General features: G+C 46.0%; 3 protein-coding genes across 3 annotated transcripts; all 3 read left to right on the top strand.

Annotated features, from left to right (window-relative positions):
- The first annotated feature begins 2,425 nt into the window (after positions 1–2,425).
- Mpzl2 (myelin protein zero like 2) lies at positions 2,426–14,281 on the top strand. Its single transcript, XM_005347219.2, has 6 exons — positions 2,426–2,614; positions 3,506–3,672; positions 4,191–4,401; positions 7,192–7,339; positions 9,991–10,066; positions 12,046–14,281. The coding sequence occupies exons 1-5, from the start codon at positions 2,557–2,559 to the stop codon at positions 10,055–10,057; spliced, it is 651 nt and encodes a 216-aa protein (XP_005347276.1). The 5' UTR covers positions 2,426–2,556; the 3' UTR covers positions 10,058–10,066; positions 12,046–14,281.
- Positions 14,282–15,382: 1,101 nt separating this feature from the next.
- On the top strand, positions 15,383–37,903 carry Mpzl3 (myelin protein zero like 3). Its single transcript, XM_005347221.3, has 6 exons — positions 15,383–15,517; positions 22,352–22,518; positions 27,477–27,687; positions 29,202–29,367; positions 31,379–31,442; positions 35,208–37,903. Exons 1-6 carry the CDS (start codon positions 15,442–15,444, stop codon positions 35,232–35,234), a joined length of 711 nt encoding a protein of 236 aa, XP_005347278.1. The 5' UTR covers positions 15,383–15,441; the 3' UTR covers positions 35,235–37,903.
- Positions 37,904–43,237: 5,334 nt separating this feature from the next.
- Positions 43,238–68,434, top strand: Jaml (junction adhesion molecule like). Its single transcript, XM_026779338.1, has 10 exons — positions 43,238–43,308; positions 44,646–44,708; positions 47,524–47,687; positions 48,945–49,170; positions 54,599–54,711; positions 58,602–58,848; positions 61,643–61,793; positions 64,462–64,522; positions 65,598–65,681; positions 67,965–68,434. The coding sequence occupies exons 2-10, from the start codon at positions 44,666–44,668 to the stop codon at positions 68,028–68,030; spliced, it is 1,155 nt and encodes a 384-aa protein (XP_026635139.1). The 5' UTR covers positions 43,238–43,308; positions 44,646–44,665; the 3' UTR covers positions 68,031–68,434.
- The last annotated feature ends 1,604 nt before the right edge of the window (positions 68,435–70,038 follow it).

The following is a 70,038-nucleotide window of genomic DNA, read 5'->3' on the forward strand; positions in this document are numbered from 1 at the left end:
AACATTTCCTTGTAATCCTCAAAATTTCCTTTGTTCTTTTTGTTTTCTTGTTTCATTTACCAAGGCACGTATTCCTTATGCCTCCAGTTCTGATGGAAGCCCTGCACACTGTCATTTTTGTGTCGTTTTCTCCTAACAGGTACAGCTCTCAGCCTCCTTCCTCACCCAGGGTGGGGAGCAGTGAGTGACTGGAAGCCTCCCTCTCCTGTTGACTGGAAGGAACTGGCATTGGCAAGCACAACGCCAAGAACTTGACCTGAACTGAGGAATGGGATCCGGGCAGCTGTGCCCCTCAGAGCAGGGCTGACTGCCAGCTCTAGGGGCATCTGGTGACTGGGGAGGGATTCCTCTGCGCGGACAACAGGCTCTCTATTCTGCTCAGAGGCTCCTGCCCTGGTTCCTCACCTGCTGAGTTTAGTGTCCTTTACTCCTTCAGCGAACTCCACCCTCTCACTGAATTTTGCAATCTGCTGTCAGCTTAACCTCCTCCTGCCCCTCTCTCTCCTTCTGGAACTGCATTACCTAGCCAAGCTGAAGCTGACCAAGATGAAGTTTCCTTTAACTTTTTTCGCAGCCGTGTTCTCAGAGCCGACTTTTTCCGGACCTACCTGCGGGGAAAGGCTGCATTTTACCACCGTGTAAATGCCTCTTCAGCAGCCCAGAGTTTTCTGTTTGTGCTGCTCAGAAAGACCTAGAGGCTTGTGAAAGAGCCAGACACTCTTCCGGAAACACTCACCTCAGTAACAGGCTTGCAGCTGACCTCCCTCAGGGCAGCCCCTGGGCTCCCCGGTTTAATGAGTAGCTTTGTCCACCCATTCTTGCCCCACCCCCATGCTCTTCTCTTTCCCTCAGTTCTATAATTTACCTCTCTTCGGGTGGAATTTTGTCTCTTTTGTTTTATCACCCACTCGATAGGTCTTGTGCATGAGCTTTGTGCGTGAGCTTTGTCCTCGAGCTGCCTGTACCCCTAGCCTGATGTTTCTTTATTTTTCTACCCAACTTGGCCCTTGCTTCCCTTCCTAGCACCCTTTGTTCCAGGGCTCAGCCAGAAGACCATGAGTCACTAAAAAGTTTCTAGATAGCTAATCCAAGGATAAGAGCAACTTGAGTGTGTTCAGGGTACTATGTCCCGTTTGGCCTACTTTTTTTTTTTTTTTAAATTAATTACATTTTAACTAGTCTCTGTGTGTGTGTGTGTGTGTGTGCGTGTGCACATTCGTGCCACAGCATACATGTGGAGGAGGTCGGAGGACAGCTTTCAGGTATTGATTTTCTCCTTCCACCACGTGGGTTCCAGAGACAGGACTCAGGAGGCCAGGCTTGTTGGCTCGGTGGCACCAAGACTTAGAGAGTGGTCTCCGCCCACTTTGCAGCTGCCGTCTTTGGTCTCCTGTTTTTGTCTGCTTGCTACTGTGTTGTTAATCTGCAACTCTTACCCAATGAAGCCTTTATCTCAACATTTGAGACTTCTCACATAGGTGGCTGTCCTAAAAATGGCAGTCAAAACCCAGGGCACAGGGAAAGTTCTCCTTCCGAATGACTAATTCCTTGAGAGTTCACTGACTAAATTACCCGTGTCCGCCTTTGTTTTGTGGTCAGAGAACACATACAAGTCAGAAAGACTCCCATAGGCTGTGGGTGTAGCTCAATGCCAGAACACTTGCCTAGTAAGCGCAAGGTCGTGGGTTTAATCCCAAGTCTTGCCAAAGCTGGGTGATGATATCACAAGTTCAAGGCCCAGCCTGGGCTACAACTTGAGACTGCTTCAAACTGTAAAATAAAACTCAAAAAGATTCCGGGCAATTGCTTACCTCCCGGGCTGTTACTCTCTTCACTCTTAAAGCAGTAGCCCTTCCTCGAGGGTTGTGGAGATGGAAGGATAGCCAGGAAAGTACTTTGCAAACTGTACTGAGGTGGGGGAAAAGAGCTGGGGAGCTGTCCCGACTTGGGAAAGGATCTGGCCCTGAGATTGGTTTGGTTTCTCTCCGCTGAGTCTCAGGAAGAATGGCCTGCTGCATCGGGGTGGGACTGGGTTCCCAGAAGGGCCTAAGGAACTCCCATTCTTTCTGGGGGTTATAGGGCACTCCAAGGACTGGAATCACAGCAAGCTGCTTTCAGCGTTCACTTCCAAGGCAAGACTATATAACCTATTTTAAAAGGGTGCGTGTGGCTAAACCCAGAGTAGCCAGGGACATTTCAAACTGGCACCACCTCTTCTGGCTGCTTCTGAGGCCATCCGGAGGCCAGGCCGGAAAAGTAAAGAGAGGACCTCAGAGTCTGAGACCTTTGCGGAGAGGGCTGGAGTGTTGAGGAGGGCGGGAAGAGAGAAGAGGGAGGAGGGAGCTGGGTGCGGAGGCCCCACCTTTCATTCCTGCGCTGCTGCACCGGCTGGGGCGGGGTGAGTCACTGGCTGGCTCTGCTGTTTCCCCCTCCCATAGTGAGGACTCGGACCTCTCTGGAGAAAAACTGCGGTGCCTGCTCGTTCTGTCCTTGGCAGGGTGCTGGAGTCCTGGGTCTGCCGGGTCTGGCCTCTGGTGCCACGACTGGCTTTCCCTGATGTATGGTAAGAGCCCTGCGCGTGTGCTTCCACTTCTCCTGGGCTTACAGCTCACAGGTAAGAACTGGCGGGCTTCTAAAAGTTTGTACCTTCACCACCCACTCTATGTAAAGACAGAATTCGTGGCTCGAAGAAGTCTTAAGGGCTCTGTTGGGAGCTCGAGACCCGGCCGCAGTTCGTTCTAGTCCAGACTTCACGGAAACTTCAGTTCGGTGGGTTGCTTTGGGGCAGTGCTTTGGGCAAACAGGTTTAGGTGTGTTTGGCCGCTCGTGATTCAGGCACAGACAGGGCTTTCTGATCTCAGGTTACACACCATCTTTGTGTGGTTGCTCTCAGCCTCGGGCTGCTGCCTCGAGTTGGCCCTTTCTGTGGGAGGATTTTGTCTGCTGATTCCCTGCAGCACCACGGAGCAAACCTAGGAAGCGAGAACCCCGCTGTGGTTTTGAAGCTGCCCCAATGCACACACTGAACTTGTAAATACGCCACGTGATGTAAGGTTCCAGGGGTGCAGGCCAGCGCAGGTGCTGGGGTGGATTAACCTGCAGGCTAGTAGCAATCCCAAGTCTACATGCCGGAAAACGTACCTGCTTAGAGACTTTATTATTATTTTTTTTTACTTATATTTTATTGCTTGATCTTAGTACTCCATGTCTGACCAAAGTTTGGAATTTTGTTTCTGATTTCCATCTTATTGGCTGAAGTTTGTAGTTTCTGGCTATAGTTCCAAAGTTGGTACAGTGGCTGTGAAGAAGTGAGAACACCAGGTAGTTTGTTGGGCAGAACTTTTAATTGGCCCTCGGGATGGGAGGGTCAAGGTGGTGTGTAGGTAGGAGTGTTGCAGACTTCAGGCGAAGTGAATTTGGAGGCTGGCTTATTTGGAAAGTGTCAGTGCTCACCGAGTATGCGCGCTCTGATTGCTGTTAACCCCTTTCCTTCCCTTCCTTGCAGCTCTTTGTCCTACAATAGCGGTGGAAATTTACACCTCCGGGGCCCTGGAAGCAGTCAATGGAACAGACATTCGGTTAAAATGCACTTTCTCCAGCTTTGCCCCTGTGGGTGATGCCCTGACAGTGACGTGGAACTTCCGGCCTCGAGATGGGGGGCGTGAGCAGTTTGTAAGTGGATTCTTGTCACCTTCCAGCAGACCCTTGACTAGGATGTATTCAGGCAGCAATTCTCAACTTCGGGGTCAAAATACCCTTTCATAGGGATTGTCTGAGACCATCGGAAAAATACATTATGATTCCTAACAGTACCAAAATAATAGTTACAATGTAGCAATGAAATAATTTTATGGTGGGGGGGGTCACCACAATATGAGAAACTGTATTAAAGGGTCACAGCATTAGGAAGGTTGAGAACCACCATATTAAGGTCTTTTTTCTTGCCTTTCTGTGTGGACCAGATGCACAGGGTTAAGCTGGGAACCAGTTCTTGGGATACAGAGTGCTAGATCTGAGAAAAGGGAAGCAAGAGAGTGTTCTGAGGAGCTAGCTAGACCTTTAGTCAGATTTGCTGAGGCTTCTCTTCCACCCCCACCGTCCCAGCCTCCTGCCCCATACAGAGTGGGAGAGATCATCCTTTCTCCTCTATAGGTGTTCTACTACTCTATAGGTGTTCTACTACTCTATAGGTGTTCTACTACCACGTGGATCCCTTCAGACCCATGAGTGGACGGTTCAAGGACAGGGTGGTCTGGGATGGGAACCCTGAGCGCTACGATGTCTCCATCATCCTCTGGAAGCTGCAATTCGATGACAATGGGACGTATACCTGCCAGGTGAAGAACCCACCTGACGTTGATGGTCTGGTAGGGTCCATCCGGCTCAGCGTGGTGCATACTGGTAGGTTTTGGGAAGTGAGAGCTGACAAAAAAAGGGGGGGGCATCTTTTGTAATGTTGTTGGAAGGGAGGGAGGGCCTAGGGCTTCAGGGCTGGGAACTTCAGAGACTGAGGAGTCCTGGGTGAAAAAAAAAAATAAAGGCTTTGTTTGCTGCTGGAAAGAAACAAAGTAAGGCAAAGAGATCTGAGGGATCTGTGACAAGAATGGCCTTGAGTTCGTGAAAGGGACAGGAAGCCACTCTGATAAAAAGACTCACAATGGGTCAGTTCATTCTCTCGCTTATTCCAGATGCGCACTGAGTACCTGGTGTGCCGGGCACAATCTAAAGTGCTTGGCCCACACTATCTCATTTAATCCAGGTACACTATCAATCACGGTACCAGTGTTTACTCAGTGCCCCGGCTGTCAGGAGTTTACACGATACATTTATCCTTTTAAAATTATTATTTTATGCGCGTGCTTGCATATATGTCTGTGCACCGCCTCAGTGCCTGCTGCCCATGGAGGCCAGGAGAGGGTGTCAGGCCCCCTGGAACTGGAGTTACAGAGAGTTGTGAGCCACCGTGTGAGTGCTGGGAATCGAACCCAGGTCCTTTGAAAAAAGAAGCCAGTGCTCTTAACTGCTGAGCCCTCTCTCCAGATTTACCTTATTTGTTCTTTACACATTTCATGAGTCTGTTCTATATTTAGTGTCTCCCATTTTACTAACAAGGAAACCGGGGCTCACCAAGTGTAAGTCACTTCCCCAAATTCATATAGTTAGTAAATGCAGTCACTTGAGACTCAAGCCCAGCCATCTCAGACTCTCAGACTGCTCTCTAACTAGTAGATTGGGTTACCTGCACTACGGGGACAACCTGGAAGATGATGCCAGGTGACAAAGAACACAGTACTCCTGAGCTGAGGAACTGGGGTGGAGTCCTGGCTACTTGTATATGAGTTATACACAAATTTTACTTTTGTTGTGTGTACAGTGAGAATAAGAAGAGATTTTGGTGAGGACAAAATGATGCAGTAAGGGGCTGGAGAGATAGCTCAGAGGTTAAGAACACTGACTGCTCTTCCGGAGGTTCTGAATTCAATTCCCAGCAACCACATGGTGGCTCACAACCATCTGTAATGAGATCTGGTGCCCTCTCCTGGCATACATGGAGATCTTCAGGCATACATGGAGTCTGAACACTGTGTACAAAATAATAAATAAATAAATAAAAAGATTCCAATTTTTTAAAAAAAATGATGTAGTAAATTGGTGAGAGTCTTCCAAACTCTGAACTGTCCTGAAAATTTTAATAGCCACATGTACCCAGCACTTATTATGGGCAGACACAAATTATAGGAACTGTTTTATTTTTAGAAGAACTCAAGAAATGGAAATTGTCATGTCTTAACATAAGAGGAAACTGAGATTCAATAAAAATAAATAAATAACCCAGGTCACACAGTTAATAAGATAGAGCTAGCTCTCGTGTGTGTGTGTGTGTGTGTGTGTGTGTGTATGTGTGTGTGTGTGTGTGTGTGTGTGTGTGTGTTTGAAATAAAGTTTTGCTATTTGGGAAAAGATCTCTCTATGTAGTACAGGCTGGCCTCAAACTTGAGATCCCCATGCCTTAGCTTCTTAAGAGTTAAAGTAGTGTGTGCTCTTAACTAACACACAGCATTGTTTAAAACATCTTAGTGTGTCAGATGGTGTGAATAGCTCCCATCACTATTACCTTGATCAGTTTAAAGCCAGCTTTCTAGGCTCTACCAAGAGACAGCTATGTGGTCCATACTCATCATCCGAGTACTAAAGTCATGTGATATATTCAGACCTCAGTTGTTTGTGTTTTTTCTTTTCTGATAGGTGAAGCAAAAAACCCACAACCACAAAAACCAACCAACCAAACAAACAAACAAAACCAGCAGAAAGTAACAGAGAAAACAACACAAAAGCCAGCAGTGGTTTAACATAGCAGGATCACTGTTTTATTGAGAGCCTATAGAAGGTCGTGGCTCTGTTCCCCTATTTTAAGAAATGGAGGAACACTTAAAGAGACTCCCCATTCTCTATGTGTATTGGTGTTTTGCACATTTATCTGTGCACCACTTGTGTGCCTGGTGCCTGCAGAGGCCAGAAGAAGGCACTGGATCCCCTGAAACTTCTTTATCTTTCCTGATGGATTCTAGGTTGGGAGTTCCTGGCATAGACATTCTCTCCTGGCTCTTAGGGCTTGTTGCTTTACTTGCCTGTCGTCCTGGACACACACACACACACACACACACACACACACACACACACACACACGGTACAGCACCGGGAATAATGCTTGTGACCTTTCTTTTCCATCATAATGACAGGGACACAGTAGGCGCTTTGAAGCCTGACTGGACAAAGTGGGGATTAGACTATGCAGGACTGAGCTGGACATCGTTCTCCCTAGATTAGCAGTAACTTGGAATTGCTGGCCAGTTTAACTGACTCAGTGGTTCTCAGCATTTGGGTGTCATCACCATGGCCTGGAAGACATGTCCAAACGCAGATGGCTGGATTTAGCCCCTAGTGCTTCTAGTCCAGCATGTTTGGAGTGGGGCCTGAGAATTTCACTTCAAAGCTCTCCAGCGATGATGTCACTGCTTCTCAGAGAGTCACACTGGAGGAGCTCTGATATAGTCTGAGTAGGTTTCCCACCGCTGCCAAAGGCTACAGTGGGAGGAAGGAAGGAAGAGTCTGGTTAATGTTGAGATGCATTGTCGTTGCCTTTAGATTTCCCCTACCTAACAGCCCTGCCTTCTCTTTTTCTCCTCACAGTGCCCTTCTCTGAGATCTTCTTCCTGGCTGTGGCCATTGGCTCTGCCTGTGCCGTGATGATCATAATAGTGATCGTGGTGGTCCTCTTCCAGCACTTCCGGAAAAAGCGATGGGCAAAAAGGGCCGATAAAGATGAGGGGATAAAATCGTAAGGCTGAGTGAGCACTGGCGGGAATTCCTGCTCATCCTCTTGGGGTGGCTCTTGGGCTTTTTCAGGGGGGCCAAATAACTGTTGAACAGTTGTTTTTATTTCTGACCAGCTGTGTGAGAGGCTCCATTTCACAGGACCGATAAATTAGGACATGGCTAGTAACTTTACAAAAGACTTCTTAACGGGACTTCAGAGGTGGCTCAGAGATTAGATGCTCTTGCAGAGGGCCTGAGTTCAGTTCCCAGCACCCATATCTGGTGGCTTGCAGCAGCTTGGGACCCCAGCTCCAGGGGAATGCAATGCCTCTGACCTCTGTGACTTATGTGCACAAACCTGCATCCAGATAGACACATATGCATACGTAACAACAAAATAAATCCAAACAGCAACAATAACAAAATCCAAAGGGTTTCTTATTTTACAAGAGATCTCACCAAAGCATTTTGCTCTTGTGTGGGATTTTAGAGGCATGAGGGGTGCACAGGTGAGGCCTTAAGGAAGTCCTCTGTGGAGGGAGGCACACTTGTCAGCGCGGCAGTCACTGAACCAATCAGTGCTGGATGTTTGCTCTGCTCAGTGTGACAGTAAGTGCTCAGTAAACATTTGGAAATTGAGATAAAATTTATAAGCTATAAAATTCGCCCTTGGGACAGTGAGCGGTCTCAGCAGTTAAGAAAGCTGCCTGCTCTCGCAGAGGACCTGGGTTTCGTTCCCAGCATCCATCCAATGGCTCACAGCTGCCTGTACCCCCAGATCCAGGAGATCTGATACTCTCTTTTGGCTTCTATGGGCTCTGCACTTACATCTTCACGGACAAAACATTCGAATAAAATAAAAATAAACAAACCTTTGAAAGAAAATGCACCCTTTTAAATATACACATAACTGTGCGCTAATCACCAGTTCTAGAACCTTTTAAGCATTTGCCCGGAAGGAACCCTGTATCCTCTAGCCATCATTCCCTCCCACCAGCGCAACAGCTACTCACCTGCTTTCTGTCTGTGGGGTGTGTGGGTCTCGAGCGTGTAATGTAAGTAGAGCCATAAAATACCGGACCTTTGGTATCTAGGCTCTTTCATGCAGGATGTGTTCAAAAGCTGCCAATGGTGTAAAATATTTACTACTTCATACTTTCTTTGTGTGTGCTGTGTGCATGTGGGTGCCCATGTGGAGGTCAGAGGTACACACTGGGGGGTCTTCCTCTGTTGCTGTCACTGATCTTTGAGACTTGGTCTCTCACTGAGGTTGGTGCTCGCTGATTGGCTAGACTGGCTGACTAGCAAACCTCTGGGATCCTCTTGTCTCCACCTAAGGCTAGGTGGGTTCACTACCACACCTGAGGCTTTTACAGGGCACCGGGAGATCTGAACTTAGATTCTTGCAGCAGCAGTCAGTTTACCCAGTCATCTGGCTCCCGATCCTACTTCATTCTTTTTAACAGCTGTATGATATTCCACTATAATGGACACACCACATATTGTTTGTCTATTCAGCTGATGGACATACAGTTGTTATTTTTTTCTCCTTTTTTGGCTATCATAACTAATATCAGTCACTATGAACCTACACAAATTTTGTGTACAGTTACTTTCAATTCTCCCAATAATGAAGGGATATTGCCAAGTGGTTGGTAGCAGTTGAATTTTTGGAGGAATTGACAAACTGTTTTCCCGTAACAGTCAATACATTCCAATCAGCAATATAAGGGCATTAGAATTTCTCCACGTTCTCTCCAGCATTCACTCTTAATTACTGCCCTCTAGTGGACATGGGGTTGTCGCAGTGAGATTTTGATTGGCATCTTAGTACGAAAGATCCTCCTCTTCCACGTGTTTAGTGGTCTTTTATAGAGCATCTCTGGAAATGTATCTGTTCAGATAGTCTGCCCACCCTCGAACAGAGGTGTATGTCTTCTTATCCTTAAGCTGTAAGGACAGCTGTCCCCTTTCAGTTACATTACCTGCAATTAAGACACAAAAGTTTTGAGTTTTGATGAAGTTCATTTCTTCTAAGAACATATTCTCAGTTACATTCTTTTTTTAAAAAAAAGATTTATTTATTTATTATACATACAATGTTCTGCCTGCATGCATATATGCCTACAGGTCAGAAGTGGGCACCAGATCTCACTACAGATGGTTGTGAGCCACCATGTGGCTGCTGGGAATTGAACTCAGGACCTTTGGAAGAGCAGGCAGCGCTATTAATTGTTGAGCCATCTCGCCAGCTTCCCTCAGTTACATCTTTACATTTATATATTTGGTGTATGTTGAGTAAAGTTTTGTATATAATTAAGAGTCTCAATTCATTTTTTTGCACATGGATTTATAAGTACCCCAGAACCATTTGTTTATTTTTAATTAGTAAAAAATTTATTGAAATTTGTGTAATTGACCATGAAGCCCCTTTGGAACCTCTCGGATTCTGAAGTGTCTGAGTTCGGACTCGTAGGTCACGTGGGGCGTAGGTATAACCACTCACATGACACTGGCAGTCCAGCTATAGCTAGAATGGACTTCCAGGTGTACGTACCTTTTCCTAAAGCATGGGGGCAGGGCTGGGTACCTTACCTGCTGCCGCTCTGGGACCTGCTGCCTTTGCTTCTTGCCTTGCTCCTCTGACATTTAGCTTCTGTTCCTTTGTTACAGAAAAGAAGAGGAAAAACTCAAACAAGACACTCACAAGGTCGCCATTTATTTGGAAGATACAGACTAACACTGTGAGGTAAGGTCCCGTGTGGGTGATTTCTGCCTTCAGCTTGTCTGGCTGTTTAGCGCAATGACATTCCTTTTCAAAAGCAGAGGCCAGGCAGATTAGTTTCCTATTAGCTTCATAGATGACTTCATAGAGACTTGTGCATATGATTAAGAAACCAGACTATTTCCTTTAAAGCTGAGAGAATTCTACTTTTTGAGGTTTGGGGGTTATATTAACCACCACCAGTAATGAACTTCCATCATGTGAATAAATCATTCGTGTGTGTGTGTGTGTGTGTGTGTGTGTGTGTGCGTGTGCGTGTGTGTGTGTGTGCGTGTGTGTGTGTGTGTGTGTGTGCGTGCATGTGTGCTTGTGGGTGTACATACATGTGGAGACCAACTTCAGGTGCCATATACCTTGTGTTTTGTTTTGTTTTATTTTGTTTTGTGACAGTCTCTCACTGGCCTGGGACTTGCTGTTTGAGCTAGGTTGTGTTTGTGGCAGTCTCTCACTGGCCTGGGACTTGCTGTTTGAGCTAGGCTGTGTTTGTGGCAGTCTCTCACTGGCCTGGGACTTGCTGTTTGAGCTAGGCTGTGTGGCCACCAAAGCTTCTCTCTTTCTCACCAGTGCTTGGCTTCTAAGGATGCACTACCAGGCCCAGCCATTTACATGGGTTCTGGCGATTGAACTCAAATGTGTATTCCTGTACGGCAAGTGCTTTATGAACTGAGCTCTCTCTCCAGCCTAATAAATCATTTTTAATGAAAAGATTAATATCTGATGATTTGGTTTTTATTATAAAACATTTCTGGCAACAAAACATTTTGGTAAGTGACCCAAGGATCAGATAGATGGCTCAGTGGTTAAGAATGCTTCCTTCTCTTGCAGAGGTCTTGAGTTCAACTCTTAGCACCCACATGGTGCCCACAACCATCCACAATCGGTTCCAAGGGATCCAACACCCTCTTCTGGGCTCTTTGAATACAGCACACATGTGGTGCACATATAAGTATGTAGGCAAAACGTTCACAGAATAAAATAAATAAATTTGAATAAAGATTAAAGAAAATTTAACAAACTAATATCATCAATTATAGCCTGTGGTTTCTGATAGAAGATAAATCTTTAAACAAATTACAGAAAACTAGGAGGTTGGGCTTGGAATGGAGGTAGTACTCAATTTTAATTTCAGCACTCAGGAGGAAGAGGCAGGAGGATATCTGTGAGTTCAAGGCCAGTCTGGTCTACAGAGTGAGTTCCAGGACAGCCAGGGCTACATAGTGAGACCCTGTCTGAAAAAACTAAAAATGGAGGTTGTAATTAAGATTTCAAATATGAATATGAGTGGGGATATTAGGGAGTTATTAGGTTTTATTAGGTGTGTAGTGGTATTATGGTTACAAAAGAAAACAGGTTTTAAAAAACTAATGTTATAATATGTACAGGTAAGTCTATAATTAAAAAGTTCAGTCGTAAAACAAAACAAATAATGTCAAAAAGAAAAGAAACACTTTCAAAGTATGCAATGCACAAATCCTACTGACTTCTCTACTTTCCTTTATGTTGATTTAATCGATGGGCAGGGGGCTTGGGACATAAACATATGAGTGATCTATCAATCACCCAAGTGTTCTCGCGAGGCTCTTAGAAAAGACACTGCCAGTGTGGTGGTACATGCCTGTAATCCTAGCACTTGGGAGGCTGAGGCAGGAGGAATGTTGTGAGTTCTAGGCTAATCCTGGCTACACCCTTGAGTGCCAGGCCAGACAGAGCTGCACAGTAAGGTCCTATCTCAAGAAAAAGCACAGCGCACAAAAAAGACACTGGATCTGAAAACTATATAATAAAGAGAAGGAAGGAAAGCCTGTTGAAATTATAGTGGGAGAGAAAGCTTAAGAGTATTTCCATTAGGAGTGGGTTATGGATGTCATGGGCACGTGATGGACACAGGTATTCCTCTTATACTCTTCTCAAGGATCTTATCCTTTTAAACTTCTGTATTCCAGGAAGCTGAGGATTTTCAAGGACAACATTAGTACCCCTTGAAGTCAATGGAATCTTCGCCACTGATGACCTGTCACCCTACAAGTTCTGCAGCACAAACCTGCCTAGTTGAGCAACGCCCCTGCCGAGCAACTTGGGAGTCATCCTGAGCAAACGCCACTAGACTCATGTATACCTTCTTCGTTACTAGGGTCTTACCTAGTTCCAGAGTGCAAATGTGTATCTGCTTCTGTGAACTGGAAGTTACATTTTTGTCTTTCCATGTGCCTTATGGGGTATGATTCCTGAACTCCTGTGTGTATTGGCATCAAAGGACAGAAACATCAGCTGGCCTGTCTGCCAGGATATTTCCCCTCACATTTTAGTTTCTTTAGAACAACACAGAGGTATGCTAAGGGGTCTAGAGAGATGGCTGAACCTTTAGGAGCACTTGTGGCTCTTACAGGGGACTCCAGTTCCGTTCTTAGTATTCACATGGTGGCTCACAACCATCAGTAATTCCAGTTCTAGGGGTTGTGACACCCTCTTCTAGTGCCTACAGGTACTGCATGCACGTGGTACATGTACATACATGCAGGCAAAACCCCCATACGTAAAATGAAAATAAATAAAATCATAAAACGATAAGCTAAACCTCCTAGCCATTTTTGATTAACAGCAAAACCCAAATTCACACTGGAAGTCTGATTTTCATGGCTGTCCTTAAGTAATAGACACATCTTGTTTAACTGAATTGTTTCACTATGCTAGGTTTATTGAACAATTAATCCCAGGTTTAGAGGTGACAGTGCAAGTCTAAGCACAGTAACTACAAAAGGTCACAAGGACCCCAGTATACCAGCAAATGTTACCAGGAAGAATCACTTATCACCATTTTTATATTTATCTGTTTTTAGGCAAGTTCTTACTATGTGTCACTGGCTGGTCTAGAACTAGTTATGTAGAGCTGGCCTCAGGGTCAGAGAGCCCTCCCTCAGCTCTCAAGTGCTGGGATTGAAGGTGGACCTCCATATCCAGCCACACAGCAGGTTTGTACTGGGTACAGACAGCTCTGCTTACTTCCTCTGTCTGCCTCTCTCAGCAGAACCCATGCTTTCATGCTCTTTGCAGACTGGAGTCCTAAGCAGTTAATCAGAAGACTTTGTGATATCATCGTATTAAAACTTAAAAAAAAAATAGACTTGTGAAGAAGGCCAACCCAAAGCAAATGACCATTCTGTACAGTCTAACATAAGTGTGAGAACTGGAAGCAATCATTTAAAGTTCTTTTGGTTTTAATTCACCTTATTTTAAAGAGAATTTGGCAGGGACCAAAGAAATACCAAAACTACTTAAATGTAATGAACCAGTTTTATTTTTCCCCTTATTTTAGTATAAAGCAAACTTTTACAATGGGCTGTGGGAAGAAGGGGGATGGATTTCTCCTTTGCATCTAGTTACTTGGTGTGTGCACACAAGTCACAACAGCATTGTTTGGAGAACACAGACCATTTAAAAGTTTAGGCCTGGGTGAATCTTTACAATGTAATGTTTTAGTCCTCATTAGGCTGGCCGCACAGATTATTTCTTTTAATGAACTGGGATAGATTAATTAATTAATTAATCTATTAATCCAATAGATTGTATTCCTAGATCCAGGACCTTGGCATTTTATCTAGTCTTGAAAGCAAGTTGGCACAATTTACATTTGAATCTTGGTCCTTGAAATTCATTCCATTTCTCTCATTCTGCTTTTTAAAAGCTTTTCTTCTCTCTCTCTCTCTCTCTCTCTCTCTCTCTCTCTCTCTCTCTCTCTCTGTCTCTCTGTTAATTAAGACAGGATCTGTTCTGTTTGTAACCTTGGCTGTTCTGGAACTTACTCTGTAGACCAAGCTGACCTTGAACTCATAGAGATCCCACTGCCTCTGCCTCTCTAGTGCTGGGGTTTAAGGTGTGAGCTACCACATCCTGGCCTAAAAACTTTCTGAAGCCACAAGTTAGACCTGTATTTTCTCCTGCTCTTCATAATTCGCCATTGTGAATATAACAACTGGATATTTCTTTAAATGATGCCTCATGTATGTTTTATATGTGTAATGAAGTGGTTAAAAACATCTCCAGCAAACTTGCAAAGTGTGTCTTATCTAAATACTCATGGGGCATCACAGCCTTGTTCAGTGTCTCCTTCCTAAGAGCACTTTTGTACTGTAACTTATTTTTATTATGCCTGAAGCATTGTGTAAATAAAGCCTTAGTAATAAAGAATTATGGATTTTGTTATTTGCTTACATACAAATCTGCAAAATTCATATAGCAGTTAATAGCAAACAAGGGGATATATTTTATCCAGTTTTCTTAGAGACAGTAGACTCAGTAATGGATGGAATTAATTTCAATTTTTTTCTAGTTTTTTTTCTAGTTTTCTCACATTGCTTTGTAGAGCTGGGAAATGGGCAAAATGATACTACATATTTGGAAGACTCATTTCTGGAGTCTTAGTAAGAAATACAGGCTGATTGTGGTCCTCCGGCCTCAGTGTTGCAGATCCTGGGTCTACAGGCTTTTGCGACCCTACCTGGCTTAGTTTGGGGACTTTATAGTTATTCTCTTTATAGAGAAAACCACCAACTTTCAAGTCTAGTAAAGTGTGCCAGTTGAAAACATCACAGTGAGGAAATATTTCCAAAAGCTGAGGTTTTCTGTTTCCCTTGTCCTTCCCTTGACCATAGCGAGTCCAGGAGAACGGGTGACGACATGAGCAAAGCAGGGTCCTGTACCATCTTTTTCCAGAGGATGTCAGACCATCTCATTTCATGTCTAAGAATATCATGGACTATGATAATAATACTATTGTATTGATACATATCCTAGGCCCCCTTTGCCTCAAATACACACTGTAGTGATTACAACATCACTATCACTACTGTAATTTAATAAGCATCCAATTCTGGATGATGTAATGGCTACATTAAAAGGAACAGGAATGTCGAGGCTTGTGTGTATTTATCACAGGGCCCAATAAAGGTTTATTTATTTGACCCTGTACACTTGCCTAGGTCTCTCTGAACTTCAAATGTATGAGAATCTACTGTGAAGCTCAACTTAGACACTCTGGAGATAAAACTTCTAGACTACAGTCAGAGGATCAAGCCTGGTCCTGCAGAATTCCATAAAAGTAAAATTGTTTCCCCAAAGTCTGTGGCTAATTTGAAGCAGAAGAGAGCAATCAGATCCTTCTTGAGAGCCAAAGAATTGCTGATGAGGGAAACCAGGTAGGAGTCCGCTAACAAGCCCTGTCCCTGAGGTAAATCCGAATGGCCATTTCAAGGTGTCTCCCGCGATGACGTCACTTCCGGTACCACCCGCGTGGTCCCCGGGAGCTGTAAACAAGGTGTGCAAGTGTCGGAAGAGCTGTCGGGATGCAGCTGCCAAGAGGAGCAGCAGGAGGCTGTGGCTGCGCTCTCTTTCCACTGCTGAGCATTCTATTTGTCCAGGGTGAGTGTGCCAGCTGGCTGGGCTCCACTTCCGGCTTGGGGGGGGGTCAGGAAAGATGGTCGCTCTTCCGGTTCCGGGTTGGGGGTCTCAGGAAACCCCCAGCTCGGTTTCTGGGAAGGGAGGGCATGTGGGAGGACATTTTTTCCCGGCTGTCGCCACCCACTGCGGAGAGTTGGTCCCGGTCGCTGGAGCTCTCCCTGGTGTGACTTGACCTTGCCTTGGTGATGCCGCGACCTGACGAAACCACAGCGAGCACGGGCTTTGCGGACGCTCACTGTTCTCGTCTGAGGTTATCAGCCACTGTCTGCCAGGGTTCTGTATTGCTGTTACACCCTGGCCAGGAATGGACTATTCTGTCCGCCCCAGTTATTTTCAGAGACACAATAATGATTGTAAGCACTGGAAAAGAAAAAAGAGAAAGAAAGGGATAAAGGGGTGGGTGGCGGGAGGGAAGGAAAATCTTGATTTGGTAATTTTATTTCAGGGGCTATGAAATAAAACACTTTCGGGAAGGATTATAGTGTGTTTGTTTTTTTTTTTTTAGAGCAGGCATACTTTATAAACATTCTAAAGTGTGAGAAAAGTCACAAGCGTCCTTTTGAAACTTGATCTTTTAGCTGTCGTCAGAAATACAGTGTTAGCCGGGCGGTGGTGGCGCACACCTTTAATCCCAGCACCCAGGAAGCAGAGAGGCAGGCGGATCTCTGTGAGTTCGAGGCCAGTGGGGTCTACAAGAGCTAGTTCCAGGACAGGTTCCAAATCTACAGAGAAACCCTGTCTCGGGGAAAAAAAAATAAAGAAGTACAGTGTTGACATAATGACAATATTGTAAGATTTGGATAATTTTGCTTTTTTGTTATTCCAAGTTTCTAAATTTCATTTCAAACTAATTAACTTCATTTTGAGATCCAAATTATTTCCGGATTATTTTTTCTGAGTGTGTTTTCCCAAGAAATACAATACGAGTATAGCTAGAATTAGAACGAATTGTAATGTTTCCCTGTAAATAATGGATGTTTCTGAAAGGGGTCTTTAATATTGTATAAATATGAACACATTTATGTGGCCGAGTCTCACCCGGTAAGGGAGGAGGTTTTCATTTATCTGGTGACTAATCTTCATGCTGCCTGCACACTCCCTCATCCCTCACAGTTACCTGTGTCATCAGAAGTGTCCAGTTTTTCATCTGAGTTCTTTTTGCAATGGAGTTAGGCCCACTGTCACTTTATATAAACATATCTTTTTTCTTTTTATATATACACAGCATGGGTGTTGGGGGAGAAATGTTCAAATCCTGTCCCATTGAAAAAAAATTCTAGAAATGGTGGTCTTTTTGTAAACCCAGAGTCATTTCGCATTGAAGAGCAGGTGTCAAATCTAGGAGAACAAATGGTTCAAACGTAAGTTAATTTGGGGGACTGGTGCGATGGGTCAGTGGGCCAAGGTGCTTGCCATGTAAGCCCGAGGACGTGGTTCCAACTCCAGATCATACATTACCAGGGGAAGGAGAGAACCCACTCAATGGACCTCTACATGTGTGCACACATTCTAGTAATAGTTCTGAAGTTACTGATCTCTGGGTACTCCTAATAATAGTTTTGAAGTTGTTGATCTCTGGGTACTTCCTGAATAATTTGTATTCCTTAGCTACTCCTCCAAGTCTTCTTTAATAGATTTATATTTTGCCTTAAAAATCAATCAACCAACCAACCGTCCAACCAAGGGGGCTAGAGAGATGGTTCAGCAGTTAAGGGCACTTGGTGCTCTTCCATATCGTACCAGTCCCCCAAATTAACTTACATTTGAACCATTTGTTCTGCTAGATTTGATTCCCAGCATCTGTGTTTTGATTCCCAGCATCCAGATGGGGGCTCACAATGGTTTGTAACTCTAATACCAGGGAATCAGATGCCCTTTTTGACTTGCAAGGACAAGAGAAGAGGAAGCAATAATGACAGAGAACCAGCCTGGATTACACTTTTCTCTTTTTCATATAAGTGCTCAAGTACTATGTACATTCAAGCTGGGGAGATTTACGTTTTGGAAAATGGGATGTATAAAATTAGGGACTTTGTTTTGTCATGTTTAATTTCTACCAGCTCTAAAATGATTTGTGTTAGAATGAGGTTTTATTTTCTAACATCCATTAATTGGTTTTTAAAAATTTTTATGATCAGATGTTTTTATTTGGCCAGGATAAATCTCAAACCAGAGCATGGTGATCCTATCACTTGAGATGCTGAGGCAGGAGGATTGGCCAGCCTAGCCTTGTCTACATAACATGATCCTGTCTCAAGAAACAAAACAAATAAATTAAAAATTAAGTATCTGAAAAGATATTCTAAAATGTGGAAAATTTGAATGAATGTAGCATAAGATAAGAAAGGTTTTTAAGAAGGGAGTTGATAGAAATATGGAGAGGGAATATGGACTGAAGAGAAAGGGGTAGAGAGAGAGATGGAGGAAGAGGGAAAAGAGAGATGGAGGGAGGGAGAGAGGAAGAGAGAGAGGCAGAGATGGAGGGAGAAAGAGGGAAAAGAGATAGAGAGAAGGGAAGAGAGAGGACGAGGGGGGGGAAGAGAGAGAGAGAGAGAGAGAGAGAGAGAGAGAGAGAGAGAGTCTTTGACTCTGGAGAACTGGAGCAACTACAGAGGTTCTGATTTCTAACTCTAACCTAGATTTTGTCTTAGCTCTAAAGCAGGTATCGGCAATTTTCAATAGTGAACATTTTAGACTTTGTGAGCACCTGTTCTCTGCTGCATCTTCTCAGTCTCTGCCAAGTGTGCAAAAGTAGCCACAAACAAACCAGTGTGGTTGCATTTTATTAAAACTTCATTTGCATAAAGATGTTGAAATGTTTTAGCTGTTTGCTGGAAAACTACTGGAGAGATTGATGGGTTTGGATAATCTGGGTTCCCTGCAGGGCCGAGAGCAGGGTCACTGCTAATTACTATGAGTTCTCTTTCTTGTGAGAGCCATTTGCTTCCACTTGAGTCATTGCGGACCCCTGATGTGTGGTTCTTTCTTGACATCCCTTAGGTATCAAAGACATCCAAACTTACTCAGAACCAGACTCATGCCCTCCCCCACAAGCCTGGTTTTCCTTCTTGAGTGAAACTGAGAGTCATTCTTGACACCTTTCATTCTTCCTTCTAGCGTTAATTTCTTATGGGAACTGTCCGTACATTTGGGTGTTTATTTTTCCTCCTTTAGTACACCAGCCCAGACTAGAAGTGATTATCAAGAACTGATATTTTCCCAAATGGGCACAGACAGAGCACTGAGAGAGATGCTGAAAATTCCATAAGGAAGGTTGATAGAGAGAGAAGGAATGAGCAGTGAGCACATGCTGTTCTTATACTAGTAATCGTGGTGATCCTCCCAGTTTCCCTCTGCTTGCCTTCTCTCTGAATTTTTGCCCAGACGGTACTTGTATTTTGTGAAGGAAAGGACCTTTGTAAGTCAGGTGTAGTCATGGCAATGTGCTTGGGTAGTATTGTGTAGGGAACTTCAGAGGAAGAGCAAAGAACTTCAGGGAATTTGGGTATCACAAAGCAGGGGTTTTGAGCTGATGGGGAGCAACTCTGGCAGGACGGTAGGAGCGGAGAGGACCCTTCTAGATAAAGATGTATTCAGAGGAAAGCATAGAGACATGAAAAGACACAGTATCTTTGGGAAATGACTGGACAATCCAGGCATAGGGAAGGGGGTAGAATGGGTAGTTGACAGTGTCTGAGACAGACTATTCATGTTTAGGTGTTAATTCACAGCCCAGCAGGGAATTAGTTCAGAATCTTTAGTATGTGTGGTGTCCACTTTAATAATAATAGTTGCTATTTGTTAAAAGTTTTTATCTTGAGGATCTACTAAGTCTTCTATGACTGTTTCTTTGTTTGTTTGTTTGCTTATTTATTGTGGTACGAGGGAGAGAGCACAGAGCCTCACACATTCCAGGCCTGTATTTGTTTAAAGTGTATTGATGCTCCCAGTGACCACAGGAGGGCTACTCTTTCCATTCACCTAGCTCTCACAGCCGGAAGTCAGATGGGCTAGAGCTTGGCGCAGTTCTAAGTTCAAATCTTCTACTTCAAGCTCTATATTGTATGTATGTTTTAGGCTGAAAATATAGGATAAGGAGCCTGTGTAATTTGTGGGTTCATTCTACCTTTCAGGTTTTAGACCTGAATCTCCAGTGCTGAATTGGGGTTTTCTCCATGTTGATGGGTCAGGAGTGGTTGAGGGCATGAGAACAAAGCCTTTTTCTGGCAGAGGAATGGACATTTACAAAGGCAAACAAGAAATGGCAAATAGCTGGGTGGTGGTGGTATGTGCCTTTTAATCCCAGTACTCGGGAGGCAGAGGCAGGCAGATCTTGGTGATTTCCAGGTCAGCCTGGTCTACAAAGCAAGTTCTGGGACATCCAGGGCAGTTACACAGAGAAGAAATGGCAAATTTAGCGTGGCAGTCAGAAAGGATACTCTGCAGGGAATCCAAGGGCCATCATCTTTGAGATGGGTCAGATTCTTATTAAAGGACTTAATAGCGAGCTCTGTCTTGATCTCCTCCTTTCGGGAGGAATGTGACCAGACTAGATCGTCCAGAGAGGAGTGAGAAAATGAGTCAAAGCTGGCAGAGGTGAAGGTACTGGGACAATGACTCAGATATGCCAGCGGTAGGCAAAGCTGAGAGTCTGTAGGAGAAAGAGCAGGTGGTATCAGCAGGCGTGGGGCGTTTGCTCCAGGTAGGTAGGCTTTCTGGGTGTTGTGTATGTTTTAACTCATTTAATCCCCACAGTGGCCTAGAGGTAAGCCCCATTTCTGCCAGGATGAGCAAACTGAAGGAGGAAGGTAACTTGCTGAGCTGCTCAGAGCCAGCGATAGGGCTAGGGCTTGAACTCAGATCTTCTGGCTTAGGCATCTTTGTGTTCAATCATTACACCATCCTGCCTGTGCCAGAAAGACCACTGGATTTTGCAGCAGGGTGTGGATTTGCTCTTTTCTGAAACCTTGACTACCAGAAGAATCTTGGATTAGTGAGGTAGAGAAGGAAGTTGAAAAACTGAAGCATTGTGTTTTCATTTTCCAGAACAGTGCTCTCCAGGGGGAGATGTGTTTCTAGTCACTAGAAATCAGCTAGAAGAGACAAAGTGCCGGGTGTTTTTTGTCTCCCTCCCTCCCTCCCTCCCTCCCTCCTTCCCCCTTTCTTTCTTTCTTTCTTTCTTTCTTTCTTTCTTTCTTTCTTTCTTTCTTTCTTTCTTTCAGAAAGGTGGAGTGTTAAAGTTGGAATGAATGGTTTTAGAAAAACCACACTGCAGGCTTTAAAAATGATATCTTACTTTTACATTGTAAAACATATTCAATTTTATTTTTTCTTATCCATAATTTACTTTTTACCCTTCCTTCCTTTCTTTTTTTCTTTCTTTACTTTTTTTTTTTTTTTGATACTAAGAATAGAACCTGGGCCCTTCCAAGTTAAGGCAGGTGCTCTACCTTGAACTACACCTCCAGCCTGCCCTCCATAATTTACTTTTAATAGATGTGTGATTCACTAACCAGCTTTGAGAGGAAGCCTAGCTGGGTGTGGTGCTACATGCCAGTAATCCCAGGTCTTGAAGCCTGAGTCAGGAGGACTGTGAATTTAGGCCAGACTTGGCTACATAGTAAAGCCCTCTCTCAAGAAGAGGAGGTGAGGCAGCAGAGGGAAAAGAGGAGGAAGAAGAGGTGTTAGAGGGAAGGATCAGCAGTTTAGAACACTTAGAGTTCTTCCAGAGGATCCAAGTTCAGTTTCCAGCACCCACATCACATGGCTCATAAACACATGTAACTTAAGCTCTAGGGATAACGCCTCCTGCCTCCATTGGCACCAGCACTTGTGGATGTGCCCATGCACATATATACACATAATTAAAAAATAAAGATAATTTTAAAAAGAAAAAGAAGAGGAGAGGAGGGGGAAGACTAGGTATAACCCTTCAGGACAGTTTAGAGCATAAATTTCCTATTTGTAGTTTCTGTCTTCATTTTGCTACTGGTTGAAACACTAGTAGTTTCTTTTCTTTTTCTTTTTGTTTTGTTTTTTCGAGACAGGGTTTCTCTGTAGCTTTTGGAGCCTGTCCTGGAACTAGCTCTTGTAGACCGGGCTGGCCTCAAATTCACAGAGATCCGCCTGCCTCTACCTCCTGAGTGCTGGGACTAAAGGCTTGCACCACCACCGCCTGGCTAAACTCTGTCTCTTTTGAGCAAGGTGTCTCTGTATAGCCTTAGTTGTTCTTGGTTTTCCTGGAACTATCGCTGCTATATACCAGGTTGGCCTTGAACTCACAAAGATCTGCCTGCCTCTGCCTCCCAAGTGCTGGGAGTAAAGGTATGTGCCACCACTGCTTGAGTCTCTTAGACCTCATAAAAGCTGCTGTATTCCTGGAGCGTGTGTGTGTGTGTGTGTGTGTGTGTGTGTGTGTGTGTGTGTTGAGGGGTTGTTAGGGAGGTCACAGAATGAGAAGGAGTAGATGTTGTTGTCTTATAGTTGTCATGGCAACCCTCTCTTGTTTGTATTTAACAACTACAAGCCTGTGTTTGGAAAAATGCTAGTGGGATTAGGTTTTTAATTTTTACTCAACTATTTGCTATGATTTAAGACCATAAAATGATAAAAATGTTATTAAAGATTAATGGATCTTAGCTCCTTGCTCCTCATAGATTTGTCTGAAAGTACATTGGTGGCTCTGGCTTTTGGGGGAGATCCCTAAAAATTATGCAAAGCATCTGTAGAGTTCACTCACATTTGCATAACCCAACAAAGCAAACGCATCATAAGTGTTTGGCCTTGCCTCACTAGGTATGCCTCCCACCCTCTCTCTGGAGATCAGTGCAGATGCCCATGTCCGGGGATATGTTGGAGAGAAGATCAAGTTGAAATGCACCTTCAAGTCGTCTTCGGATGTCACTGACAAACTGACCATAGACTGGACATACCGGCCCCCCAGCAGCAGTCGCACAGAATCCGTAAGTGTGGACTTTTTAGAACGTTCCTCTGAGTGCCTGGCATGGCAGCACATGTCTATAATTTCAGCATTGGTGAGGTAGGAAGATCAGGAGTTCAAGGCCATTCTCAGCAACACAGCAGTCTTGAAGCCAACTTGATCTACACTTAAAAAAAGAAAGAAGGCCTGTGCCCTAGTTCAGTGAATAAAGACTCCTGCTTCGCAAGCCTGATGACCTAAGTTCAAGTCCTGAAACTCATGGGGGACGGAGAGAGCGCACACTCAAAAGTTGTCAAAAGTTGTCCTCTGATTTCTCTGTGTAAAGCCTAGCCCTAATGTTCCTTCATGACTTCCTACACACCTACATCTACACACAGACACACACGGCACACATACCTCCAGAGACACACACACCACACACCTCCAGACACATACACACCCACCCCCCCACACACACACCACAATACCTCCAAACACACACATACTACACACCTCCAGACACATACACACACACACACACACCTCCAGACACACACACCCACACCACACATACCTCCACACACACACACCTCTAGATACATATACACACACCATACACCTACACACACATACCACACACACATACACACCTCCAGACACACACACACCTCCAGACAAACACCTACACACACACACCACACATACCTCCAGACACACACACACACCATACCCTCCAGACAGACACACACACACACATATAGACATACACACTACAGTTAAATTTAGAAAATGGCCAGGTGATGGTGGCGCATGCCTTTAATCCCAGCCCTTGGGAAGCAGAGGCAGGCAGATCTCTGGGAGTTCTAGGCCAGCCTGGTTTACAGAGTGAGTTCCAGGACAGCCAGGATTGTTTCACAGAGAAACCCCGACTCGAAAGACAAACAAACAAAAAATAATTAGAAAATGAAATAAAAATAGATAGGGCTTTGGAGAAAGCTAGTCCTCTGCCCCTTATGATACTTGTTTAATCACACAGAGCCTTTTACTCTGCCATGTAAGCCTCCTGCACATTATCTTCAAGGAAAAAGATGGTCAGAAACCACGAGGAAATGTGGCTTAATTTGGTTGCCTTGTTGCTTCCTTCTGCGTGTCATCACAGCTTTGTTTGAGATCTGATACAGTAAGAAGGGCATCTCCAGGACGTGGGCTCCAGAAACTCCCTGCTCACGTCACTGACATCCTTTCTCTGATAGCTGCTCCCATCCCCTGTCTCTGTGGGCGTGTCTGTCTGACAGTCCTGCACTCTGTAGATTTATCTTGGCTTCTCCTCTGGCCATGTAAACATCTGCAGTGATTTATATAGCTGCCTTTGAAGGAAGTTGTGGAACTTTGTACTGGTGACAGATGACATTGGTGACAGATGGTCATACAATATTAGAAGCAATTTACTTTAGTCACACATATAAAACACATTTATGGTTCAAGTCCCATTATGGGTGTTTAATTAGAGATTACAATGCTGTAAAAGCCCTTTCTCTTTCTTTCAGTTGCCTTGGTTCAGAATGGGTGCTATTTAAGAATATATCTGAATGTTGGGGCTGGAGAGATGGCTTCGCAGTTAAGAGCATTGACTGTTCTTCCAGAGAAACCCTGGGTTCAATTCCCAGCACCCACATGCTAGCTTACAACCTCCTGTAACTCCAGTTCCAAGGGAATCAGATGCTCTGGCCTCCCTGGGTAGCAGACATGCACTAACACACAGATGTACATGCAGGGAAACCCCCATACACATGAAATAATTCTTGAAAAATGTCAATACCAGGGGGCTGGAGAGATGGCTCAGAGGTTAAGAGCACTGGCTGCTCTTCCAGAGGTCCTGAGTTCAATTCCCAGCAACCACATGGTGGCTCACAACCATCTGTAAAGAGATCTGGTGCCCTCTTCTGGGCTGCAGGGATACATGCTGGCAGAACAGTGCATACATAAAAAATAAATAAATAATTTAAAAAAAAAATGTCAATACCATAGCCACTTGTAAACTGGGTTTGCATTTTTATGTATTTATTTATTTGAGTATGTGTGCCACACGAGCATATGAAGGTCAGAGGACAACTTGCAGAATCCAGGTCTCTCCCTCCACCCCTTGGATCCTGGGGATGCACGCAGACCTTCATCTCAGAGGCAAGGCGCCTTTACTCATCTCGCCGTCCTTCCTCGACTGGATTTTACAAAATCTTCTTTATCCTATTTTCCTCCATTGGAAAAAAAATTGCCTTTTATCTCAGTGACTACACTTTGAATTGTGCGTTAGGAGCTGTTTCTGAGTGCCATGGTGTGGAGTGCCGTGGTTTTTGGATACGGGTAACTGGCAAAGGAGACACGGCGGGTGTCAAGGTTCCTGTTGCTTTAGATTTAAAATAGTTCCCTTTATTCTGACTTGTCAGGAGGCCGTGGCTGACCTTGTTTGGCTCTGCCTCCTTGTCCAAAAGCAGGACAGAGTGAGCAGTAGGGAGCTTCTTGAGTCAGAACCCCCATGTGCAGACAATGCTTCTCCTAGAGTGCTGTCTGTGAGCCCAGTCAGAAAGCCGCCAGCTCATCTGAGCTGGATTAGCAGCATTCAAGAGTCTTGTTGCTCAGGTGCAGAGAAGTGGTTAGTTTGTCAGGCTTACCAAGGAGTGAATATGGTGGGTAACGAATTTAAATGTAATTCATGAGTTAGGTTAACCTGGAAGGAACACAGCAGACCTTGTTTTTTTCAGTGAGGAATGTTTAGGCTTTTTGTTCTGATGATTGATGATAGGACGTGGTTTCTGGAGACAGGTTTGCTCTGTACCCCAGTCTGTTCTTGAGTGTATAACTCAGGCTGGGCTCACAGACACAGCACTCCTGCCTCAGCCTCCTGAGTACTGGGAGTATAGGCATACACCATGATGTTGGCTTGGTAGGCCTCCTTTATCCCCCCCCACCCGGAACACTTGTCAAATATATGTTGGTTCTTACTGTTTCTACCAAAATGTAAGTTCCATGAGAACAGGAGCCATGATTGTGTGGCACCCATTGTATCCTGTTCCTTCACACCCCTGGAACATGGGAGGTGTGCTAAGTATCTGTGAAGAAAATTCTTGATGAAACTGACCAGGGAGTGATTCAGCATCTTCTCTGAGGAATTGCTCTTCAAAGTTAGGCAATTCGGTGGTTGGAAACGCCTGGTGTCCTAAATGGAAGGTACCAAGTAAACAAAGAAAGAAGGAAGCCTCCTGTCTTGCATAAGAGTCGTGTTGATTATCATACCTGCCTGTCACACCTTCAGGCGTAAATATGTGCTTTTGGTGACCAAGTGTCCAGCCACCAAGTCCAAAGCAGTGTCACCTTAATACGGTAGAGAGTCATTGCACGCTTATCAGGCATTTGACGTGGGCTTGTGTTAATGGGCACAGGAGAGACCAGAGAGAGACGGGATTGCCTGACACTGCCCAGGGATCTGGAAAACGAAGACCTCCCTTTATCTCTAGCTAGCTGTGTGCCTGGGAGTAACTTGCCTCCCACGCTGCGGTGAGGTTCTGAGAGCCAAGGGAGGAAGCAGTGGCGGCCATTTGCAAACCGTGATAAACAAACATCGGGTGTTACTTCAGATACAGTTCCCTTCTTCAGCGTTATTGACATTTACGCCTGCGGGAAGTTTAGCAGTGCCCTTGACTTCTACCCACTAGGTGCCTGAAGTTCACAACCCAGTGTGCCAAGGAAACGAATAGCCTGGTTAAGCAGAAGGCAGAAGATCTGAGCAGATGTTTCCCAAAAGAAGCAATATCAGTGTTCAGATATATGAAAAAACTCAGTGCCTCCAATTATAAAGGGACTAAAAATAAAACTGTAGACACCTCAGACAACCAAACAGAGCTGTTATAGAGTAGGTGAGTCATGGGGCTGGGGGATGGCTCAGAGGTTAGGAGTGTACACCGCTCTTGCTGAGGACCTGAGATGGCTCACAGTGGCCTGTGGGCACCTGCACTCATGCACAAACACACACATGCAAGCACACACACACGTACATACATGCACACACGATGAAAAATAATAAAAATAAGTCTTAGAAAGGCAGATTACAGTAAGGATTGGTGCAGGTTGGAGAAAAGGGAAATTTGCTAATGTAAATAATACAGCTAATTTAGAAAATGGCCTGGCAGTTCCTCAAAAGCAAAACTAGCTTCGAGTGTAGCTCAGAGGTAGAACTTAGCGTGCACAAGGCCCAGGGGTCAAGTCTCAACACCACACAAAAAAGCCGCATTGTGCTCCATAAATATACACAGTTATTATTTGTCAATTATAAAGAAATAAAATAAATACAATTTAAAACCTGGTGGGAAAAAAAAAAAGAATCTGCCCACATTGTCAAATGTTTTGTGGAGAGTGAAGCTGCCTCTGCTTGAGGGTCATTACCTGGGGACTTTATGAAGAATTTAGAAGAAAGTTCTTGCTTAGATCGCTCTGTGTGTGTGTGTGTGTGTGTGTGTGTGTGTGTGTGTGTGTGTGTCTATGTGTATATGTGTATGGGTGTGTGGGTGTGTGTGTCTGTGTGTAGGTCTCTGTTGTATATGTGTATGGGTGTGTGTGTGGTAACATGTGAAGGTGCCCTTAGAGCCCAGAAGTGTGGAATCCCCTAGAGCTGAAGTTCTGTGTGCTTGGGAACTCCCTGATGTGGGTGCTGGGAACTGACCTCAGGTCCTCTGGAAGGACACTTAGCCACCGAGTCATCTCTCCAGCCGTAGACAAGTTCTCAGGACTCTCTCATCAACCTTTCTTTCGGATCAGTTGTATTGACCTGTCTTTCTAAGGTCAATAGAAAGAGAGAGGCGAGAAAAGCACTAAAAACAAAACAAAAAAGCCAACTGGGGGGAAAGAAAACCCTATTTTACAATTCTTTCTAACTTTGGATCTACTCAGCTTTTCATTTCATTGCGTTGTCCGAGTTAACCTTTTCTCTCGTGGTCTTCGCTTTCTTAGATTTTTCATTACCAGTCTTTCCAGTACCCAACGACAGCGGGCACGTTCCGAGACCGGATTTCCTGGGTTGGAAATGTGTACAAAGGGGATGCGTCCATCAGCATCAGCAACCCCACTCTGAAGGACAATGGGACGTTCAGCTGTGCCGTGAAGAATCCTCCAGACGTGTACCACAATATCCCCCTGACAGAGCTCACGGTCACAGAAAGGGGTAAGCTGCTCACTGCCAGACTCCTCCACTGCTGTGCCTCCTCGGGTGTTTTCTGGAACTCAGTTGGCTTGGAGGACCACTGTGTCAAAGCTGTCTTCAAATGCCCATTAAGAGTGAATTTTTATTTTTTATTTTTTGGTTTTTCGAGACAGGGTTTCTCTGTGGCTTTGGAGCCTGTCCTGGAACTAGCTCTGTAGACCAGGCTGGTCTCGAACTCACAGAGATCCGCCTGCCTCTGCCTCCCAAGTGCTGGGATTAAAGGCGTGCGCCACCACCGCCCAGCCAAGAGTGAATTTTTAGACGTTTATTTTTATTTATTTTGTATGTGTGTCGGTGTGGGCATGCATGCTGCAATGGTGTCTAGAGGTCAGAAGACAGCGTGCAGGAGTTGGGAACCGCCTTTCCTGGCCGAGCTGTCTCAATTTTAACTTTGAAAGCTGGATATGCTCTTTTAATGTTGTCATAGTTTCTGCATTGTCTTTTTCATTTTATCTTCAGGTGACCAAATGTCTTGTGGAATGTTGAGCAATCCCCCCAACTTAATGAAGGGTGCTTGTGTGTGGTGTAGAACTTACTCCAGTTGTCCTGTTGGGGTCCTCTACAGCTCAGAGGCTGCTTGTGTGAGCGGCGCTCCCTCTAACAGTGGGCAGCGCTACATTTCTTTATGCTACAGAAGCGGCACTTTCCTTCTCCTGTGCTGATGAGGTTACAAGTGACCCTTTTCAAAATTTTCCTCTGATGACTATTATGTGGTTATTTGAACTTGAAACTGGGTTTGAACCAAAGACATAGAGACACGTTATGAGTCATAATTTCTTCACCATTTCTTGGGGCTTCCCTCCCTCCTTTGTTTCCTCCTGCCTACCTACCCTGTCCTTTCTTCCTCCTCTCCCTCTCTCCCTCCTCAGCTTTTTCTTTGTCATAATTGTCATCCGGTTTGATGATAACCCATTGCACATTTACATACCCAGACCCCTGGCAAAAATAGATTTCCTTTTTCTAGAAGGCAGATTTCTAAAAATGATATTTCCTTAAAAGTATATTCCCTGTAAGCTTTGGCTGTCCTAGACCTTACTCTGTAAACCACCAGGCTGGCCTTGGTTGGAGATTGCCTGCTTCTGCCTCCCAGTGCGGGATCGAAGGTGTGTGCCACCATGCCTGGCTTGAAAGACCTTTATAATCGGGATCTTTTTAGTCACGTCAAAGCAAATGTATCATATGCTAAGCTAAAATAATGTAAAAAATAGGACTTCTGCTTTTACAATCTGCATCCTGCCCCATATGTGCTTTTAGGCCCCTGGAAAGAATGAACTGGTAGACAGCAGTATGTTACTCCTAGGCGGTGGAGTTATGTGTACATGTTTATCCTTCTTGTGTTGTTTCTATTGTCTGTGGTGAATTTATTCCCTTTGCAATGAGAAGCATGAGCAAAGCTGGGATCGGAAGAATCCCGAGCCCGATCTGAAGTCAGGCTGCACGTGCAGTGCACAGCCCTCTCTCGCTTCTCCCTACAGGTTTCGGCACCATGCTGTCCTCGGTGGCCCTACTCTCCATCCTCGTCTTCATCCCCTCGGCAGTAGTGGTCGTTCTGCTGCTGGTGAGGATGGGGAGGAAGGCAACAGGGGTGAAGAAGAGGAGCAGGTCTGGCTATAAGAAGTCTTCCATTGAAGTTTCCGACGAGTAAGTCCCGCAGAGACCCCAACAGTGAGCCTGGGTCCTTTTCATAGCCCTGCGCTGGGGGCAGCACCCGTGTTCCATATCCACACACTTCCCTCCCAGGCTGAGGTCAGCTCCAGTGCTGAAATTTCTTTCCAAATGGGGTAGTTCCGTGAGGGGCACCAGAGGAAGATTAGAGTGCCATTTGTGGGCATTGACACAGAGGGAGGGATTGACAGGGAGCTGCTGTCAGAAACCACACTGTACAGGGCTGCAGCTCCTCATTTACATTTTGAGCATATATCTCATCTCCTAACAGAATATGTATGAGCAGTGAAGGAGGCTTTGAGAAGAGCCCTGATGGGCAGAGGAAATTTAAAGAAGCATGTGCTGTTCTTGGTCAGCAGATGCTCTGAAGGGGTAAAGGAGTGTGGCTACTGTCTTAGTCCCTGCTCTAGAGCTGTGAAGAGACACCATGACCACGGCAACTCTAATAACAGAAATCATTTAACTGGGGGCTGGCGTACCATTTCAGAGGCTTAGTCCATTATCATCATGGTGGGAAACATGGCAGTAGACATGATACTAGAGAAGCAGCTGAGAGCTACATCCTAATCAAGAGAGAGAGAGAGAGAGAGAGAGAGAGAGAGAGAGAGAGAGAGAATGAGAATGAGAGACTGGGCCTAGCATGGGCTTTTGAAACCCTAAAACCCAATGACATAACCCTAAAACCTACAAGCCCACATCCCCTAATCCTTTTAATCCTATCAAAGAGTTCTATTTCCTGGTGACTAAGTATTCAAATATATGAGCCGATGGAGGTCATTCTCATTAAAACCACCTGGTTATCAAAAGCATCTATTAATCACTATTCTGCCAGTGGGCAGGCACAATCCAGTCATTTCACAGAAATAGATTTACTTCTTAAAGGGAACAGAAATGTACAGTGAAGCCCTGTAGCTGACACGAGGCACACCCCTTTAATCCCACTCAGGAGGCAAAGGTCAGCAGGTTTCTTTGAGTTTAAGGCCAGCCTGGTCTATATAATGAGTTCCAGGCCAGCCAAGGATGCATAGTGAGACCCTATCTCAACAAAGCAACCAAAAAAGAAAGTTCTGTGATGTTTCCGTTGTCTGTTAAAGGACTCTTAGCCTAAGGATGAGGGAGTCTTAGCCTTGGGAAGTTCTAAAGTTTTCTTTCTGTCTATGTGTTTATTTATTTGCTGGAGAAAGACCTCCCTTTTCAAGGAACGTGTAACACACACACACACACACAAAAATTATTGGCAAACATACTGATGTCTGTTTCTAAGCGCAGTATATAAAACTCTCTGTGGTCTGTTCCCAAGTCAAATGTTTCCATCATTTGCTCTCACTCACACTGTCTATAGTCAGTATAGACTGAGCTATAGTCAGCTCATGTCTTTTTCCTCTAGATATTCTATAATCATTCGTGTGTGTGTGTGTGTACGCATCTGTCTGTCTCTATCTGTAATCTGTCCATTTGTCCATCATTTGCTCTCTTCCGACTCAGCATTCCTGGGATGGCCCCCTTCCCTCTCTTGTTTGTCTCACCTGCAGGACCAAGCTGCATGTCCACTTCTCATCCTGCTCCTTGAGTCCCTGATCAGAGACTGGGTCTCCCCGGCGCTGTGTCGCATGGCAGTTCCACCCTAACTGTTGGGATATTATCTATCGTAGGGTATTACAGTGCACATTAGTTCTTATCGTCCTCACTCACGTGGGTCTGGGAACTCATCAACAGGCCAGGGTCTTTCTCTTTGCTGCTGTTCCCACCCTAGCATGGCGCCCCAGCGGTGCTGGTGTTCAGTATTTTCCTGAGTGTATGATGGTGATGAGCTGTTTGCTGGGTGTTGTGCTACCTGTCTCCTGCATACTTATTTCTTACTTATTCCTAACGACTCTCTTTAAGGGTCAGCTATAAAACCACTCGTGGGATTTCAATACCTGAGTTTGGAACTGTCCCCTGTGCTAAGGACTTGGCAGCTGAGTTTTGCTATGTATTCTTTCCACAGCACTGACCAGGAGGACAGCAATGACTGCATGGCGAGGCTTTGTGTCCGCTGTGCGGAGTGTCTGGTAAGTGCCCTGTTTCTTCTGTTTGGTATCTTCTCCTCTTCCTGCCCATTTGAAATGTCCTTTGCTCTCAAGACAAACAGAAACATGTCAGCTGGCTCAGGAAAGTAGGAACCAGGGTTTCTGAGAACTCCTACCAATTTTCAACTTGATTTTTTTAAAGATAAAATTTAGATTTTTTTTTTTGGAAGTATAAGAGTGCATGCATGGATATGTACCACCAGTCTGCCTGGTGCCTGTAGAGGTCAGAAGAGGGTATGTGACTGCGTGCAACTGGAGTTACAGATGGTTGTGAGCCTCCGTATGGGGTTTGGAACAAACCCCAGGTCCTCTGCAAGAGTAACAGGTGCTCTTAACTGCTAAGCCATCTCTCCAGCCCTCATTTTAAAAACTATATTTGTTTATTTATACTACAGTGAGTGCACAGAGTCAGAGGACTTCTTGCTGGAGTTAGTTGGTTCTGTTCTTTTACCATGTGGGTCCCAGGGATCGGACTCAGGTCATCAGACTTGACAGCAAGCTCCTTTACCCACTGAGCCATCTCACCGGTCCGTGATTTTATGTTCTGTCTCATGGGTATAGAATTGTGTTCATTGTGTTTTTAAGAAAGGGGGTTGTGCAAGTAAGCTACTGACAGATCACACACACACACACACACACACACACACACACACACACACACACACACACACACCCAGCCAACCAAACCAAACAACAACAACAAAACCCTATTGAAATTTTACAGGAGGATTTCAAGTTTCTGGACTCAGAGCCCTGAACTGAATTCTCTGATGAACCCTGGTATTTTAAAGGAAGTCAGGGTGTACAGTCTTTATGTGATTTGGTTGATGTCTTTTATTACCAAGAGACATCCTATTGGCAGGTCCTCATCCCTCTCTGAGCACACGCAGTGACTCAGGCTTATGTGGCTGTCCTGGGATCTAAGGAGAAGGGAGGACTCTGATGTGGTGCAGCTGGAGACGCCTCAGAATCAGCCTGTGATCTAATGTGGGCACACCTGTCCCTGAGCCGCTCAGCCTTTCGCCAGATGAGTGCAGCCCCGTCACTCATGGGGCTTCTCATTATTTGACTTCTGTGAGCTCGAATTTCCTATGTGAGCTGAGAAAAAGTTGTTAGTTTATGAAGAAGGATCTAGTCTCAACTCTCCAGGGTTTGAATACTTTGATAACACAGAGTAAGAGACAGTTAGTATCTACCTTTCTTTCTTTCTTTCTTTCTTTCTTTCTTTCTTTCTTTCTTTCTTATTGTTTTGAGACAGGGTTTCTCTGTAGCTTTGTAGTCTGTCCTGGAATTAGTTCTTGTAGACCAGGCTGGCCTTGAACTCACAGAGATCCGCTTGCTTCTGCCTCTTGAGTCCTGGGATTAAAGGCGTGTTCCACCACCCGGCCACATTTCTTGTATTAATTTATTTAATGATTGTTTATTGGCACCGGACATGTGCCGTTTGTACCATTCTAGGTGCTGAGAACATAGAGGTGAAAAGAAAACACTTCCAGCTCTTCCAGGGAAACGTTCTCTGCCTGAGAACCTCTTGCACATCCTCTAGCATGCAGTTGAAACAGCATCTTTTCTTAAATTGGGGCATAAACACTGATGATTTTTTGAAGATAACTAAAATATTCAGCATGTCAGGCAATATTTAATGCAAATAAATATTGCAGAAACAAAGCAGAAAAAGGAAAGATGGCTGAAGAGCTCCGGTGTTAAATAGGATGCTTATAGGCACCTTCAGTAAGATGGCATTCGAGAAATTTCCTAAGAAAAGTAAACAGCTAGCCACACAGCTTTCACAAGGGAATGCTCTGGAAGAAACTGTGCTTGCAAAGGCTGAGAGGAGAGGGCAAGATCTGTATGTTCTAGGGACAGCAAGAGAGGAGGACAAGAATGAGTCTGTTGGAGTCAATTAATGCAACATCTAGATCGCGTAGAGGGCCTAGTCACCTGGACTCTACGTGGAGTGGAATCCACTAGAGGTGACTTGAAGAGCAGGACTGTGGACCGAGTGCCATCAGAGTGTCAGTCTAGCTTGTGTGTGGAGAGTGGCAGGATCAGACAGCCTAGTCAGGAGGCATTAGCCGTAATCCACGTGAGAGAAGTCCGTAGTAGACATGCGAGAAGTGCTTGTAGTCTGGATTCTGCTCTAAAGTAAAATCAGAAGGATTTACTGGCATTTGTTTTTAAAGAAAAAAACCTGAGAAGAAGTAAGGACCGCTCCAGCGGTCTTAGGCCACTAGTAGACTAGAACCAACATTTTATAGAGCAAGTCTTAAAATGTTCTGATTAAAACTTGAAATTTTTATCTCATGTATGTGAGTCTTTTGTCTGCATGTGTGTCTGTGCACCATGTGGATGCAGTGCCCATGGAGGCCAAAAGAGGTCGTCAGATTCCCTGAAAATTGAGTTACTGATGTGAGTGCTAGCACTTGAACCCAGGTTCTTTTAACTATTGAGCCCCAGGAGTCAAACCCTGGTCTTCTGGAAAGGCAGAGAATGTTCCTAACTACCTAGTCATCTCTCCAACCCCAGAACAAGAGATGTAAGAGTGAAATCAGGAGTTGAGTTTGAACATATTAAGTTTGAGATGTACGGTGGGCAGTTATGTTTTCAGAACAGAGGCCTAGTCTGAAGATGTGACCTGGGAGCCATTAGGAGATAGAGACAGATGGAGATATGTCCACCGAGGAAATAGATGTATATATTTGTAGGAGAGGTCAAAGGACTGAGCCTGGAATTCTCGGAGGCTTCTAGATTGGAAAGACAAAGAGGAATTAGCAAAAGATGATGACAAGGGATGACCTGGTTTGAAGACCACCAAGAGAGTTTGATATCTTGGGAGATGGGGAAGAAAAATTTTCCAGGAACTGGGAGTTCACTGGTGATGTTTTGGTGATGTGGAGGTTACTGGTGACCTTGGCAAAAGTAGCCCCGTTGGGATAGTAGAGTACAAAAGGTACCGGGGAAGGGGCAAGAACCATCACAAAGATGCACTGGAGGAAGGGAGCGCCAATAGCTTTTCTTAGGTAGGAGGCAGAGAACTGGGGCAGTAGATAGAGGGTACTGTGTGTTGAGTTGCTGTCTATGATGGGTGAAGCACATTTCTATGCTGTTGTGACTGATCCAACAGAGAAGGAAAAGTTGATGCAGCAAGAAAGAGAGAGAGAAGGGAGAATTGCTGAGTTTACACTAGGAGGTGTCACAGGAGGACATTGTTGATGGAGATAAAGGCAGGAGAGTAGAGAAAAGCCGGGCACAGTGGCCCATGCCTTTAATCCCAGCACTCAGGAGGCAGAGGCAGGCAGACCTTTGTGGTTTGAGGACAGCCTGGTCTACAGAGCGAGGTCCAGGACAGTCAGGGATACACAGAGAGAGTGCATTATCTCCATTTCAGAGATGCTGAAGTTGTCACAGAGAAGTGTCTCGGGGTCCTTTAGCTAGGAAGGTTGGAGAGAGGTAAATGAGCTCCTAACCTCAGCCCTGCACATTCTGCTGGAGGCAAGCATTTCTGGTGTGTTTAGGTCCTAAAATAAAATCATAAGGAGAACCACTGGGTCTTCAAAGCAGTGATCAGCCTGCAAGACTGTGTTGAGGTCCTGTGATGCTCCATGGAACTCTTAGGTGTGCTAGCAGGGATACCCCGCCATTGGTACCCAAGCTAGGTTCCATTTGGAGACCCCAGACACATGAACTTTGCCTCCATCTGACTGTGGCATTGTAGTGCACAAACATCTGCTATTCTTGCCCCTCTAGGATTCAGACTATGAAGAGGCCTACTGATGAAGTGTGTCTGATGGAAGAAGGGTTACCTAACAACAGGAAATATCCGGTTCCCCTGGCCAGGAGTGCCACTGGCGGGGACGGCAGTGACAGAAGATTCTGAAGGTTATTGGTGAAGACTTTAAGGACCATTTATTTATTGAAGAAGTGTTCATTTTATATTTATAAACTGTTCAGAAACTTCCAGAAGGGACTCAGGCCTTCCCTTTTTTAACACACTTGGATGGAACAAAGAAATTCGTGTCTTGAACAGAAGCACACCCCTTGGTTTACCTTGGCTCTTGAATGTAGTTCGTGTTTTCTTCCAGTTGCCTGAAGGAGGATACTAAACGTCTGTCACTCTGCTGATGCCAAAATTGTACTTTTTAATGATGTGGAGCTTGTAGCTTCCTAATGACGTGCCAATGAACAACATGCTTGGTTGGGACGGGTAGCCTTTGCTTCCTCACGCACGTCTTCTGTTGCAAGTATTCAGTGTGCATTATGTGATGTAATGGTCATCAGTTGTGTTGCAGGACCTGGAGTATTTGACCCCAATTTTTTTAGATTCAGCAGGCCCATAAGTTGTCGACTAGTTTTAATGGGGTCCTTTAAGTATTAAAGTGTTATCAATTTACAGTTAAGGAAGCAGATTTTGAGGTAGAAGAGTCTTTCTCATGTGTCTTGCTAGGTACACTTTGGGCCAAAGAATCTTTGTTATTTTGTGTTCCTGCGGCTGACTAATTTGTGGTTTCCTTCTTCGTTTTTCAAGTCAGAGGCAAGAAATGCCTCTGAAGAAGGTTTTTAGGGGCAACTTATGAAATATTTTTGTAGTCCTTTCCTTAAGTCTTTTCACTTTTCTTGTGTTGTTATTTAGAGCCTTTTCTAGCTCCAGATTGCACCAGTGATGGACACATTACTGCACCTGCAAGCTGGTTTTCTCAGTACAGAGATGAGGAAGTGAGGTTGTGCAGGATATCGCCTCTCTCTTCTCTCAGTGCCTTGTAAAACACACTTCTGCTCTTTATAAATTTAATTTATAATAAGTTTTCTATTAACCATTAAGATACCCCTGACGTATCAGGGAAGACTCTCAGCGTGTGCACAAACAGCCCTCTCTAGAGAGTGACAGGGCTCATGGCTCGATTGTGAGAGTCACAGATGACCCCTCCCCCAGCCTTGCTGGTTTCAACATGCTGGTTTTCTTCATGGTTCTTCCTAAAGTGGCTCGGGAGGGCTCCATGTTAGTGTTATACACTATGTAGCTTATAAAAGTCATTCTACTTACCACCAAGATCTTATTCTTGAAACTGGGATCTTAACTCTTAAAAGATTTGTTAATCTAGCCTGATGACTCATGAATCTGATTCTCTGATAAGCATTACCTCTGGTCATGGGAGCCCCCAGAAGAAGCAGAGGAGGACCTGGCATTTTATGCCTCTAGTAGCTAGATTCCATGGGTCTCTGGGCTGCTTGTTAGAGATGTGGTTGTCTGTGGCCGCTCCAGTGAGACCCTTTCTGACAGATCAACAGAGAGAAGAAAGCTTTGCGGCACCAAGCATAGACAATTGGGCTTCTGAAGATCTGGAGAGAGGGATCCAGTTATGAGGGAACATGCTGTGGACCTCACTGCTCTGTCAGAGGTGTGACAAGAACCCATGTAAACCACCATCCTGTGAAAACGGGGGACCAGTTTTGTATTTTAGGATTTTTTTGCAAGTGTATTGTGTGGCTTTGTCTTGCTCAGAAATTGGTGAGTTAGGTAAGGTGCCTGATGAACACACACACTGTTGTGAAATGGTTCTTCCTCCTTTAAATGACAGACCAATGAAGCCTTTCATTGTAAGGGAGTAAGATAGTAATTTTATTTGCTCCATGGGTTTGTGGTCGCATCCCAGGTCAAGGCTGCCTTCTTCACCCTTACACTGAGGTTTGCAATATAACTTTTTGATCCTAAGGGCAATAAGGTGGTCTATGGAACCCTACCTTTAAGAATGAATGTAAGATAAAGGGTTTTTGTTTGTTTGACTTACTGTTTTAATATCTTCTAAGGTGTCATTCTTATACCTTTGTTTTTTTCCTTTCTGCTGCTCCGTGGGCTCAAACCACATGATATTATATCATTGTCTGGAAAGAGATTTAAGTCTTTCATTGTGGCTGTATCACCTTCTGGGTTTTATGATTTGGGCTCTTAAAAATGTTACAAAATGTGATTTTATAAAGTACTCTGTTTCCCCTGTGACCTGTGGCTTCAGGCTACTTGGGAACATCTTAACTGTCTGCGGCTCCTAAGTCAGGCAATGGTGCTTCAGAAAGGAAAGTTACCCCTCCCTGCCATGTGCATGTGTGCGTGTGTGCATGTGTGCGTGTGTGCGTGTGTGTGTTTTACAGCAACAGAAAACCCGGAGGCCAAATCCTGAACTAGAATGGTCTATCATCACTGAGCTTCCGTTCTGAAGAAGGGCTCTAAGAAGATCCATGGAGTGGCCCGAGACTCTTAATTACCCAACTCAAAACCTTCCTTTTGGAAGAGTCCACTCCGGTGTTGAACTCTTCACGGCTGTATCTTATTGACTTTTAAAATCAAATTAAAGTTTTTGTTTGCCGAGGCAATGAGCTGTAAGGCTACGCTCATTGACCTTGTGACTCATGGAATCTTTACTCCGCTGTAGTTAATAAACTTCTTTGCACTTTGCGGCTACCCTCTGCATGTCTGTCTACATGAAAATGAGAAGTGTCATGTGAAGGAGAGGGTTTGTGGTTTTCAGCCTTGAGGAGACTGTCTGAGCTGTATGCCAGCAGGACTCGGAATAGATGCCGCGGCTTGATGGAGCCTGCTCACACAGCTCGCACAGCTCACACAGCTCACACACAGGTAGCACAGCTCGCTCACACAGCTGGCACAGCTCGCTCACACAGCTCACACAGCTCACACCACAGCTCACACACAGCTCACACTCACAGTTCACACAGCTCACACTCACACAGCTCACACGGCTCACACAGCTCACACAGCTCACATAGCTCACCCACATAGCTCACACAGCTCACACACACAGCTCACACACACAGCTCACACTCACACAGCTGGCACAGCTCACACAGCTCACACCACAGCTCACACAGCTCACACAGTTCACCCTCACACAGCTCGCACAGCTCGCACAGCGGGAGTCCCTGTGAAATCTCTGGAGATGTTGTGAGCCAAGTGGCAAACTGTTGGTGGCATGACACCGACTGTAGTGGGAATATTGCCTTGTTCTCGAGGCAAGAAAACATGCACTAGTGTTCAGGACAAATTCTAAAAGACAGGCATACCCAGGCTTCAGTAGAGCTAAGGGTGAGTGAGTGTGTGTGTGTGTGTGAGAACACTTACTTTGAAGGTGACTTAAAATGGAGACGTATCAGCCAGGCAGTGGTGGCACACGCCTTTGATCCCAGCACTCGGGAGGCAGAGGCAGGCGGATCTCTGTGAGTTCGAGGCCCAGCCTGGTCTACAAGAGCTAGTTCCAGGACAGGCTTTAAAGCTACAGAGAAACCCTGTCTAGAAAAACCAACCAAACAAACAAAAATTGGAGAAGTACCTTTCCATCAGGAAGCCCCAAGTTATTCCCCAGGATGGCACAGCTACTCAAAGTGTTTGCTAGGAGAATGACTTGCTCCCTGTGTGCTGGCGGCCCTTACAGTCGGAGGAAACCTTCACAACATGTTAGGCTGCAGCACCTGGCAGGTGGAGCTTTGGAAGCAGCTGAAGGATGATTGCTTAGCCTGGCTGCATTCTATAAGAGAAGGAAAGAAAGGGAAGCCGCTGTATCTGGAACACAGACGAATGCTTTTCATTCATCTTAAATTAACTGTGCCTTGTTCACATAAAGCTGATTTCTCAGCAAACGCCTCATACTTTTCAAGATTTTTGTTGTTGTTTGGTTTTGTTTCAATAGGGGCTTGCTGTATATCCCAGACTGTCTTCTCCTGCCTAAGCCTTCTGGGTGCTGAGATTTCAGGCAAACACTACTACAGCTGGCCCATTTGAGATCTTGCTTGCAGAGTTTGTAATCCAAAAAGGGAAGTGACACCTGCAGGGACCTGTAATGTGATGTTCACTTTGTTAAGTTGCATATGGTCTTTCCTTTTAGAATAGAAATATAAATGTCCTGAATGGGACATCAGTACCACGCCCTCTAAGGCTCAGGGAACATCACAGAAGAGGAGGCAGAAAAAGTGGAAAAGCCAGAAGATAATGAAGTGCTATGCTTCTGGCTATGACATAGCCCTTGTAATCATGCATACACAGAAGCATAAGACCTGCGTGCGTACACACACACTCATATACACACAAACACGCACATGTGCATGCACACATGCTCATATACATGCAGACACGCACATGTGTGCGCACACACAAGCAAGATTAGGACTAGTTGGGAAGAGGAGGGGGATCAACAGGGGTGAGATGGGAATAAGAGCGCAATGGGGTGAATATGGACATTACAACACACTGGTAACATTTGTGAAGCTGACAAAAATTCATTCAAAAATAAATAAAAATGCAGATGCAAATTGGGTAGTGAGACCGGCGGCTGAAAGGAGAACCTTGATTTGAAGGTTCCTGTTTAGGTTTCTGCAGCTACCTCAGAAGGCATGCATGCCTCTGGTTTGCTTTGAGCCTGACCTACCGTGCTGGCAGACGTCTCTCAGTTGATGTGGGGGATGCTGTGGCAGGAGGTCGTGGTGCATTGCTTTTCCTGGGCGCTGTCATCTTGGGTAAGCAGTGACTTTGTGTGCTGTGAGCCATTGTTTGAACTGTTCTGAGAAGAAGGTTAGTTTTCAGTCAAAGGAAAGCTGGTTAAATTGGCATTGCTGTAGGTTGAAGAGGCCATGCATAGAGTTCCCAGTCTCCGTAGGGGGGGGTTGCCAGTCTCCGTAGGCGGGGAGTTGCCATGAGGTGGACAAGTAGGTACAACTTTAGTTTTCTTAATGTGCTTTGTGTCAAGGTTCTCAGAGAAAAGAGAAGTAAGCTTTGCCATGAACGAGGTCATCCTATGGCTTTAAGCGGAGTTGTGACTGGCTGTCTTTGAGTTCTTGGCAGTACTCCTCCCTCACCGTCTTCTCTCTGTTCAAGATACATCAGCTTGTCACCCAGGCAACAGTTTAAGTCTCCCAAGAGAGCTGGACTGCCCTGGCTCATCCCAGACCTCCAGAAAGACAGCCGCAAGCTGGGTTAGGACTAGCTACATGCTGGTCTGGAGGGAGTGGGAGATGGTTCCCAAGGTCCCATCTGAGTAGCATGTAGTCTAGGTTCTGTTTCAGAAGCCACGGAGAGCCCCATCTGTATTGCATGGTCTCAGGAGGAGAAGCAAGGGAGTAAGAGGTTTGTATCTCAAGAGTGGTCGTGAGGACTTGTGTATGTCTGAGTTTCTGAGGGTCCAAAGGAACATAGGAGCAGATGGGGGGTTGGAGGGGGCGTAGCATCACGGTGGGGTGAGACATGAGTGAGGGTGCACAGGAGCAGATGGGGGGTTGGAGGGGGTGTAGCATCACGGTGAGGTGAGGTGTGAGTGAGACAGTTGCACAGCTGTCTGTATTTCTGTAGTCTTTGTTACTACCAGGGGCAAACTGGCTAGGAGACAGCACCCTGCTCTTCCACTGTCCTGCCATAGTATAGTAATATGTAAATAAATATTGTAACCCTGGTGGTTATGCACACCCTAGGACGGATAGGAGATATTTGTCAGGAGCTATTGTGAAAAAGCCGTGAGCTTGGGTCAGAATGCTGGACCAGCACGGGAAATAACTGGCTCTGTGGTGTTACCTGAAACCAACTGCTGAGCTTTGTCAATGGCTGGAAAGGGAACAGGGGAGAGATGAGAGTTTAAACAAGGCCTATTGATTGGCAAGGTGCTTCTGAGTGTGCTAGCTGGCTGGAATTTTAAAAACCAAAATTAATGGTGTGTGTTTAGAATTTAGAAGTTTGGTAATCGTATATGTTTCATATATATGTGTATGTATACATGTATGTGTTGTGTATTAAGTAACATTTGGGTTGACAACGCATTCGTCCTATGTGATCACGCAGCCTAGCGGCATTATAGCCATCTTAGTTTGATAAGCGCACTCTCGGATGCTCACACAATGGAATTTCCTGATGATACGTTGCCCCTCACTAAGTGATGTGTGATGACGATGATGATGTGTGAGGGTATAAAAAAAGAATTTCTGAATGTTGGCCACCTACCCAGGAAACTGAAACTTGACTGGAGGGATTCTTGGTAAGTTCCTAAGGTGTCATGAGCGTGTTTGAGAGGCTGTAAACTGAGGGTTTCCTGCCTCCCACATCATCCCGGTTCTGGAGCTGTAGTGGTTCATAGGCACCCTGTAGCCTCTTGGAGCTTAGAGCCTCGGGGAGTGGGAGGAAGAGCAAATATTTAATCAGATGAGCACCCCAACAAATAGATGATTGAGAGTTGTGACAAACGCCCCGAAAGAATTATAAAGAGCACCATGAAGGTGTGAGTTGGTGGTCTGTGCTAGGATGGGTGGCTGAAGAGAGGCTGCCCTGAGGAACTGAAATTTAACCTGACATCTGGAAGATGAATCAAAAGGAGCTAAGGGCATGTGTGATGTCTGTGATGGTACGTACACTGAGTTTTGGAAGAACATACAATGGGCGTGGGGCAGATTAATCTTGTCTCCCCAAATGCAGCACAGGGAACGAACACGCTAAAATGTCAGCTGCTCTGACCGGTGTGGAGAAATACTTCCACATGGATGATACAAGCTGGGGCCGAAAGATCCAGGATGTGCAGGGTTGAAGTTAGACTGCACCAATCTACTGTGTTTTTAGGCAAAACCTACCACTGGCCTGTACCTCAGTTTCCCCATCTGCAAAATGTCTCATGGTTGCGGTGAAGACTGAGTTCGTATGTAAATTGCTCACAGTCCCTGGCCTCACAGCTTTCTCTGTTCATTGTATATCGATTCTTAATTTTTAGTGTAGTTGCTTATCAACTAGAAAAAAGAAAAAAAAGTCTGAGCCTATTTAACATTATAGTTGAGTTCCAGGGGGTTGAGCCTGGAAAATAACTTTTTTTAAAAAAAAAAAAATTAAATTCAATGCTTTTTCTTCTAGAAGCGTTGCTTTTCTCTCCAGTCCACACAGAACGCTATCCCTGCACTGGAGTACTTAAGAATGAAAATGGGTATTTTTTTTTTTAATCCATCACACTATACGTTTCCTAGAACTGGTTTGAAGGCGGCAGGGTGTGGCTCTGCACGAGTAAGTTGGTCCTTTTCAAGTTACTTGTTTCCTCCTAGAGGAGTGTCAAGGGGTTGCGGGATGCCTTGAAGCTGGTTTCCAGGTAATGGTCACATTGCTGGTGACAAACTTTATTTGTTTATAGATCCCATAGAACAGTGTTGGGGCACAAATACAAACAAGACATACATGACCCTGTCCTTGAGAGTGTAGAGACTTCAATAGACCTTGGTGACAGACATGCAAATTAGCCATTACTCCTCTGAAGGACTGGTGCTCTCTTGGGGGAGTCCTGTGAAAGCTCTTTGCTCAGCAGAGAACGGGACTCAGTAGCTCCCCAGAAGGTGACAGGGATCTTGGGTGTCTGAATGTGATGGGCTAAGGATAAAACGCGCTACAAAGAAAGCCTGTTATGACCACCAGCTGTGTATGTGTCGGGCGAGGTGGTTGGTACAGAGCAGGTCTTTGTTTTCGGTAGAGGGACTTTGGTTGGACTCCTGACAGAGCTGGGGCAGTGTAAGTGTTGTCCACTGCTCAGAGCTTCTGGTTCATTGTGATTGATGGCTTGCCGTTCCTACAAAGGTGGGAACTCGGAGCCCGAAGTCTCTAAAGTCACAGGCTGCTCTCTATCTGGCTCTTGAGTTCTAGAAAATGGGATCCTCTCTAGCGATGCTTCCTCTTTTTCAAAGCACTATTATGTGTGATCATATCTGATTCTTGCATTGTCATCCTGTGTTGTAGGTGAGGAAGCTAAGGTATAGTGAGTCAAGGAAGACCTAGGGAAGGAATCTCCTTGAGCAGCTTCCATTTTCCAAGTGGCTTTTGTTGATTGGAATACAGGTAAGGCATCTTTTTGGCAACCACTTAAAAATACATTTTTAAAATTTTATTTTTAGAATTATATGTATGTGTGTATGTTTGTGTGTGGGTATATGCACATGAGGTGGGTACCCTTGGAGGTCAGAGGCACCAGACATCCCTGGAGCTAGAGTTGAAGGTAGTCGTGAGCCACCAGTTGTGGGACTGAGAAGCAAACTCATCCCCTATAAGAACAGTACTTGCTCCTAAACTGCTGAGCCATCTCTCCAGTTCCAGGTGGCTGCATTTTAGAAAGGAAATGACCAGGGCCAGACATCCCGGCAGAGCTAACTGGAGTCCCCTGCTATTAATGCAGTAAGGGACCTGTTGTAGCAGTTCTGAGGTAGAATAGTTCTAGTGGCCGAGCCGTTAGGCGTTGGGGCGGGGACACAGCTGAGATGGTTATAGTGATAGGTCTGATTCCCCAACTTCTTAATGTTAGGGTCCTTCAGTTTGGCTAAGAACATTTGGAGGCACTTTGTATAGAAGCCCAGTGAGTCATTTCCCGAGAGCTGGTGGATGTCATGAGATTAATAGCGCAAATGTAACAAAGACATTAGACATGCTTTTCCACGTTCAACTCAGTTCTTAATTCTAACCGCACTGCCCTGCTTTAAAAGGTTGGAAAAAAAAAAGTCTTTCTTGTGGTGTCTTTGCATTTTAAATTTGATAAGTAGTGCCTTGAAGGTTTAACGCTTGCCCTTTGTGAACCGAGGCAATGACTCTGTTAGTGGGGTGATTGCTAGGCAGGTGTAATGACCAAATACAAACCATCGATCAGCCACACAGACTACACAGTCTTTGCATGTATCCGGGCAGCAATTCCCGTTCAGCGGGAGGGACAGGTTAGAGTTGGGGCTACAGTTCCTGTGGTGCTTGGTCTGTGTGAAGTGTTCAGGCTGTGGAATATCTAGGGCGGTTGTCTCAAAGGACTCATTTACCCTTTCCGTTTGGAAAAGCGACTTTCATTTGACCTACCCTTCCGGCCAAGCTGAAGCAGAGCCCAAGTCTCTTTCCAAACATCACTTGGTTTTGTTTTGCCGTATCCGTCCTCAGCACTTCGACGCTGCTGTCTTGTTCATGCATACTCTTGCTCATCCCTCCCCACACTGTTCCTCATATGTAACGTGTTCCTCATATGTAACATGTTCCTCATATGTAACATGCACCAGAGCTTTGTTGCCCATGCTCAGTGCTCTGTCAGTGCCTCAGACAGAACCTGGCCACACTGGCCCTGGCCCCCATTGGTGCTCCTTGTTGGTTTGTTTAGTTACCAATGTTCTCTCTACACAATTTTCTGCTTTTTCTTTTACCTTAAGATTGAAAACTTGGAAGCAGCATGTTTCGCCTCCTGAAGCTGATTGTGATCCCCGTGATTCTGGGTAAGTGGAAGCCGGGGACGACGGACAATATCTGAATGCTCGTTTGTCTCACACCCGCAACTTTTGGGGGGCATTTATTTATTTGTGTTGTGTTGTGAGGAAGGGCATGCAGATGTCAGAGACAAATTGCAGAAGCTGGTCCTTTCCTGTGTGGCTTCCGGGAATTGAACTCGGGTCTTCAGACTTTGTGGCAAGTGCCTTTACCCTCTGAGCCCTCTAGCCACCCTAGTCTCATCATTTTTAAAAGCCAAATTTTATGTATGTTTAATTTCTTTTGATTTGCCTGATACAGAAACACCAAGCTGGAACTTCTTGGTGAAACCACTGTTTTAGAAGCAGGTGGTTGGTTCTTCTTGCCTTCTTCTGTTTCTATTGGGCACAGAATGCCTTTGGGCACTTCCGGGCTGTTCCAGAATGTATTCCTATGAAAGGAAGTTTCTCTATGGCATTCCTACAGTTTACATGGTGTCTGTCAGTTACAGCTCATCTCCAAAGAGAAATGGATGGGCCCTTTGCTTTGTCTCTGTGCCTCAGCCTGGCAGACGCTTCTGTGGTTTCTAAACATAGGGAACTCTTTCCAAATTGTAGTTGTTTTCTTTGCCTGGAACTTTCTGCTCCCCCACTTTTACCTCCTTCCCCAGCCCCTCACCCCAACAGTCTTGCTCAAGCCTTCCGGATTCCACAAACTTCCCCTGAGTTTTACTTCCTTCTGGGAAGCCTGCTTTGGCCTCTGTAGACTGGGTGGGAATCTCCTATTCAGACCTTGCCTGGGTGCCCAGGGCAGCTTCCTGCTGCTGTCTCTACTTCCTTCTTGTCTCTTTCACTTTTCTGCCTATGTCTTGTTCCTTATTCCATGGAAATAGATCTGTGGGGAGAAGAAATTAATTTGGTGCTTTGCTCTCTTATTTGCTAATTTAATTTGTAGCAAGGGTCTTCCTATGTGAAGGAACATGAGGCTATGACTGCTCCCAGGTGTGTTGAAGAGAAGGTTTTTATTGTAGATACAAGCGAGTGTACAGCCAGAGACATCTGGAAGAGTCCAGACTAAACATGGCTGGCAAAATAGAGCAGGCCATGAGAGAAGAGAGAGGTGGAGAGAATGAGAGAGGAAGAGGAGAGAGAGAGAGGGTCAAGAGAAGGGGTCAGGAGCGAAGAGCAGAAAATCAAGCAAGGAACCAAGAGAGAGAGAAGAACCAAGAGGCCAAGCAAGCAGAGAACAAAGACAGCATGTGGCCAAAATGCCTGGGTTCTGTAGGAATCAGAAGCTGTGGGAAGAGAAGGGAAGCTCGGGGCTGGAGAGGCTTCGGGCAGTGAGGGCTGTGTGTCAGAGGTGCTGAGAGGAGCCAGGACTCTGTAACAGGCACTTGTGATGCTGAGAGGACCTGGTGGTCAGTGTGCACTTCGGTGTGTTAAATGGGCACCACGGTGAGCTATTTGTCCCCGGATTCTTTGGGGCTTAACACTGTGTAGCCCAGGGTGGGCTTGAAGGCAACATCTTCTTTTCTCTGCCTCCTGAGTGTTGGGATCACAGGTCATGCATCATCATGCCCAACTCTTTGTTATTATTCATTATTTTACTTATTTAAGTGGGGCACGAGTCTGGGGGTCAGAAGACAGCTTGCAGGAATTGGTTCTTGCACCATGTGGGTCTGGGGGATTGAACTGAGGTCATCAGGCTTGGTGGCATCTCACTGACCCTCTTCATATTTTTGAGTTATAGACAGTGAACCTGACCCAACAAAATAAACAAAGGGGCTGCCTTTGCTCAATTCCAGGTGACATAGAATACACACACACACACACACTCACTCACACACACACATGCACACGCATACTCAGTTTTTTCTTGGGAAAAATTCCAAATAGTCACTGAAGCTGGTATGATTTCTTGCAAAATATTTCTATCCAAAGGGCTGAGAGTTTGTATGTTCTCTTCGGTCCTCCCCACTGTGTGAGCCTGCCGTTGGCCAGGACGTTCTTGCTTCTCGCAGGGGAGGTAGCTTGGATTGAAAGCCTGGCACCATTCCTGTTCATTCCCATATGGGTTCACTTGGCTCTTCTCCGATACGAACTGGGCAGCATCTAAATTTGCCTCTCGATTCTGTTGCCAGAGGATATCTCGTGAAAACAGAAATGTCCTTGCCATGGTTTTCTCTTGTAGTGAAATTCCCTGAGTGACAAGCAGATGAGGGAATGAGGGAATCCGTGCCTGCAAATGCCTCTTAAAGGGCAGAGCTGAGGGCGAAGCTGGAGGAAGGCGGCCCCGAGAGGGCGAGCACAAAGGACTTTCAAAGGGAAAGCTGTGTTCCCTTCTGGCCTACTTCACTGTAGGAAGACTGAGCCAGCAGATGCGGAGATAAGCTTTTCAGGGAGGGATTAAATAAAGGGGAACAGAAGAGGAAAACAAAAGGGATGAGAGGTTCAGTCAGATAGGGAACCCCGAGCTCACGCACCAGAATGAGCCCACTTCCTGTTCAACGCTGTTAGGCGCAGTGTCTGCAGAGCTAAGAGAAGTGAGTAAGGGGATGTGGATTTCAGATTTCCTTTCATTGGAAAGGCAGGGCAGAGGAATTGTAGAAAATGGGAAGGAACCAGGAGGCCAAGGGAACCAGCTAGCTCTTCCTGCGGTTTGAAGGTTGCAGAATCTTTCCGACTTGAATCATGTCCATAAGCAGAGGACAGATCTCCTTTGTCATCTGGTTTGAGTGAGGGGCCTCCAAGTGCTTAGACCGTGCTGGATTGTGGGTGGAGGGGAAATGGATACAGTATATATAGAGAGATACTGAATTTTCTTGTGATGTCTTCTTCCCTCTAGCCCCGGTAGGTGATTCTCAGGGCCTGTCTGACACGGCTGTCTCGTCCCCTAAGCTGAGAGTGCGTGTGGGTGATTCAGCTTTCATGGGATGTGTTGTCCGGAGTACAGAAGAGAAACATGTGGTCAAAGTAGACTGGATACTCTCAAAAGGGGAACATGCTGTGGTAAGGAGGCGGCCTGCTGGTGTCAGGATGGGAGTGGGAGAATCAGTCATTGAGTCTTCCAGGTGATGTCGTAAGAGCTTTGGGAGGCGTCATCACTGGGCCTCCTCTTAGCGTAGCTCTCCGGCTGTGTGTCATCAGTAGGGCAGGTTATTCAACCTTGCATGATTTAGAGCTACCCCCACTGTGAAGAGGAAACATGACCATAATGGTATCAGCCCTTAACTGGTTCAGGGCCAATGGGAGACACGCGTGGAGTTCTCTGTTTCCATTGTCTTCTGCCCTACAGTGTAGTAAGGATGGATGTGAGAGGCAATTCCTGTAGTCTAGACAGATGAGCTAGGCATAAGAATGATGGGTGTAGGCATCTTTCTGGGTCGGGGACAGGTTCTTTGGGTGATCATACATTGCTTCTTTGCATTTGCTTGAAGCACTGGGATTAGCAGCCAGGCAGGGGACTTGCTCTCATGACCTCTGACTGGGAAACTGTCTTCAGCTTCTGTCACAAAGCCCACGGAGATGTGTGGGTGTCTGGATCATCTGTGAAACGTGGCCGGAGTAGTTTGCTGCTAGCAGTGAAATGCCAGTGTTTGCAAATCGGCGGCTGCTTCTGGAGCTCAGAGCAGATTCGCTGCCATCCCCACAATGCTACGTTCACTCAGACTTGTACTTCTATTTGCTGTTGTGAAAAGCAGCAGCGCTACAGGGGAAGTAGAATTAAGAATTCATTCCCCAGAGCTCCCCCACCTCCCAGCCTGTAACCGTTCCTACTGAAGACTCCTTTTGTGCTATGACATTGCTGTCTGGAGGGGGACAGGGTTGAGGGGAGTGGCAACCCAAGCACCAGGAACACTACCTCACGATACCAAGGGATTAGTTCATATATTTGAATGGCATCTCACCTGCCCTGTCATAAGACAGGAAATGGTTTGGAAAAGATATGAGTTCTAATCCCAGAGTGGTTATCAGAGAAGGTGTTGCGTTTTTCCTTATGTTGTTCCTTATGAAAATATGGATACTATGTTTCATTTGTCTGTATAGAAAATTAGTCATGGAGCCTTGTACAAGCTAGACAGCTGCCTGGTACATTAGCATTATTAATATTAACAACAATATTAATATTAATAATAATATATTAGCTGAGTACTTTTTGGTCATTATTATGGTGATGACGTCACTGTCTCCACATAATGGTCTTTTCAATCTAGACTGCCAGGTCTGGCTCCTCTCTTGATTTTCTCCAATGTTTATTCCTCTCAGAGTGAATACGTGCTATACTATTACTCCAACCTTAGCGTGCCTACGGGGCGCTTCCAGAACCGTTCGCATTTGGTGGGGGACATCTTACGAAATGACGGCTCCCTCCTGCTCCAAAATGTGCAAGAGGCTGATCAGGGCACCTACACCTGCGAAATCCGCTTCGAGAGTGAGAGCAGGGTGTTTAAAAAGTCCGTGGAACTGTTCGTGCTGCCAGAGGAGCCTAAAGGTATGGGGTCAGCTACTCAAAGAGGGGCCAGAGGGCGACAGGTGGCCTGTGGGGGAGGGAGGGGAACTGATCAAACGCCAGCCTTTAGGCTACGTTACATACTTCCCTTCAGTAAGCAGTAACTATTATTAGTTTGAGCGCATGCCCCTTCGCAGAGCCCCTGGGAAGCTAGTCTTGTCCTTTCTGTCTTGGAGGAGGTCACCTCGGCTTGATGAGGCTGAGCCATGTGCCTAAGGACACCGGTTTGTGACCCACAGAACTGAACCTTGAGCCCTGAGCCTTTTCTTTCTCTGCGTTTTCTTTGCTGTGACTGCCATTTCAATGTGCCAGTTAGGCGCATTGGGCCCTCGTCCATGTCTTATAGGCTCCTATGTCAGGAGTTCTGGGGCTGAAGGGGGTGAGCAGATTTCTCTTCTTTGCGTCTCATTTTCCTGTCTGTAAGTGGAGGGAGTGACATCAGCAGGCTGGTAGCTTTAGTCCTGTGGATTGAACCTTGGGGTGTCAGTCACGTGAGGCAAACATGCTCTCACTGAGCTATAGTCCCAGCCCCTGCTTTGTGGTTATAAGATTTCCCTTTGGTAGAAGCCTGAACTTCTGGGGAATCTCAGACAGAAGGTGAGGACAGGGCAGGGTCTAGAGGAAGACCCCCCCCCACACAGAACACCCCCCCCACCTGCTTTCTACCTACAATAACCAAGTCTTCCTTGTTGCTGATCTGTTCATGGTAGTGCCAAGCCAGGCTTTGTTTAAGGCAAGATTCTGCTGCTTTCAAGCAGTCTGCAAGCGACAGTTCGAATTGAGGTGCCTGGAGTTGTGGCGGGACAGACATTAGGAAGTTCTTTCTTCTCTCTGGCCAAGCTGAAAAGCTAGCAGCGAAGACTGTAATCCAAAGAGTCATTACACTCCAGAGAACTCTCAAGACTAAGTCTCACATGCAGCGGTGGGACCTGGTGGATTGGTCTCGAAGGCACAGGGTTGGAGGGCCAACCACCTGCTGGAAGGGAAGTCCCCCCAGAGATGGAGGGCACCAAAGTCATTTTAAATGGCAAGGACTGCTCCTTCCTTAGAGACGGTGACATTCAATAGTCACACATGAAGCCGCCAACTCCAAGGGTATTCTGAAATCTTTTGTTGTATTAATAATTTCCACATCTCTTTTCTAATAAATTGATGATATCCAAACTAATCGCATCCAGGGCACCTAAAATTTGTCCATCATATCCATATAAATATTCCCAAACAAATAGGTAAATAAAAACTACTAGAAAACCACATAACTCTCTCCTTCCTAGCTAAGTGTTATGGTACATGCTTGTAATCCCAGCACTGGAAAGGTTGAAGTTTGTTCCCAGCTGCATAGAAAGTTTGAGACTAGCCTATCTCATAAAAAAGAAAAAAAAGGAAAAAGAAAACAAAAACAAAACAAAACAAAAACCCAAAGGAAATAATAAACATGCATACATGCATTCTTTAAGAGTGGGGATAGTGGGAACTAACACAGAGATCCACAACTGCACAGAGCACAGAGAGACTGGGAACCATGCAGTCCTAAAAGGGAAGTCATCATCACAGCCCTTGTCTCAAGGCTCAGGGAGCCCTGTGTAAGAGGAGGCAGAAAGATTCTAAGAGCCAGAGGGATGAATGACAGCAACGAAACAGTGTCTCCCAGACCAACAGGGCCAATGCACACACCAACCCACAGAGACTGTGGAAGCACACAAGCACAAGCCAGACAGGGTCCCACACTCAGAGGCGAGGGTGGGCATGGGCTTTCACCCCTAGCCAAGAAGCTATTTCCATTGATACCAAGGAAAAGTCAGCTTTCTCCAATGGAGTCTTACTGGGTATATCCAGCCACACCTCAGAACAGCACACTTGCTCTGCTGATCAACACAAAACCAATTCAGTGGTATTTGTGTAGACTTTTTGTCTCAGTTTTCTTTGTTGGCGCTCTCTCTCTCTCTCTCTCTCTCTCTCTCTCTCCTTATCAATCTTCTGCTTGTTTGTTTCGATTTTAATTTTTATGATTTTTTTTGGTTGTTGTTCTTTGTTTATTTTTTTCGAGACAGGGTTTCACTGTGTAACATCCCTGTCCCGGAACTTGCTTTGTGAACCAGGTTGGCCCCAAACACAGAGATCCGCCTGCCTCTGCCTCCTGAGTGCTGGGATTACAGGCGTGTGCCACCACAGCCTGGCTGAAGTTTGTTGTTTTGTGTGTGCTGTTTCTTATTTTTGTTGTCTGTTTTATTTTGTTTTAAGAGAGGGAGAGGAAGCAAGAACATAAGGGTATGTAGAAAGGTGGGAAAGATCTGAGAGAAACTGGGGGAGAGGGAAAACAGGATCAAAATGTATTGCCTGAGAAAAATGTTCTTCAATTTAAAAAACAGGAGTGTGGGCCAGGGGCTGGAGAGATGGTTCAGTGGTTGAGAGCACACACTGTTCTTGCGGAGGACTGGAGTCTGGTTTCCAGCTTACAATGGCTGCAACTCTAGCTCTAGGGGGATCCAGCTCCTCTGGCTTCTTTGGCACCTGCACTCATGTGCGCATACCACCCCCACTCTACGTACTCATAATTAAAAGATAATAAAGATGAATCTTTAATGAGCAGGGCATGAAGGAAGAGTGAATGGCCTCAGGGCTGCTTGCCTGCTAGCTGAGGACTATAATCTAGGGCCTCTGTTTTCCCCTGTTAGCTTCAGTCCTTAGCGACTACACAAACTCCCCCGGCACCTTGCCTTTCCCTCTCATGATGCTAGTCATTCCCAAGCAGTGTGTCTGCCCCTCTTGTCTGGGCTTAGGCTCTTTGCCTCTGACAAGCCTTTGGCATAGTACTTGGTGGAGTGCAGGCAATCAATACACATTAGTGTAATGGACGGGATTCTCAGACTAGTGTCCCTTGTGTGAATCCAATTTGTGAGCATGGACTCATTACGTTCGGGAGTGGCCTGGCACCTCTCCTCATTTCCCCTCCATCTTTTTTTTTCTTAATTCCAAAGCTGTGGTCCTCCAGGTAAAGGGAGGAAGTCCGATGTTTGCTTTCCCCTTAGACTCTCCGCGTGAGTCCCTTTCCGACTTTCATTCTCTGCTGTCTTACCTAAACCTTCCTCAAAACGCAGCCCACGAAATGGCTGCCCCTTCCCATTTTGTAGATACAAAGAAGGAGCCAACAGGAGCCAATGGCAAGGGGGAGAAGCCAGGGAAACCGGCTAGAATCACATTAGGGGTGGTCAGAGGCAACCCATATCTCCTTCCCCCTCCAGCCAAAGCAGGAATGGATCTAAGCCCCAACATTTTGCCTCCATGCTGGGTGGTCCATGTTCCACTTGTTGATAGATGTTGTCTTGCTCATGTGGGACCTCCATGATGATGGTCACCTGTGACTTTTTGTTGCAAACTCTACCCTCCAGGTTATAATCCTACAATTCTGCTACTTCAGTGCCCCTGCCCATTGTTCTTAAATATTTTAGGTAAAAATAGCACTAGTTGCTTATTATCCTTTCGGTCTGGAACCAGACCTCTTTCTTCTCACGTGGTGTGATGTGGTACACTACACCAGAAAGCCTGGGCTGGGTTTGTTCTCACTCAGACTTAGGTGTGAGTTCTGATTTTTCTCTTTACTGACCATGTGGCTTTGAGTACCTTTCTTTGAGTAAAATAGAGAGCAGTCCAGTAAGAAACTAAACACATTATAATGGCTTCGGCGAGGAATACTCTATGGTTTGAGTGTGTCTTTAACAGATGTGAGGCACTGGATGGGCTCATACTGTAGGGACTGAACACACATGTTGTCATGACTAATTGCTGTGCTGCACATAAGGTGCCTGGCACATGCTCAGTGCTTTAAAGGGACTCAGAGTGTTCAGTTGTCATTATTGACTTAAAAGCTAGCGTTCAGTTCATAACAGGCTGATGTAATTGCAAGGGACTCTCCTCTACTGATGTCCTTTGGAGTGGTTTTTCACGGTCTGTAGGAATATTCTCCACTGAGTCTAAGTTCATATTATTTTCTTTTGCTTTCTTCCCACTGTGCAGCTCTCTTACTTGGCAGGAAGTTTGTGCTCTCCCAGGGAGGTCACTTGGATGAAAGCTCTGCTTATGTTCCGCTTGTTTGCTCGGGACCTTTGCTTAGCATTCTTTCCAAAGAACTCCTTCTACTTAAGACTTAGGCTTGTGCCTCCCTCTGCGCCATCCCGCCTTTGCTTTCTTAATTGACTTTGTGGTTACTTTGTGGAGGGCGGTGTGGAAAAGTTAGCAATCGGTTGTACTCCCTTTCTTTTCGGGGACCTCTTAGAATGATTTATTTAGAGAGAGTGTGGCACAAGCCAGCAGAATGAAGCTCCTACGAGGTGGAAGTGGGGATGGGAGGCGTGTCAGTTGGGAAAGCAGGGAGGCTTCTGGAGAGGGCAGGATTGAAACAGAGAGGGAATAGTCAAGGGGAGAGCAGCTTCCTCAGCCTGATTTGCAAGGAGTCCCATGACCTGTGTTGAAGCCAGAACTACACCCCAAACAAATCCTAAAATAGCCGTAAAATGAGTAGAAGAATTTGAAGAAAGTTACCCATGATTCACTTTACCCCCAACCCCCAGTTCGAAAAACCAGCAAGTTAAATATGAGAGTGGGTTTTCTGACTGTCCCCCGTTTGTTCTGTGCCAATGCTGGTCTCTGTATCCATGAACAGAAAGCAGAGTTTTGAGACTTTCTGGACTTCATCTGGACTCCAAATATGAGAGAAATTCTGAAAAAGGGGAAAGATAAAGGAGTTAAAGGCAAGCAGAAAGAGTTTACTGCTCTGTCAAAACAAAACGGGAACCTTAGACTTGGTGTCTGGGGGCGGGGAGAGTAAGTGCACTCTCTTATGCTAGGATACCATGAGGCTTTGAGAGAAGAGGCTCTTGGATATTTTGTCCATGTTTGATTGTGACAATGACATTTTGCTGTTATGAATCTTTAGCTATACTTTATTTTCTATTTATTTTTTGTTTGTGGGGTGTTGTGTGTGTGCATTCTTCATATACACAAGGGTGCCGTTATATTTGCCCTCCTCCATCTCTACCATTTTGTCTTGAGACAGGGTTTCTCACTAAACTGGAAGCTCCATTTTGGGTAGGATGACTGGTCAGAGAGCACTCAGGCCCACCTGCCTCTACTTCCAAATGCTAGGGTTCCAAGGTGATGTGTCTGCACCCGCCTCTGCTCCCAAACACTAGTGTTCCAAGGCAATGCATCTGCACCTGTCTCTGCTCCCTAGTGCTGGGATTCCAAGATTATATATCTAGCTTTTTACAAGGGTTATGGGGATTTGAACTCAGGTTCTTTGGCTTGCAGAATAAGCATTCTTACCCACTGAGTCATCTCCCAGCTCCCAGACTTTATCGTCAGAAACTCTATTTGATTATAAGTCTGACTCAGTTTACCATTTTATTCCCAGAGCTCACAGTCCATGTAGGCGATTCAACTGAGATGGGATGTTTTTTCCAGAGCACAAAAAAGGAGCATGTGACCAAGGTGGAATGGATGTTCTCTTCCGGAGAGCATGCCACGGTAAGGGGGAGGAAGCCTCGCTGTAAGAGAGCCCTGGCTGGAGGCAGGGGAGGCAGGGAGAGGGGAATCAGGTACCATGTGATGGGCATGTGGTGGGTAACATTGCAAAGGGCCGGGCATGGTAGTCTTTTAGGTCTGGCCTCCTGCTTTAGCTAGGCACTTGTCTGGGCAAGTTTGGCTTCTTGATGGGAAATAGGATTCTGTTGAAGAGAGGGAGAAGGAAGGAGGGAGGAGAAGATGGAAGAGGAGGGGGCGGGAGGAGGCAAATAGTGGGGAGGGAAGGAGGCAGGAGGTGAGAAAGAGGAGGAAGGTGAAGAGAGGAGGAGGAGGAAGCGTGGGAGGGAAAGGGGAAGGAGGAGGCGGAGGAAGAGGTGATTGCCTAAATGATCAGGTTTCTAAGACACTGCTGTGCAATGGGACAGGGACGCACTTTGTACAGGGTGTGGCTGCTGCATCTGAGACTCCCTTCACCTCCTCTTCTGTGTACAACCCTTGTCAGAGCAAAGAGAGGTGCTTTTCGTGGCCTCACCCAGAGAGCAATGGGCTAGGCATAACAGCACAGTTACATTCTTGTCCTACTGTGTGCTATTTCTGTAAGCTTTGACTGCTGCTCCATCACTCACTTTGTGTGATGGAGAGGGTTTTTTTCATCTTTATAAACTTTCCAGGGCTTCGTATTGGTAGACCCTTGGGAGTCAGAGCGCAAGATAATTCATAGGAACTGTAAAGCATAAATAGCAAGTTAGTCACTGGACTAACCAATCTCAGCGATGACACGGTGGTGTATTTAGGGATCAAAATGTGTAATGAGGGCTAGCAAGATGGCTACCCAGCTATAGGTCCTGAGTTCAGTCCCTGGGTACCATAAGATAAGGAGGGAACAGCGTTTTCCAGGCAGTTCTCTGACTTTTTACATTCATACCATGCAGCTGCCCCTCAATAGATAAATGTAATGAAAACATATTATTAATGACTCCTTAGTTAACTTATTGATAGACATTAAAGTGCAAAGTTTTATAGATGATTTCAGTTTTGTAAATTAAAGTGTATTCCAGGTAATCTCAGTAATGAAGTTATTCACAGTTACCTGATTCTTGGATGCTATCTGAGGGCATCAAAAAGGGCAGCATCAAGCTGGGTAGTGGTGGGGCACGTCTTTAATCCCAGCACTTGGGAGGCAGAAGCAGGCTGATCTCTGTGAATTCGGGGCCAGCCTGGTCTACAAGAGCTAGTTCCAGGACAGGAACCAAAAGCTACAGAGAAACCCTGTCTTGAAAAACAAAAACAAACAAACAAACAAACGAAAGGGTGGTATCGTGGAAGATGGTGGGGGATGATAAGTAGTCCTAAGTTCACTCCTAAGGGCTTGTCATGCTTTTAAGTTTTTATTTATTTATCTGCTTTATTTTCTGTGCATGAGTACTCTCCTTTCACGTGTGCATATGTACCACGTGCGCGCCTGGTGTCCATGGAGCAAGGGAAGAAGGCGTCTCGCTCCCTGGAACTGGAGAACGGATGGTTGTGAGTCATTGTGTGGGTGCTGGGAACTGAACCTGGGTCCTCTGTAAGAAAAAGTGCTGTTAACTACTGAGCTGACTGGACCAGCAGATAGTTCTTATTGGCAGGTTCCTAAGTGGGAGATGGCCTGGAGAGGAAGGCAAAGAAAGATAGGAAAGTTTGGCGTTAGGATGTCTAGCACAAGCTCATGGCTCCCACAGCAAGTTTACTAAGAAGTGCAGCACCTTATACCATACTTTTCGGAGAGAACCGGGACAGAGTCTTCAGAAACTGTAATGCAGTTCCTGAAGTCAGCAGGAAGCTAATCAGGCAGTGTTGCCCAAGGGGACATTATAGACTGAGCACACATCAGCCCTGGGGCTGGGAACATAGCCTTTTATAGTGGGAGGAGTTGGGTTCTCAGGATCTGAAGCCACAGCATCAAGGCCCTGGCCCCAGGCCATTCTGGGCTCTGCCAAGCTTGTTCCTGGTTGTAGAGAAGCTCTGTTCCTCCTCTGTACATCAGGGAAAGCCTTCGATCAGCCCAGCCCTCAGCACTGAATCCATCTCTCCAGCCCCATTGTCACGCATTTCTATGTCATCCAGCAAATGAGACACAGCAGAAAGAAGAGCTGGGGGCAAGTCTCTCTGTTTGTGTTTCTATCTATAACTCATTACCTTCTCTTTCTTTTAGGAGAATAATATTTAGGGCTAGAGAGAACACTTGCATTGGTAGAAAGAACACTTGCCTTGTATGCACAAGGCCATGGTTCCAGTCCTTACCATGATTTCCCGTCACCAAATATCCACACACCTCTGTAAAACATCTCAACATTCATTAATTTAAAGACATTTTCCTGGCCTGGTGGTGGTGCACACCTTTAATCCCAGCACTTCAGGAGGCAGAGGCAGGCAGATCTCTGTGAGTTCAAGGCCATCCTGGTCTACAGAGTGACTTCCAGGACAGACAGGGCTACACAGAGAAACCCTGTCTTGAAAAAAACCCAAACCGAAACAAAGACCCTTTCCCGATGGGACAGTAACAGTAAAGATGGAGGGGGACTCACAGTGAGACAGTGGTGAGAGACTATCTAAAACAAGAAAGAGCCGAAGAAGCAGTAGGCAGAGCTCTGTGGTTGCTATTCTATGTAGACAGTAAGGGAAGCCGCAACAAGGTGGCATTTAGGTAGTGGTCTGAAGAAAGTGAGGGGAGAGAAGCGGAGGGTTCCAGTTACAGGACTAGCAAGAGCAATAGCTCTGAGACCAGTATTCAGGAAGTAGCTGGGTGTCTGTGTGATTAGATCTAGTGAAGACGAACTGAAAATAGGTGTGAGAGAGGGAAAAGAGATGGGGGCAGATCTTATAGGGCCTGTAGGAGAAATAAGGGGCCGGGGGAGGTTTAGAGCAGAGGAATGACATGCTGGTTCTCATCCACTGAGGGTAGGCTGTAGGGAAGTGTGACAGGCGCGAAACCCCTTGCAGAAGAGATGAAGTGTGCTTGGGCCTGACATGACAGCAGCGGGGGAGCTGAGAGGGCTGGTCTGGGGTGTGATGTGAAGCAGAGAGCACAGGACTTTCTGACAAGTTTGATATCTCCATATCTTTGTATCTCTCTGCCTCTGCTTCTCTGTATCCATCTCTGTGTGTGTGTCTCTCTGTCTCCATCTCTCTGTCTCTCTTTTCTGGAAAAGAGATGAGTGAAATAATTTTACTTTATATTCTTATTCTCTGTCCCCATCTCTCTGTCTCTATCTCTATCTTTATCTGTTTCTCTCTGTGTCTCTGTTTCTCTCTCTCTGCTCCATTTCTGTCTGTTTCTCTCTGTGTCTCTGTCTCCATCTGTCTCTGTCTCCTTCTCTCTCTGTATCTGTTTCTCTCTATCTGTGTCTCTCTCCCTGGGTCTCTGTCTCTATGAGTGACTCTGTCTCTGTCTCTCTCTGTCTGTCTCCGTCTATCTCTGTTTCTATGTCTCCTTCTTTCTCAGCTTTATCTCTGATGCTGGGGGTTGAACTCAGGATTTCACATATACTAGGCAAGCACTTTGCTGCAGGATTATAACCTTTTCCATCTTTTTACTCTCTATTCGGAGACAAGAGCCTGCTCAACTACCCACTTGAACCTGTTATCCTCTGGCCTCAGCCTCCTAAGTAGCCCTAGCTACAGGCCAGAGTCACCAACCCCTTCTAAACCACGTCTTCCGATGGAGCAGTTGTTTGTGGTTTGGTGGCGCTCTCACCAGTGCGCATGTGTTTGCGCACGTGCATGTTAGATAACTTTGTGTTATCTAACGCTCACTCTTCCTGCCCTCACATGGCAGGGCCTTGTCAGCTCCGAGGTCTCCCCCACCACACACCTGCTGTCTTCCAACCTCATGCTTTCGACCTTTCCTTTAGGAGGAAGTTGTCTTGCGCTATGACTTCAATGTGCCTCGTGGGCACTCCCAGAGCCAAGGCCGCTTCCAAAACCGTGTGAATCTGATGGGCGACATCTCTGACAACGATGGCTCTATCATGTTTCAAACAGTGAAGCTGTCTGACCAAGGGTCCTACACCTGTCGCATCTACCTGGGGAAGCTGGAGTCCAGGAAAACCATCGTGTTGCGTGTGATCCAGAAAGAGCCTCGAAGGAGCCAACATTTGGGTAAAGGGGGCTGAGGGGTGATGCGTGACAGCAGGGTCATGTCTGGAGTGAGTCAGGGAGGCCCTGGGCATGCCCAGTGGAAGGAGGCGTTGCTCCCAGGGGCCGGCCTTGGACTTGTACAGCCCTGAAGGTGATGCCTCCACCAACCCGGCTCACCAGATGCCTGGGCTCATCTTGCCCTATTTCTGCCGGGTATTAGGCATGAAAAAGGGCACTAACATGGTGAACACCAAATCTCTGCCAAACCTCACTTGTGGCCAGCGTGGTTGGTCCACTGCTGTAAAAGCATGGGAGCTCGGAGGTGGAGCAGAGTGGAGTGGAGATCCCAAGTCATGTTTTCTTGACTCTGAGGGAATCACACATACTTGTGAAGGGAAAGGGTCCTAAGCTGTGAGAGACAGCAAGCAATGGAGGGGAAACAGGAAGGTTCCAGAATGAGAAATGGAGGGGTTTCTGATGAAAGGCAAGCAGTGTGCCCTGACAAGAATAAAGATTTAATCGTGAGGCAGATTGTGCGAGGTGAAGGTTAAATCATAACTCAGTTAGCAGCCAGGATGTGGCCTGTGGACTTTGCCTCTCACTGGGGCCTGAAGCAGCTGGCTGTGGTTGGCTAAGGGTGAGGGGAGATGATTAGAAAGGGAAGTACCTCAGTGTCTCAGGCCAGAGGCTCTTCAAGAAGTTTCTTCACCCCTGTGTGTGCTCCATTCTCACGAGCCTTCCTTCCACTCCACAGAAAAAAACGCACCAACATGGGGAGTGAGGGCTCACCTCCTTCTGAGACCACGGCACCCACAGACACGTCTGCACCTGCCCCAATTCTTATCTCACACACCATCCTGAGGCAGACAGGCTCCTTCCTGCCCTGGGTGCACCTTGTCCTGTGCATCACCCGCCTCTCTGCTGGGGAGTCTCTAGGCGTGGGTCTTTGAGCGTGTACTTTCTACCGTTCTCCCCACTCATGTCCAGCTCTGTTCCTTCTCCTGCCGGTGCCCCACTTCAACTCTCAACCAAAGATTCTGTTTCTCTGCAGGCTCATGCAACCAGGTCTGCTCTAGCTTCCATCACCAGTGGCATGCGAGTTCCCCATCCCCAGCCTTCCCCAGCACAGTGATAGTAGATGCTGCCTTTCTACATTCTAGATTGGGCACAATTAGATCGGCACAAATGTTTGTAAACAGCCGTATGTGTCCCTTGACAGCTGAGGAAGTTTGGTTCCAGGACTTTCTCCTCCCTTGAAAACACCAAAATCTGTGGGTGCTTAAACTCCTTCTATAAAAATGCCATATTGAAAAATGGTATTTGTTTATTAAAGACACATAGCCTCCTGTATACTCAAAATCACCTCTAGATTACTGATACTACCTAATATAAGTAATTGTTGCCCCATATTGCTTAGGGAGTGGCAAGAGAAAAGGTTTCACATATTCAACACGGTTCTTCAAGCATGCGGACACATGGAGATGAGGGCTGTGTTTGTGTGTGTTTGTGGGGAGAGCAGAGGTTATTATGTGCGTGAATATATTTCAACTCCACATCAGATTTCTACAGATCCTTCAGAGATACATGGCTCTCCCTCATCCCATCTTCCCGACATTGGTGAATGCCACCACCATGGATATGGTTATGTAACTGATGCCAGGGAGTGGCTTTGGTTCTTCCCTTTCCTAATCTAGCAGATGAGTAAGTCATGTCATTTCTATGACTGATTTCGAGGCAGCCTTCCTTCCAGGCCTTCACCAGCCTTAGCTCTGGCTGCCTTCTCCTCTGTTTGAGACCTTCGGTCTCTAGCCAGTCTCTGCTCTCATCCTTAGGTAGGGCCTTTTTCTAAGCCACAGGTTAGAGCATTCCATCCCTCCACGTATAGATACACCTAGCATTGACCTCTCTGGGGCCTGTAGTAAAAAGAGCCAGCCACTTTGCCGAGGCGATAAAGCTCTTTCCTGACTTGGTCGCTATTGTTTCTCCAGTCTCCGTTCCTAGCACACCCTCGGCTTCAGTCTTTGAACTGCACTCATTGAGCTGTTGGGCCCCCAGACTCTGTGAAGACCTCTTATTGGCCTCCCTCCGTATTATCAGCAGCCCAACAAACTGAACGCTTCTTTTCAAACTCACATTAAAGTTTAACACTTGCTGGCCAAGGTCTCTTCCCATGCTCTTCACAGAATTGAGCACCCCTCTCTCCGTGCCCTTCTCTTTACCCCTACCGACAGACATCTATCTGTTGTCGCGTGTGTCTCCCTCCTGGAAGGCAGGAACTGGCCATCAGCTGTCTTTGTCGGCGTCCTCAATGTCTAGAGATCTCTGATGCCAAAGAAACGCTGATATATGTCTTCAGAGTGAATAGACAAGCTGAATGAAGGGCACCATACCAGTGGAAACGCCCTGGAGGCCCTAGTTAGCATTGTGACTATACGTCTGGGTATTATAGCATATACTCTTGCTGAAACAATCACTTGCCCATGAAAACGTCAGTGGCTTTGAAAATGCCTGCTATTTCTAGTCATCTGTTTAAACCAAGTTTTCACAGAGAATTACTGATGTTAAAAGGATAATCTAGCATAGGTGAAGGCAGCTGCTTCTCCCGCCAAGTTTAACCCACACTTCAGGGCTAAACAAGGGGGTTGGACTGGCCCTTAGTCTAATAGGGATGATGTCCCTGTATCCTGATATGGGATGCAGCCTGGCCTTCTCTTTCTGCTTCCTGACCTGGGTGCCACTATTTGGCATAGGGCTATTAGGGCTCTCCACTCTTCTAGAATACTGAGATCCTCTTGATATTTTCTTCATTTCCAAGGGTCGATTTCAACAACTCCTCGACCTGAGACCCATCAGCCGGTGACCCTGAATGGGAATCAGCTGGTGATAATTGTGGGGATCGTCTGCGCCACCCTCTTGCTGCTCCCCGTTTTGATTCTCATTGTGAAGAAAACCCAGTGGAGTAAGAGGTATATGACCACCCCCACCCCTTCAGTCGGGAGGCCAAGTGTGTAGTCTGCCTCTAAATAAAAGGGGAAGAGTAGCCATTCTGCCCTAATTTGAGCCTGGTCTTGTCTAATCCAAAGTGCAAGAGAGTGCCAGTGCCCTGTGATGTACACTGATTGTTATATTTGATGTCATTGTAGGTGGCCCTGCCACCTTTGCTCAGCACACTTCAGAAAGGCTTGGACATCACTATACCATGCTCATTTTCCTTGCTGTTAGATAGAGTAGCAACTCTGACAAATGGGGCTTTGAGTGGAACACAATTCAGATGTAGACCTCATGCAAGAGCTGTAATTGTATTTATGGACTGCTTAAGAGAAGTTATGAACTGGGGAGGAGAGGGAGACAGGAAGTCCCTATGTAGCCCAGGCTGGCTTTGAACTCATGGTCCTCTTTTCTCACTCAGCCTCTCACTTGGAGGCACTGCAGGCATGTACCACTATGCCTGGCTTGACCTGCGTTAAAGGGCTGGATTTCATCGCTAGCTCTCCCAGACTCTTAGAAATGCCCGAATTCCAGGATGCTAAGATTATCTGACTGCTGACAGCTCCATGCTACTCTGTTTACAGAATATTAAAGAAACATGTAGGCAGTTTAGGCTAACGCTCCAGCTGAAATCACAGTCATGGAAAGAACCATAAAGACCAAGGAATGTTGGCTTTTTTTCTCTCTACTGTGCTGGGGATTGTATGTTCTAGACAAACTTTCTACCACCAAGTCATACTGCCTCTGGCCTCACAACGCTGTTGTCAGAGTGACTTTTCTCAGGGATGTGTAGATTCTAACGCTAGCAACTGAGTCTGCTCAGGTGCACCACTGCTCTCAGAGCTGTCTGATTTGGCATTGAACTTGCTTGGCACCTCTAAGGTTGCATCAAGCATGCATTTGAGCGTAAGACTGAGAGCCAGACAATGTAAGTTCCTCCCCCAGTTTCTGTCCATACTCTGGGCCTCAGTGTCATGGAAAGTCATTCCAAAGAACTACCGCTATCCTGAGATTCCCGCCTCAATACTGTCACTGCAACTTTGTTGCTCATAAAAATCTAGAGTCATTGTGAGTACCTTATCTTTCGGGAAAGCACGGATTGGATGAATGAATTGCCTTCCATTGAACAGACCATCACACACATGCCAGCGTGTAATGGCATGGGATGGTAGCCAAGAAGGCTGTAAGGAAAAAAATGCACACCGTGATCTCGATTGTAAAGAAAGGGAGCAATACAGTGCTCATGCCAGGAACCTAAACACTGGATATGTTTTGTCTGGGAGTCTCCTTAGCCTGTTATTGACAGGGGTTCTGTAGGATAGGTCTGAGGCATTATCAGACATTGACGATAATGATCCTGTCTGCTAAGGGGACCACTTGGAAACCTCAACTTCCAGCTGTATGATTTTGTAGCATTTGATTTATTTAACAGTGAGACTATGTAACTTTACAATCATATGATAAAAGCATCTCCACTTGAGACAAACGTGGTTTATTTTTATGCTTATAGCCTTCTTCAAAAATAGCTGCCTTAGATCAAAACAAGAAAAATAAGAAGGTACATTTTGTGACAAGCACGTGAGACAGCTGGCCGAGAGATCAAAGTCGAAGGGCCTGATCAGGCAAGGGTCGGAACACACAGCCTGGGGAGTGCTGGGGCGGGTTAGCTTGCTTGTCACTGGGGAGGCCACAGACCTGGGAAATGTGGTCTTGCTGGATGGGTGTTGCTCACTGGGGCTTCCAGTTCTCAGCACTGAGAACAAGATAGTGAAGTCAAATGTGTGGGCTCTCTCTATTCAGTGATTTAAAATGATATTACCTTCTTTGTTCACACTTCCTCCCCTCCCATCCTCTCCCCTCCCCTCCCTTCCCCTCCACTCTTCTTCTCCCCTCTCTTCTTTTTAAAACGAGGTCTCTTGGGCCAGTGAGATGTCCTGAGATCAGCTCCCAGAATCCATATGAAAAGTCAGATACATGACTTGCATTTGTAATCCCAGCTCTCTCATGGTTGGATGAGATGTGGAGGCAGGAGAGGCATCTGGAAGCTAGCCGGTCAGTTTGCCTGGCATAGGCAAAGGGAGTAGAAACAGCAAGAGAGGCTGTCTCAACAAGGTGGAAAGAGAGAATAGAGCTTTAAAGGTTGTCCTCTGACCTCCATAACACATGCTGTAACTTAACTTGAGCGTGCTCACACTCACTCCCACACAAACACTAGCGATGATGATGATGATACTCATGATAGTAATCATGAATTATAATGGGGTCTTCACATGCTGCCCAGGCTGGACTCGAACTCCTGGTTCCATGCTTCAGGAGTAGCTGAGGCTTCAAGATGCCACTGCGCCCAGCTATCCTCTACCTCCCACTCTGGGATGGAGGTGAGAATGAAAACAGAGGTGACGTCACGTTTCAGCCTCAGCTATGCCCAGAGCAGCTTCCCACTTCCTACCAGAAGAGATGCTCTGTGTGTATTTAGTTCCTCCCAAGAGTCTTTCCATAAAGTGATGCAGAGGCCCTTTTGTGATGACATGGTGTACCACCGGATGCAAAAGATCCATTTAGTGTAGGGCCTTTCTAGGTATACTTGAATCAGTGTACCTCATGAGGTTCAGAGTGCTAATTCTACGTACTTTTCATCTCTTACAGTTCAGTGAGCTCAATGGCCTCCTTGAAGAGCCTGGAGAGCCAAGAGAAGGCGAACCTTGAGGTGAGAGGAGAGGACACGAATGTACGCACACTCCAGCAGGAAACACTGGGAAGGAGCGTGGAGGCCATCCATCACTGGGGAACGGTGTCTTGCTCATTGGTCTCAGCTCCCAGACCACAGCTCTGTGCACAGTAGTGGCTCAGGAAGCCTTTATCACTGCTGCGGAGGAACGGGCTGGGGCAGTCGCCTGGGCCAGATCAGCCCTGAGCAGCAGAAAAAACCCTGAACCTGGAATCAGAAAGCTCTGCTACCTTCATGAGCTAAGGAGTTAATGATGAAGAGGAAGTGTGTTTAGGAGCCTTTAGAGGGGATCAAGAATGACTTGCCCTCCATAGTGCTTTGAAGTGGAATTATAAACAGGAACTGAGAGGATGATTCTCCTGAGCTCCTATATTCTCACCCTCTTCCCCCTTTCTCTTCTAATCCCTTCCACTTCTTAACTTTTAGACACATCTCTGTGATCAGCTTTCTGAGTTTTGGGTTACTTTTCTCCCAAGAGAGGGATTTTTGTTAACCCGTTTCAGTCCTTAAAAGCCACTTTCCTAAGCCGGGCGGTGGTGGCGCACGCCTTTAATCCCAGCACTTGGGAGGCAGAGAGGCAGGCAGATCTCTGTGAGTTCGAGGCCAGACTGGTCTACAAGAGCTAGTCCTGGGACAGGCACCAAAAGCTACAGAGAAACCCTGTCTCAGAAAAAAAAAAAAAAGCCACTTTCCTACGGGTGACTCAGTGGTGAATCACGGTCCTCAGACCTCAGAGCTACGATAACAGTAGTGATAGCTGATAGTGACTGCCGTCTGGCTCTGACTTAATCAGAAGGGCTATTCTGCAGGATGAGGTCCCCCACTACCAAGTCAATGCTTAGAGATGCAAAGGTGTTTGGTTTTGAGGCTGGCGTCCTTCCCTGTGAGTTAATTCAGGAAGACTGAAGTCAGAATTATCATCATTGATAACAATTCTCTGGCTCTCCGTGACCCCCTGAACTTGGTGGCTTTGGTAGCTGTCACCCTGTGAACAGGAGTAGATGGTCCCTTTCCCGGATGACCCTTAAGAATTTTGTTTTCCTACCCACCCCAGAAACATATCTACTCCTCAGTAAGCACGTGGGAGACGACGGAGGAAGGATCACGTGGACAACCAGAGGCCACCTACATGACCATGGTGAGGACTGTTTGGGGGCCCTAGCTGATCAGGTTTCTGGAGAGGGAGCAGGTGTCGGGGAAGGGAGCTCAGGCTCTGGGAGTCAGGAATGGGCAGGCCACCTGAAGAGGTTGTTTGCAGAGGACAGATTTGAGTTTTTCTGTTTTGTTTTGTTTTGTTTTGTTTTCCCAAGCAGTAGGAAGCAGGAAGGATAAACTTTGTTTAGGATTAAAGTCACTGATAGAGAGTACAAACAGAGAAAGTAGGGAGAGGCCTTCCCTCATTAGCCCAGCGCTGATTAACTAGATGTAATAAAGCATGTTAGATCATCAGACAAGGCCTGCAGAAGAGGGAAAGCAGAGGCTAGGGCTGCAGTCCAGTGTGTGGGGTCATTGTCTCCCATGCGCGAAGCCCTGGGCTTGAGTCCCAGCACGATGTCAGCTGGCTGTGGTAGTCTGTATTCCCAGCACTGAAGGGGTAGATATAGGGAGATAAGAAGTCCAGGGTCACTGGATAGTGGTGGCGCATGCCTTTAATCCCAGCACTCAGGAGGCAGAAGCAGGCAGATCTCTGAGTTCGAGGCCAGTCTGGTCTACAAAAGTGAGTTCCAGGACAGCCAGGGCTACTCAAAGAAACCCTAGCTTGAAAAAAAAATGTTCAGGATTATTCTCAGCTGCATACTCAAGTTTAGGGTCAAGCTGGCTGATGTGAGACCCTGTCTCCAGACAAGTTATGGGGCTGGGGAAATGGCTTGGTAAAATGCTTGCTACACAAGCATGAGGGGCTGAGCTTGAGTCTCCAGAACCCATAAAAAAGCTGTTAATGGGCTAGAGAGATGGCTCAGAGGTTAAGAGCACTGGCTGCTCTCCTAGAGGTCCTGAGTTCAATTCCCAGCAAACCACATGATGGCTCACAACCATCTGTAATGAGATTGGGTGCCCTCTTCTGGCATGCAGACATACATGCAGGCAGAACACTGTGTAAATAATAAATAAATAAATCTGGGGGTGGGGGGAAGCTGTTAGCATGTCCATCTGTAATCCCAGTCCATATGGCAAGATGAGATGTGAAAATACAGCCTGGTGTAGGTGACAGCAAACAAGGAGACCCTGTCTCAAACGAGGAGGAAGGCTTCTGATCCCCAGGTGCACACCACGGTATGCGTGTACCTACCTCATGTACACAAATGCACATACACACATACATATGTGCCCACATATCATAAACACAGAGTTTTTGAAAAGGTAAAAGTAGGGTCCCTTTGGCCATTGGCTTTGTTCATAACCTGGTTATCACCTTCTCGCAATCTAACCAACATGCAGGCTGAAGGCTGCATTTCAGCAGATAAGTTGGAGTCCTAGTGAGGCAACTCAGGGGAGAACAGCACCCCGAAAGGGCTCCTTGCTATGCATTGTGTGGGGATAGGAACAAAGGAACTGGCTGACAGTGACACCATGTTATTTTGTTGACTGATTAATGTCCCCAGCCTGGGATGGGGCTGTATTCTGTTGAGCTGGGGAAGGCCCATCTCCAGAGCATGTGGAATGATGGGCTGTTTGCTCCTGTCACACTGGACAGAAGACACATGACTCCCAGCTGATGGCAGTAGAGAAAGTTCTGCTTAGGCAATGTGAGATCAGAGATCTGGCCCCATTCCACCAAGGGAAACATTGTCCTTTCTGAAGCTGTGGATGAATAGAGTCATTTTCCTCTACATCCTTCTTCCATGGTTGCCGTGTGATGCTGCTAGTGGGAGTGTCCCCTACGAACACGGTGGAAAGGCTTGGAGTGGAGACATATTGGAGCATGGATTTTGATATCTGTAGGATTTCTGGACCCGGTCTCCCACCGACAACACTATTTTCAGGTTCTGCGCGTGCTGGTTCAGATCTCAGACTTGGGTGTTAGATAGCTGGGTCCATACCTTGCTTCCATAACTTCACAGATGATACTTAGAGGCAGATAAACAGCCTCTATGAGCTTGTTTTCCTGTCTTCGAGTTTAGGGTCATTCTCTGCTATAGAGAAAGTTTGAAGCCAGCCTGGATCATGTGAGAACCTGTTTTTAAAAAGGAGAGAAGAAATATCTGCCTCACTGGGGTTGAGGACCAATGGAGGCAATGCATATAGAATTTAGTAGTGTATCAAACCTATGAGGAAAGTTTCAGTGAGTGACTTCCTCTTGTTTCATTGATGGGGCTTGAGCCCAGGACTTTGCACACACTGACCAAACACTCCCCTGCTGAGTCATGCCCTCAGCCCCTAACTACTTACAGATGTGTTTGTTTCTTCTCTTCCCTCACAGCACCCAGTTTGGCCCTCTCCCTCCAAAGCACCCAATTTGGCCCTCTCTTCAGTCAGATCCACATAATCCAGTTGGGAAAAAAAAAGTCAGCTTGGGAAATTCCCCGAACCGCAAACTTTCCGAGGTGAAGAGAAAGGGCACTTCATCTTGGCAGCGACAAAGACTCTGCTTTTGGTGGTCCCCGAGCCACTGTGTCCAGCCGGTCTCGGCCTCCACCAGAGGCCTGAAGATGGAGGAGTCTGGCAGGAAGACAGAACTGCTCCAGACAAACGGGAACTGATGAGGGGAGGGGGATGGCGGGCTTCTCCCAGAAGCTGTGTGCTGGCCGCTGGGACTGGGGAGCTGGCTGGTCTGCCCGAGGTCTCAAGCCCTCCCTTGGACCGGATCTTTGATTGTAAAGTGGATTTTGTGAATGAGCTACTAATAGACTCCCAGAGATACAAGCCAACAAAAACAATTCTTTTGATGAATTATCCCCAAATAAATGTGGTTGGTGGGAACCATCCTTTTTTTTTTTTTTTATGTCCTGGATAAAGGTTAAGCGAGGGAATTTGAAGTGTGAATTTGTTGGCTAGCTTTCATTATGCCAGCAGGTGCTGCGTAGACCATGGAGTGGGGAGACAGCAATGATCCTACCCAGGGCTGGGCCATGCACTGAGATACATTGAACTCATGGATACAGTAGTTACGTGATTGCTATGGGGGTAGCCAACCACTTTCTGATTAGATTTGAGGTCTGTTCCACAGGAGGGAATTCATGCCTGATACTGTAAACCTGGCCAAAAGTCCATAGCTGGGGAGGTCCTAGGTTCTGGGGGGAGACCTATTACTATTTTTTTTTTGGTACAGAGAACCTCCTTTTAGGAGTGGGTAACAGCTAATGCAGAGATTCAAATCAGTGATTGCTGAGTGCTGAGCTCTAAATGGAGCATCTGTCCCAAGGCCACCAAAGCTCAGAGAACATTGCCAAGAGGGGCAGAAAGAGTGTAAGAGCTGGAGGAAGGGAAAGAGTGCTGTAGGGTGTCTTCTGGACCTGACAGCAGCCGTGGTTCCCTGCAGGAGATCTAGTCAGCCAGCATCCCAGCACCATGGGGAGAAACTCATCAAGTCCCACCCTGGTCTGAGGAGCTAGCGGGAGTTGATGGCTGTTCGGAGAGTCAGTTTTCTTCATCCATGTCTCCACGAGATGACTGCACACCCATGTGTATATGTGTGTACGAACAGCAGTAGCTGGACTCAGTGAGCTATTAAAAAAATTAAAAAGAAAAAGAATCAAACTTGAGAGACAGTTCAGTGATTAAGAGCATTTGCTGTTCTTCCAAAAGATCTGGGTTCAATCCCCAGCACCTACACGGTGGCTCACACCATCTGTCACTGCAGTTCCTGGGGTCCTTCTGGCGTCTGTGAGTATCGGGCCTGCACATGGTGCACAGACATACACGGAAACAAAGCACACGTATACATAAAATAAAATTTAACGGACATGAAGAGAAGGATTTGGCTCTGTAGCCCAGGGTAACTGAAACCCATGGAGAGTCCTTCTGCCTCAGCCCCTGGAGGGCTGGGATAAGTCCACTCTACTAGCCTGAATCTCTGATTCCTGATTCTTTTTCAAGTACAGCTGCATTTTTAAATGATCCCCCAGACTCTCCAAACACCACATGCTTGCTATAAGTTTATTCCGTTTTACCATCTACTCTGGTTAACCATAGAGAAGAGGCACCAAATAATCTCTCCTTGTTCCTCAGGGGCCACAGAAAGAATCTGCTAATGACACAGGATTATGTCAACATACGTCGAAGGCAGCATCCTATCTGGGACATAGCAGAATTTGGGACTTTCCGTAGCTGAATTAGTCATAGAGAAAGGGGTTTCATTTGTGGCTTATTAAGTTAAATTCTTTCTTGGGCTAAGGAGTGACCTTTTACTTCCTTAAACAGTGTGTGTAGTGGAGAACAGCCTTCAGGACACAGAATCGGATGGATGGTGTGGTGATTTTACATCTATTGTTCTGGGTCTGAGACTAACTGGAGAAGAAGCTTGAGAATGGGTGGTACACTTAACCCTTGGAGAG

The sequence above is a fragment of the Microtus ochrogaster genome, chromosome 5, assembly GCF_000317375.1.
Source record: "Microtus ochrogaster isolate Prairie Vole_2 chromosome 5, MicOch1.0, whole genome shotgun sequence".
Lineage (NCBI taxonomy): Eukaryota > Metazoa > Chordata > Mammalia > Rodentia > Cricetidae > Microtus > Microtus ochrogaster.

What these genes read in the sequence shown, in the direction of transcription:
- Mpzl2 (XM_005347219.2), top strand. Translation starts at nt 2,557, where the DNA reads ATGTATGGTAAGAGCCCTGCGCGTGTGCTTCCACTTCTCCTGGGCTTA. An exon ending in CCTGGGCTTACAGCTCACAG is followed by an intron (nt 2,615 to 3,505) that starts GTAAGAACTGGC and finishes CCTTCCTTGCAG; the next exon opens with CTCTTTGTCCTACAATAGCG. An exon ending in ATGGGGGGCGTGAGCAGTTT is followed by an intron (nt 3,673 to 4,190) that starts GTAAGTGGATTC and finishes ACTACTCTATAG; the next exon opens with GTGTTCTACTACCACGTGGA.
- Mpzl3 (XM_005347221.3), top strand. Translation starts at nt 15,442, where the DNA reads ATGCAGCTGCCAAGAGGAGCAGCAGGAGGCTGTGGCTGCGCTCTCTTT. An exon ending in TCCATTGAAGTTTCCGACGA is followed by an intron (nt 29,368 to 31,378) that starts GTAAGTCCCGCA and finishes TTCTTTCCACAG; the next exon opens with CACTGACCAGGAGGACAGCA. An exon ending in TCCGCTGTGCGGAGTGTCTG is followed by an intron (nt 31,443 to 35,207) that starts GTAAGTGCCCTG and finishes TTGCCCCTCTAG; the next exon opens with GATTCAGACTATGAAGAGGC.
- Jaml (XM_026779338.1), top strand. Translation starts at nt 44,666, where the DNA reads ATGTTTCGCCTCCTGAAGCTGATTGTGATCCCCGTGATTCTGG. An exon ending in TGTGATCCCCGTGATTCTGG is followed by an intron (nt 44,709 to 47,523) that starts GTAAGTGGAAGC and finishes TCTTCCCTCTAG; the next exon opens with CCCCGGTAGGTGATTCTCAG. An exon ending in AAAACCCAGTGGAGTAAGAG is followed by an intron (nt 61,794 to 64,461) that starts GTATATGACCAC and finishes CATCTCTTACAG; the next exon opens with TTCAGTGAGCTCAATGGCCT.